Genomic DNA, 60,062 nt, shown 5'->3' with positions numbered 1-60,062 from the left:
GATATGCTGTTTTGGTATAATTTCATTCATGTTAAATGCACTAATACGGACAACATTTAATCATCATTATCCATGTTGCATAAGTGATGTATTGGAACTCGAGAGTTAGGCCGATGCTCGACCCTCGATTTTCAGGGCGTTACAAAGACAGATCTAAAGAAAAACTGGACCACACTTCAAAAACCAGAGGGGGATTGGTCACAGAAGTTTCAGATCAATATGAAATTTGTTTTTTCTCTTCATTTTTGTGTTCATACCTTAAAATAATATGAGAAAAGGGAATGGCGGTTTGGATGTACAGATATATCTCGGTGGGCTAGCCCACAGAACTGTCGTTCAGAGCTAGGGACGGGCAGGGGTTGTACGTAATCCGCGTCCTCGTGCACCTCGGCGCTTGTCTTGGACAGAAGACGGAAACGGATTGGCTACTCCCCCAGCCACCGTGGTCGGTGCTCTGTTAGCCCCTCCATGATGTATGTCTTTCATCCATTCCGTTCATCCATTTTTACAGATCATTCTAGTGCTTTACCCCAAAAATTAGAGGGATATAAATCTCAGGTGGACCACACCATAGGAAAACAATAATGATTGGATATGCATCATTAAAATCCTCCTAAGGCCCACTGTATTGTTTATTTGACATCCAATCTTTTTATTAGGTCATACAGGCCCAGATGAAGGTAAAAAACAAAGATCAGCTTGATCCAAAACTTTTATGGCCCCCAAAAGGTTCTTAATGGTCGACGCTCATTCAACACCATTTCCTGTAATGTAGCCCACTTGAGATTTTGATATATCTAATTTTTTGTTCCATACCATGAAATGATCTGAAAAAATAGATGGATGGCATGGATGAAACACATACATCATGGTAGGGCCCACAGAGCACCGACCACCAGCCATTGGCCGGTGGTAGTGGGAGTTGCCACAAGATTTGGAGAAAAAAATATTTATTGATTGTTGTCTTGAAGAAGCACATAAGGGTGGTAGGTCGGGGTCAAGCTTGACCAAACAAGCATAGAACAAATTAATAATTGAGTTGAACAAGTGTATGGGAAAAGAATTTAATCAAAAGCAATTGAAGAATTTATGGGATTATTTGAAAGTATAGTATACTACGTGGATTAAATTGATAAGCATTACGGGACATGGGTACAATGCATTGATGGGCCAATTCAATTGGCCCGAAGAAAGATGGGATGAGTACATAAAGGTAATTATGAATTTTTGTTATATAGTTACATAAGAATCTGTCTTTCATCAAATTAAGATATGATTTTATGATATTTTTATTGTAGGCAAATAAGAATGCAACTCAATTCCGAAATAGACCACTAGCACTTGAGAACGAATTGAGGGCCTTATTTGAAGGTTTTGTTGCAACTGGTGCTGAAGCCTACACAACACATAACGACAATCTTCCTGAGGAGTATTCTAGGTCGTCATCTCAAATACCTTCAAATACACCTATGAGTGAAAACGAAATCAATTTAGACAGTCTTGGTGTTAACATAAATCCAGCTACTAAAGAATGCCAACAGGCACCGCTTGTCGATTTAGAAGCTCATCAACGCAAACGGCATAAACCAAATAGGAAGAAGGATATCCAAAGCAGCGTAGGTGCACTCATACATCAGTTGGAAAAGACAGATGCAGAAGGACCCACTATCAAAGAATGTTTAATGAAATTAAACAACATGTCATCAATAAGAAGACCAGATCCATTGTACTTTAAATCTCTAAAATCATTTACCCAGAAAAAGGAAAACAGAGAAGTGTGGATGCTTCTAGAGCATGAAGAGGATATGAAGCTTTGGATAGAGACTTTAGATTAGTGCGTGGTTTATTTTTTCATATTTTTGACATTAGTTTTATTTTTTTCTTTAATGTTTGACATTAGTTTTGCTTATAGACTTTATATTAGTGTACCGTTCAGTTTGAATAATTTTAATATTAGTTTAATAATTTTATTTCTTTCACTCATGAATGTCTTTAATTCCACCGTAACTCTTGATTTATCGACATGATGAAGATTATTATATAGAGCATATCGATTTTTGTCGATATAATCTATTTAAGAGATTTGTTAATCTTAACTAGTTAATTATTTAAACATCTAATTAAAGTCTTTACTTTCGATGTTGACAGAATTATGACATTAACAAATGAATAAAAGAAATTATTAAAGATTATTATATTAAAGCTGCTATTTACTTACTTAGAGAAGTCTACTAACAAAATACAAGCAAGTTCCCCTGCATTACCTGGATCATATTTTGTGAAAGAATTGCTATATGGTTCATCTTCAGTTTGTTATGAATTGTTTAGAATGGAGAAAGATACATTCAATAGTTTGTGTAACTTTGTAACAACCCGTCCAACCAGTACACTGTCCTGGGGTGTCCACGTAGGATTTTTCGCAGGACCGATCATTCAAACCATGCGCGGTGAGGTACCATAGGCAAATCAACCTAGGATTAGCCCATTAGAATAAACCGGTCGGGTCATAACAGGACCCGGTGCAGGCCGTCGAGCCAGATGATTCATTTGCCCTTAGCAACAGCTCGTATGGGCTACACCGTGACACAGGAAGGTTAGAAAATTTTAAAAATAAAGGGAACCATAAATCATACTGGGCTTATGGACCATCGCAGATCACGGACCTAGCGGACACCCAGAAGTGGGATATGACATTGACTGAATGCACCCCACCAATGTCAGGATCGAAATCTGGCGCTTGCAAATGAAACCGAGATACCAGGCTATCCAATCGTCGGATCTCTTCCGCATTTACGGTGGAGGTCTAATGAATTTTCCTACACCCGTCCACCAACTCTGGGACTCGATCGTGGAACGGTGACCGTCGATCACAAATCGGACCCATACGACCAAACCCCAGATCCGATCGTCCCCAAATTTTGCATGGCCCTTCATCGAGCCATGAAGCATCTATCCTATAAATTTCATAGCCAGAGGGCCACCAGAACCACTCCAATCACAAGAATGGACCCCTCAGGGCCGTTTAAAGGTCAGAACCGTTGACTCAAACCTCACAACCGTCCATCCGTTTGTTTTCAAATTTTACACGGGCCCTAATCGGGCCATAGGGCACTTACACACCAAATTTGGTGGCCAAAGGAGTATTAGGGTCATACCAACCCCAAAAGTGAGTCCTAGTAGGCTATTTTAGGAATTTGATGAAACTTAAGGCCAAAGGGCCAAAGTCTAGGGAATAAACCTTAACTCCCATAACTCTCTCTCAATTCCTACAACCACCAAGAGAGAAAGAGAGTAAAGGAGAGTTAAGGGAAGAAAGAGAGATGGAGGGAGATTCGAGGTGGACCCTGGATCGAGGTGGGGACTAAGGAAGCCGATCTTGCATCTCCCTATCATTTTTCCAAAGGAAAAACCCAATACTACAACCCCAAGGATCGTCCGATGATCGTCTAGGTAAGATCCTTCATCCTTTTTGCTTGAAACCCTTGTGTAGAGGAGAGACTTATGTGAGATTCTAACATACAAATGTATGCTTTAGGGATTCCGGCAATTCGATCCCAAAATCCCCGCTCTTAGGTCGTTCATAAGCCTCCAACGAATCCGAAGGTGCGGACTATTACTCTTAGGTGGCCTAACACCAATTTTAGTACGAGCTTAATGATTTTGATTGCTTGGATTTTGTATTTGGAACTCTAGAGAAAACCCTAGGAGTTATATGTTCGCTGGAATTATATGGATGCGCATGTTAGCTCTCAAATTGGTGTTGATCTTATATCTCACATGATTTGATGTATGGATGATAGTATGCCCATGTTTGCTTGATTCTTTTCCTCACATGTGGTGTTTCATTGTGTGTATGATTTATTACCCTTGTGCACATGATTTCTTGAGATGGAGGAAGTGTTTAACCTCCTCACAAACCGACACATTCACACGCACCTTAGTTATTGACAATTGCTTATTTGCTTGTATGAATATCCGTTTTTGTATGGTTGAAACGCATGAGAATATGATATTATTATGCTTGATGATACTTGGGTAGTAGTCATGCCATGGATCCCCTCACCCTCCTTGGGTTGGTCAGGAATTTGAGAAGAGACGGTAGTCCCATCGGTTGGACTATATATGGCTAGACCCGTGGGTTGGGGTGGGTGTGTTCGGGTGGCTGTAGTTCGACTACATGGGTCCTTTGTGCCCGATGTCACTCGTCTCATGCTCGCCCAACTCATGCGGTCTAGTCCACTGTCTGACCAATTTTGTTTGTTAACCCTGTTTGCTCACACATGTATGGAACCTGGAACACCCCACAACCATTGTAGCTCATTAGTAACCCACCTGAAATTGGTCCACAGCCTCGTGAGCCGGGCATGGTGAAATGGGACACTGTGTCCAAGCTGTTGGCTTACGCTGGGGTACCGCACATCCCCGTTGTGACCGCGAGCGATCCCTTTTCTCTCGGCACTCCTCATGTGCTTGAAGTCGGGGATGAGGAACCCGACGGGATCACGGACCGCGGGGTCTCAGCCTCACGCATTGGGGGGTCTTGGCCTCGCAACTAGTTTAGGGCATTGATCCGTGAGGTGTACCAGAATTCCTAATCTGCTGGATGAAAGGACCTAACTAACAACTCGGTTAACACGAATGCATTGCATCGCATTAGCTAGAGTGCCGACTCGGCAGTCGAGGTCGCACTAAGGGAGTGTTGTCATACGCGATCGTTAGATGGAGTCGCTCGAGGGAGCGTTGCGGTGAGGGCATACATCATATCATCCCGCATACACGTGCATTAATAAGACTAGTTAGATGTTCATGATTGACTGCCTTTCATTAAGATCACATTATAATTGATGCCTGCGATAACTTAAGATTAATAGCACCCATTAAGTTGATCACTCACTCCCACTCTGGGATGGTGTTTTAAAACACCAACCAGACCCATTCATAGATGCAGGTAACTCAGGACTGGAGGAGCCTGGCGAGGCGAGCTTCGACGAGGAGGACGAGCTATCCTACTTCCAGTTGATGGAGGGTTCACCGCCAGCTTGAGTGGCGGGATTGGATCACTGAGCAGGGGACTCAGTTCTATTCTTTTGGACTTGCTGTTCTTTGAAATTCTATTGGGTAGCGTCATATGTGCCCCTTTTATACTTTTGGACATGTATAAGAACGTATGTTTGTTTTTTTTCACTCATTTCAGTAGACTAGTGTAGTTATGTTTCATGCTCCAGGAACTTCCAGGCTGCGCAACTAAATCTGATTAAACACATTAATAAAATCGGTTAAAAGTGACTCTCGGGAACTTGGGAGTCGAGCGTATGTGCGACCCCCGATTTCTAGGACGTTAAAAACTTGTTTCGCATTTGAAGGTGGTTATTTGATAGTAGATATGTATCACTCGAGGAAAAGATTGTCAAGTTTATAATGACAATTAGTCATAACCTTCGGAATAGATTGGTAAGAAATCGATTTATACATTTAACACAAACGGTGCATAAGTACTTTTATGAGGTATTATTTGCTATGTTAAAATTTGCCAAAGAAATGATTGTCACTACATTATTTGATTAAAACGTCAAAGAAATCAGAACACACAGATATCTTCGGTAAATATTTAAGGTAAAAATTCATATAAAAAATATAAATATATTTACTTATAATTGAATCATCCTACTTAGGGGTTAACAATTTACCTTTAATGTTTAGGGTGCCGTTGGTGTGTTAGATGGAACCCTCATTTCTGCATGTATCCCGACAGATAAAGAAATACCTTACAGAGGAAGACGAATGGGTGAATGTGCTCAGAACGTTATGGCCATATGTGATTTTAATATGATTTTTACATATGTCATAGCTGGATGGGAAGGGATGGTACATGATACAAGGGTACTTATGGATGCTGTACTTGATCCAACAAAGAAATTTCTGTTGCCTCCTCCTGACAATATTTAATATATTTTTTTATATAACTTGGTAAAATTATGACTTGAAATTTTGCTAAAATGTCATTTGATTTTATGTAGATAAATATTATTTGGTTGATGCTGCTTACACTCACACAAGAAGATTTATGGCACCATACCGTAATGTTCAGTATTGGTTGGGTAACTTTCGTAGTGGTGGGCGGCCTATTAGTAAAGAAAAGGTTTTTAATCGAAACTCTGACACCCTTTAAATATATGCATTTTTCTCTAACCTTTTTTTTTTTTTTTTTTCAATTCTTAAATCCGAGCGTGGTCATGCCAGGTTAGGTCGGGCCAGTTGTCGTTCGGTCGGGCTCAAGCTTGATGGATTTTAAGTGAGATGAGTCGGGCAATAGTGTAATTAGCCGCTGGGTTGAGTTCGGGCTGGCATTCTTAGACGCTTTACTAAACCAATCTGGCCTGGGTCAGCACTAACATGACTAACTCAATCCCAGACCCATTTGCCATTCCCCGTCTGTAGTCAAGGTACATGGTCTCCCTGGCCCAGTGAAAGACCGTCTGATTGATGGGCTGGGTGTGTCATGGACTCATGATAGGACCCACACGGTTGATGGATGGGCGAGTGGACCAGCCTAGTTTTTGTCATGATCTTGTGATGGATATAATGTCTGTAAGATGTGATTATTATTTTCATTTAGGAACAATCCAACTTGAGAAACAGTGATGTGTACGCGACCCTTGTGAGGTGGGTTGATGTCCGGTTGGTTTCATGCACTTATTATAATCATCAAAATCCATGTTTCTAAATAAAATATTGAGGTATTAAGAAATCTTGGACTCTTTTCTTGGGTTGTAAAACACGTACAAGTGGGACCCATGTCTCAACCATCGTTGATGTGAGACCCAGCTTGGATGCCTTGAGAAAAAAAAAATAAATAAATCTTCCAATTGCCATCAAATCACCATTCAAGCTCGATCATTGGTTCGTTATCGTTCTTAACCGTCTAAATGCTGACTTCCAATTGAAGGATTAGGATCTTCCTGTTGTTGATTATGTTGCATGTGGCCCACTCGATACTCGATCAAAACTGCACATATCATCCAGCGTTGCATCACACATCATAAGATGGCGATAAAGTCCAATCATTCATTGCTGATGTCAGATGCTTGATGGACATGTCATCAGCAATGAATGATATAGAGAGATTTAGTGATGAATGATGCGTGATGGACATGCCGTTGCTAATAAAAAAATCACCATTCAAGATCTCTCTCTCTCTCTTATTTTTTATCATGAAGTTTAAATCATTCAATGCTGATGACATGTCCATCAAACATCACCAAGAGTCGTGATTTAGTGAGCGGCCCGCATGCTGAGGGGTGAAATGCATGTTAAAGATCCATGTCATAGAACACGTGTCAAGCCATTCGTTAGGTGAACATGCTGTACACCTAAAAAGTAATACTTATCCGCACATGTCAAACTCGTATAACAAGAATTTGACAGTACAAAAGAAAAAAAGTAATAGTAAAACTGATGTAGAGTGGTCTGGGATACTTTTATGTCTAAGGTGGACCAAAAAAGGCCTGATTTGAGGTGAAAGTCATCAAGATCTTCGTAACTTTAAAAAATACATCTCTTGTAAACTAAAATGAGTTCCTGGACGTGACATATATGATTTTGAGTAGGAGAAGTTACTTTATCCAACCAACCCAGCTATGCCGGGTTGCCTTACCGAATTTGTGAGATTCCATCAGATTAACAGTCAAAAATCTATTTTATTTTTATTTTTACTATTTACAGTAAATTTTAGTTTGATTATAACTCTTCATCTTTTGAGCTTTAAGAGTTGAATTGAACATGAAAAGATCTTAGAAAAATTAGGAGAAAAAGGTAGTCAAGTCAAATAGTATTTATAGGAAGTTACGGATTTTAGGAGTTTGAGTTGGAGTTTGATTCTCAAACTTATTCCTACGTCTGGTGTTACTATTTAAAGGGTTGTAAATTCGTTTTTATTATTTACTAATGAAAATTTGATTTTTCTAGAATTTATTTATATTCTCTTATTCTCTCATGGATTCAAGGTATCTTTGTAAGGAATCCAAAGAAACTACGTGAATTCATAGTAGTAATCCCCTTGAGGAAGACAGTGCTTGATCTCATCACACCCATCCCTCCGTCATTCAAGTGTGGCTCAATCTCAACATTCAAGTGTGGCTCACTTGATGAGTGTGCTACTCTTATTTTTGGTATATCAATTGCACCTTTAATTTTGGTAAAATTAATTATTCATGGTGAACCCTACTTAATGAATGACTTAAATCTCTTACACATATTGCACACACAAAATTCTTTCTCGCTCACATTCTACCCCCTCTCATCGTTACACAATGGACTGCTCTTGTAATCAAACTCCTCCAAGGATCTATTTTACTTTTACAAGAAAAGCATGTCTTTGGGCTTTTAAGCGCTTATTGGGTTGAGCGATTCCACACCCGACCATCTTAGGTAGGTTTTTAATGTTGGGAAGAGCATAAAAAAACAATAAAGAAGGTCATTCTCTTTCTCAAATAATTAAGACCTAAAATTCACAAGGTGAGTTTTTGAATTCATGAGAAGTAAGATAGAAAATTTGAATATTTAAAATAAAAATATTTATAAGATCTTATCGGAACATTTCCAACATTATTATAAGCAACTTCTAAAATATCAAATTCAACCCTCAAATTGTTTGTTTTCATGTGAAATGGTTATCAACAACCTGTTGTGTTAGTCAGACCAACCTCGGATGCAACACTACATAAAGATCGATAGGTTATGCATTTCGTGACGATGCCCATATTAAAAGTTATGACTCTTTTATGGTCAAAACTTCAAACAATAATTTCTCTATATTCAGAATGAAAAATTTTAAATTAGGCATACCTAGGATCCAGTTACATCATGCCCTACATAGGATTGAGTTCAATTCTAATGGACTATTTTTACTTTCACTCAGGCTTTTATTTGGTTCAGTTGTGTTAAGAATGCACTTATGACTTGCTCTATATTAGTTTTCAAATGGGCCACAAGAGCTATATTTCTAACAAGCGATTTAAATAGAAACAACCATTTTGATGTGTGCCCAAATGGGCTTGTTATCAGCATGGCTTAAAGTATTGTCTAAAACAAGTTTGATACGTACCGGTGTCTATCATGAATGATATGGGTGTATTGGTCCCGTCTTGGCCTAAAACAACCCAATACAAGCCAATATGTAATAGTATATGGGTGAACAATACCTTATGTAATTGTTGTACCCTATTTTTTACCATTCGTAAAAGAGCTAATTAACAAAAGATACGTGTCATTGCACAAGAAGTATATAATGTCCATAAGATCTGTGATGATATTTGCAGTGCATTTTATGGAAATGACAGTTGTCGTTGGTTGATTAATACACGTCATCCAAAGATGTAACATGGCCGAGTAGCTGAAGATGGAGCGTGGTAGAATGAGAAGCGGTTACCAGGATAGGTGTCAAGAAGAGTGAAGAGTCTGGGAGGCCGAAGTAGTGTTGAAGTGGTTACTACAGTTGTTGGATGTGGAAAAATGCATTCAAATGATTATTTCAAGGAAGTTTATAAATAACAAAAGAGTTCAACGAAGCAAAGTGTCTCGTACCAACCTAATCAAACAAATCATTGCAATCAAATTAATCATTTATGTTTCTTAGCATAATCAAGCCTTTAAGTTCCTTAACATAACTAGTAGTCTAATTCTTTATCAAGAATGTCAGTAATCCAATAGTTGTAATCTTTAGCGGTAATTTAAGTCTAGGCTCATACGCTTGACAAATCCCATTTTAATACAAGCAATTCTTCTTTTGAAAATATGCTTTGTAGTTAATTAGGAGTATTTCTTTTTTGTTTATCTTCGAATACGAAAATACTTTCATAAGGCTATGTACAACTCATTTTTGGATGACAAACTGTATCCTCTAATAATTGCATGATTATCTTAAACATCTTAGGAGTGGTTGAATAGGTGACCCCTCTTTTCAGAGGGGTCGGGTTTGACATATCAGCCTCTCTTGGCGGTTGGGGTGAAAGTTGTTTGGTTGGAGTGCTGGCACGCCCGCACGTATCATGAATTTTGAAACCGAGCGGCAGCAGTAACAAGCCCATCTCAAGCCTCTAGAACAAGCATTTTAGAGGATAGTGCCTCCCCATGGGCCCAAACACAGCTTTTGTCAAGAAAAAGCTATAAAATTTCCCCTGCATTATTATTATTATTATTTTGTTGAAGGTAATTACTGAAAATTTTGAAAAGGTTCTATAATTGTTGAAATGTCCCCTGCATTATTAGCACTAGATGTCTTGCCGGTGAGTGGTTGGGCGCAGGCAGTTGTACGGAAAATAACGTGATGGGTCTCTCTTTCTGTACACGTGGCATGACTTCACATCCGAACTAGCCAACTAGCGGGGTCCATTTCCCACTGATTATTCAGACCTCTGACCAATAGACATTTCGTCGTCGATTTTGAACTGTTTACTCCTCTTCATCTTCACCGTCCATTAGATGTTCAGCAATCACCCATTTAGGATAATGTGAATTTTGTAACTGATGTTCCAGGAGCATGGTCAGCTTGACTCGCCCGAGTCAGGGGTGAGTCATGGTATCCAACCAGATCAGGGAGGACCGAAACCTGGTTAACTTGGATGAGTCGTGAGGGGCTTGCCCGAGTCTTAAGACCATAGCAATAGGGCTGGAAGTCGGGCAGGTTCGGTCGGGTTGGTGCTCAACCCCTAATCCAACCCAAGGTTCCTGTACCTCAAACCTAACCCAACCCAACCCAACCCAACCCAACCCAACCCAACCTAACCTCAGGTTGGGAGCCCAACCCAAGCAGGTACGGTTGGGTTGATCAGGTTGGTCGGGTGGATACATACTAATATTTTCATTATTACATTAGTTTATTGTATTTCAATACACGTCTTATTTTTTGTATCTATGATTTTATTATATATATATATATATATATATATATATATGTAGTTATTCACCATAAAGAATTTCATTTTTTTCTAAACAAATAAGATAAAATATAAGACAACTATTTCTTTAAAAGTCATGTGGTTGTGTAGCACACAATCTATGTGGGTGAGAGAAATCGAGCTTGAGTAATCGGAAATGTCATGGACCAACGAGACCCAAGAATGCTGGAATTTCCAATGTCTTCAACACAGACGCTCCACACTCAATTATAATTTATTAGTAACTTATATATTGATACTTATATATTGATTGGGTTCGGTTTGGGTCGGGTTGGGTTGGGTTGGGCAACCCAAGACCTCAACCCGAGCTTGACCCAAGTTTTATCAGGTTGGTGTTTGCATAGCCCAAGCCTAAGAATGGACTTGATACATCCTGCCCGAGCCCAACCCAATGTCGGGTCGGTCACGGGTCGGTCGGGTTCAACCCGCCCAACTTCCAGCCCTACATAGCAACGGGTCCCACTATCCAGTCCTTCGAACTCATTGGTCCCAGCAGTGTAACGCCTCTGCAGCCTTTCATACACGAGCGCTAGATTCCTATGCTCTTCCTCTTCTACTTGGCACTCATGTACAGATCCAGACCATCCAAACTATGGGTCCCATTGTGGATGGAGCATGTCTATAAAATCATGAAAGCAATCCCAGCCATCCATTTAGTAACTATCAAGTGGATGATTGATGGTAAATAGTAAGTGGTTGGCATCTCCCAATCGGATGTCCGCCATTGTTCTCTTTGGCGTGACCCACCAGTGTCATGGATGACGATAGATTTTGGGATTGTGGAGGGTCAATGGAATGAACAGGTTGGATGTAAGCCACACATCACCAAGTGGGCCCCACGCAGCCCGAGCACGTGTTTGATGATCTACATTGATTCAATCATTCAATGCGCCTTACGCAAGATGGGCCATGCGTCATAAACCCAAATGGGAATATCCTGGCCATCCAATCCCTTTCTTGTAGCAATTAAATGCAGCTGACCACACCTTTATTCAGCATCTTCACCGTTTACTGGACCTGAATCCTCTACAAGACCTGTTTATGGCAGTGCGTAGAACACCCTAGCTCTTTGGGAACCACCATGTAGTATACATGAAATCCACACTCCGCCCATTCGGATGCTAGGCCCTGGAGACAAAAACCAGCCAGATCCGAAACTTAGGTGGGCCATATCGCAGGGAACAATGGAGATGGGACACCAACCATAGGTTTCTGTGGGGCCAATATGGCCTGTATCTTTCATCAAACTTCATCAGGTGTGACTCACTAGGATGAATGGGAGATATCCTGATAATGATATTAAACAAAAATGGAGAAAGAATAAGATGCGTCATAGATACATTCGAAAAATGCACCTAACAGCCTAGTAACACCACCATGCTGATTGAATGAATGGCCACAAATGTCAGAAATCAAATGTAAATGGTGAAATCAAATAACTCTATCCTGCCAAATGATCATTCTGTGAACATTTGTAGTCATTGGTATGTTAATGCCGTCGCGCTCTCTCTCTCTCTCTCTCTCTCTCTCTCTCTCTCTCTCTCTCTCTCTCTCTCTCTCTCTCTCAAGCTTAATGAAGTCTTTTGGATAATCATCTTGAATCAACGAGCTTAAAAGATTTGTACTATTCATTTTCTCCATTTCCCAATGCCATTATATGTCACGATCGCAAATCTGCAACCATGTTTTGGTCTTTTAGTTATAAATAGTAGCATACAGGGGCCTTCCATGGAATGACATAAAGTGATATCCCCGATCAACTATCTCAGTTAAAACAAAACAGAGTAGGTTTGAACAGGGAATGCTGATATGCAGGTCCAACACTAGTCTACCGACACCCTCCTTTATGTGCTTCCCTAGGCTGGTAGACATGGTGAAATGTCTGGTGGTTGGTATTGTTGTTCGGGTGGGCACCATGTGGATAGACCATCTGACCAGTGGCCTGAACAGTAAGAGTATCGTCCACATTCAACCAGCAAAACTCACAACATGTGGATGTTACATTTGCCTAGTCACTTCAATCTTTGAAATGTGGCCATCTACATGTTGGATCACCATATCAACAATGCTCATCACCAGACGTATTTCCATGTGCACTGTTAGGAGGGAACTGCATAGAACTTTGTGCAGCAATCTGCATAATGGCATCCCTCATTTCAAAAGCAAAATACATCACCTTCTGTACATAATCTTCTCATGAATCTCATCTCACTTGAGTGGCTTCATACCCTACAAGGAAGATCAGAAGCGGTTATTTTGTGCATTCCTAAACATATGATTATTTGAAAATCGATGAGAAGGATTAGTCATTCACATGGAAGAAGTCAGCATGGATATCCAAATCTAATTCAAATGGATTTGCAGCTCAAAAGTGGAGAGGTAGATAAAAGGGTGAAGTAACACTGGAAATACAGATCCATACATAGGCTGAAATCTTATAATGTGATTTAATCTCATATTTAAAATCATTAGTTAGTCTGAATCATATGACCTGATTCATTTTTGCATTTAAAATATGATTCATTTCCATACATTGTTTATATCGATCCATGCAACACTACGATACACAGGAACATCATATGTTGAGAACTACAATCACCAGTGACTATTTTAAATAGCAAGCTGAATTACAAAGCAATTCTATTTATGTAGTTTCTACCTTAGATGTCCTCAGCTCATTAACTTCCTTACGGAGAGAATCGTCCGATAATATCAACCGTGCTAGAGCACCTGTGCTTAACCTGCAATACAATGGAGGGCAAAAGAAAATTTGCAACATGCATAAGCTTTCTGCTTTATGTATAATAAAAGATTGTCTTGGCCTCGTAGGTTTTGATGTATCTGTATGTGTGCAAGAATCTGAAAAGCAGGTCTTTTCAGCTTTGGAGGAATAGGCATATCTTCAAAGATGCCTAATTGCCTGCAACCAAGGTTCCCGGCATTGTTTGAATGTATTGTATTACCACTATATTTGTGATATGGTACCTACTGCTATCATCAGCCTTACCATCATGCTTAATTTATTAAGATTATACTGACAGGAATGTATCGATGATACTCTAATACCAAGTGTTTGTATTGAAATGCATCAATGACACTAAGTGATGCAAAGGACACTTACAAATATATTTCCCTATCACCACATGGAAGTTCACACCATATCGCTGGATGAAGTTTTCATATAACATTCCTGAAGCACTGCAATACATTCCAATATTTGAACCTTGCCTATGACAAGGATCATCGATAGAATCAAAAGACTCCTATTCTAGTGGGATCCATCATTTCAGTGAATATTGGCACTGAACTTGGAAAAAGGATTGGGTGCAGTAATTGATCGTCAGATTAAAAAAGAATAATCATATTGGCCAGTGGGTGAAGCATTCGTTTGGAAATTGGGATTGAGCGAGAACTCTATAGCATGGGGAATCTGGTAGGCTCCAGCATTGTGGGAGTCTAAAGGTGCAGAAATGAGGAAATCAAAATGGTCCTTTCCATGTCAATGAGTTTCGGTGATTCTAGCCAAGCAGAAGTTGTGGCTTCAAAGATTCCATGGCCAGTCATCTGATCAAAGAAGGTGACTATAAAAAGCTTTACATTTGGGCATCTAGTTGCATTTATAACATTGAATAGGCATGCATAAAGCTTTAAATTGGTAAGAAATTTCAAGAGCCATGTATCATGTACCCCAAATGTTTTGCTGCATCTGCTACAGAACCATCAACAGCATAAATCAGATCCAATAATGCTCTCATTCCCTACATAAGAAAAGGAACTGATATACATAATCTACTCTTGCACACAATCAAAATCCAAGCAAACCACACTTTCAGTTCTAGTATAAGAAAATATTGAGAATTGATACCAATGCAAACTTTGAGTTATTGGGTCCAATTTGGGGACCGACGTCCGACCCTCTAATCGTCGACTTTGCAGGAAGAATCTGAAGAAGTTCCAGAGGAGGCTTGTATTCTTCGAGGTCTATCGCATTCCTGACTAGTTCAATAAAAGAAGATGCTCCCCATCAACAGATATTCATTTCCATTTTGACTTGGGGAAACCCAGCAAATCGAACAGAGAACTAAGAGGTTAGGACAACAGAAACATCAGACTGGTTTTGGACAGAGAAAGTTAAATGGGCTTTCTTATATTTGCTGCTTAAATGGAAATGACAGCCTAGCTAAGAACTGAAACTTCAACAAAGAAATAACAAAAACAACCATATGGCTGCTCGTAAATAGAATTTGTTTCATATGCATATCATAATTCGAATTCACCTGTGCATGCAAATAAAACCCATACTTTTTATTCATTTGCAATTCCCACAACTTTTAATCAGGAAAGTTTGAAATGATCATTTTCAAAATAAGTTCGTTTCATTTGCATATCATAATCAAACAAGCAAGAAGAATAGAGAATCATACAAGTCGTTCCATTTGCAGTTCTAGTAACTCCAAATTGGGAAGTTCCAAAATGACCTCTTAACATTTTACAAATTGTCTCCTTTTTCTTTTCTTTTTCTTTTTTAAACAGTGTTTATAAGCTGTTCCATTTGCACCGTAAAATCAAACGAGTCTGTTTCCTTCACATTTCATACAACACCAAAACCAAGAAAATGATCCAAATGGCCCTTATACATATCATATCAACTAAAATGCAAGAAGAAAACATCACATACTACAAAATCAGGAATTTTGAAAGTGACCATTTAAACTACCTAAGCTGTCTCATCTGCATAAGCAACTAAAACAAGCAAAAACAATGCATAAGCAAATCAAACAAGCAAAAACAAAATGAATGTCATTTTGATGTAACCTTTAAGAGCCAAAAGAGTGCGTAAACGAGCTAGGGCTGACGCACGATTCTTATGCTGTGACCGGTCCTCCACAGCCTGCAAAAACAAGGCACGTTGGTTGAAACAGAGAAAAGACGACTGTCACCTTGCTTGATAGAAGGTGAAATGCACAAACTGAATGGAAACCAAGTACGCATCAATTGTGAACCATGTGAAATGGCAATGCATTGAGGTCAAGTGTGTGAAATGCCCATTCCATGAGTGTCATAGAGCACCCCATTAACGATCATACCCCCTCGCGCGCCCGCATGCGCACACACACACACACCTGTCAATGTGGAGCTGCCAAGTGGTGCTGGTAGAATCAGACTGAGCATGTCGTGTGTTACCACCCACATAAAATTCGGGAGCAAATAAGGTGCGGCCCCACAGCCTCACCAAACACAGTGCAGCCCTGACCGTGGGGCCCACCTTGATGTATGTGTAGTATATCCACACTGTCATCTCTTTTTCCAGATCATTTTAGGGCATGAGACGAATAATGAAGCAGATCCAAATTTCAGGTGGACCACACTACAGGAAACAGTGGTGTTTAACCATTAAATACTCATTGTGGGCCACTAAAGTTTTGGATAAAGCTGATATTTGCTCTTTTCCCTTCATCCCGGTTGCTGTGACCTTATCAACAGGTTGGATGGTATAGTGTGGTCCACCTGAGATTTGGATATGCTTATTTTGGGTTCATGCCATAAAATAAGCTGTAAGAACAGATGGACGGTGTGGATATATTACACATACAACAAGGCGGGCCCTACAGTCAGGGCGACACCTAATCCGCCCCCATAAAATTCACCATGAGATTTGAAACTCCTGCACATGCGCCACATGTCATCCTCATTCATAGGGGTGCCCACTCGGATTGCCACCATTACCTTTGTACGCTCAACTGATACTGACATTTTAGAATATCATTATACAATTTAAAGAAAATAAAACTTGAAGAACGCATGTCACGTGTGTAACGGCATAGTTAGCGTTCTAAAGTTGAAATGGACGAAATTGTGTCCCGCATGTCATCGAACCACATTTCGACATGGCTGCCGAATAGAATTTCATCGAACACCTTCTAGGCAATGACTAAAGAGGAATGATCGCACACAACTCAGCATGTCAAGCCTCCCATGCTGCACCTTCTCTCCTGCAAACTTGTCACGATGCAGGACATCCAACATCCGAGCCGTGAAAAGGTGGGAACCATCACGAAGATCATCTAGCACAAGAATCAGGCCGATCCACTCATCGGGTGGGCCACGCATGTACACTGGGTAAGATTGTTGTACGTATACCGATTTCAATGGTGTGGCCCACCTGAGGAGTCCATTGCCAGCTTGATCCATACAGAGAAAGATAGAAGAAGAAGTACCTGGGAGATGATTCCGGTGGGGGTGTGCTTGAGGCGGACGGCACTCTCTCGCTTGTTACGGTGCTGGCCGCCGGGACCCGATGCCTTGAAGGTGTCCATGTCGCACTGGGCCATCAGCTGCTCGTCCGATAACGACAGGAAATCTCTAGTGGAGCTGTTACTGCTGCTACTAGCACCAGCACAAGTAGAGAAGGACTTTCCTCGGAAGTGGATTTGAGTAGGAAGAGATTTCGGTATTCTGTTTGATGTAGAAGAGGGAAAGCTCTTGAAGAAGCTCCTTAAAACCATCCCTTTCATCAGGGATTGAATTTGAGTTTGGGCCATCTCTCTCCCTTTCTCTCTCTCTCAGCAATTTGCTTTTGAAGATGAAGGTAACCGGGCCGGGCCCACCTACGTTCCAAATAGTCAGACCACCTATGTTAATTGAACCGCGCCACACTGGGCCGGGCTAAGACCTAACTGGGGATTTATTTGATACTCTGGCTGCGACGATGGCTGATATGCAGGCTCTTCGAAATGATACATGTGGTATAAATGAACTCGAATTAAACTGACTACATCGTGGAACTACTGTCAGTAAGTTAAAGGCCAAAATTCAGAACAATTCTAACATCTAATTTTTGGACATTTGTTTGCTAAAATAAGGCAATCCAATATTTTTCATTTTTAAACCAGTCTAATAACTGGCCAGAAATCCAACGGTCATTTAATCAAATAAGGATAATGTTTGGTTCTAATATGTTTAATTTGCACACATAATCTAAAATTTTTGCACATAAAATCCAAATTGGTCTACATAATTAAAAGACAGATGTTTAAACTTCAATTATATAAACTAAGGGAAATGATAATAAAGGATGAGAGATAAATAGTAAATGGAAAAAGGGAAGATAAAAGGGAGGAAGTGTAGCAACAGTGCACAATACATGCATAGAGAAAGAGAGGGTGCTTATGATTTCAATGGTGAGTAACATATCTCCACATTTTGCTATGCTGGCTCACTCAAGCTTTAGATCTATCTATTTGTTTGGGCTAATGTTTTAACATGAGCCGGCAAAAACAAATGTATATAAGGTTGGCAATGGGCTGGGCTTAGGCTCGGCAAAATTAAAATTTTGAATTTGCCACAACCCGAAAATCCAATTGGACTAGTTCAAAATCCAAGCCTAGGCCCAGTCTATTGCAGTGGGCCTCACAGGGCCTGTACTGCACGCTCTACTTACTACTACACTCCATGTCAACTACATGGAAAGAGTTGAAGAAGGCTATTTGCATCCAAGAATTGAAAAGATGTGGATTTACTTAAGTTGTTGCAGGCTTTTTGTAGGTAAATTTTAAACCATGTGCCAAAGAATAGCAGCATCTTCCAGTTTCTAAAATATCTTTTGAATGTTGAAAGTCTTCTGCACTACAAAATTAATCATGAGGCAAAAATGTCTACAACTTACTCCTTTTATATATATGCCTGGGAAAAGGCATGTGCAATTATTGTACAGAGAGGATGAGAGGAAAAAGTTGAAATTAAGCCGAGTTAAAAAGGAAAAAAAAAAGAAGAAAAAAGGCACATACCTGACAAAGAGGAGGTGCTCATGGTTTTAAGTAGAGCTAGGCATCGAGTTGTCTCGGACTGAATGGAATTCAAATCTTTCCGACTCACTGTGATATTCATATACTCTAAAACCCGTTAATAAATATAAGTGTCCTGATTAAAATTTTCAATAGGTTATGGAAAGATTTTAACGAGGACCCGTTAGTTTTTGGGCCGTGGTTGACTTTTAGGGCCTGTTTGGGAGCGTGGATTTGGAACCCCCTGGATTCGCAACCCCCAGGATTGGAAACCCCTGGAGTGAGAATCAACTTTAATCCAAAAATAATTATCCATGATATGTTTACAAGGTTTGAATTTAATTACGAAATCAACTATAATATCTCTAATTAGTGAGATATGTAATTTTAGACACAATGGTTGTGATAAGGCTGCTAAAATATATGCTTTGCGCAAAAATGATGAAATTCTAAGTTTTGGATGGGCCACAAGCACAAGATCAAGTCTGAGTGACTAACTGGCGATTTTTAATCATTGATTTAAATGGACAATGTTGGATGGTGCTGATTTACATGGATAATGTTTTAGACGGTGTTGATCATCATTAGTGGGCCATGTACATAATAGAATGATAGTATACTTGGTACCGAGTCCAGCATCTTGCCTAATTTGAGTCTGGGTTTGGCCTAGACTAACTCGGACCAAGTCCGACCCGGTCAGAGGGATTGAGTTGGGACAAGTTGACTTCTTTTTTTCTTTTTCTCTCATTGACCTTTAGGGTTTAGGGTTTGGGTCTATGGTTTAGAGTTTAGGTTTAAGGTTTAGGGTTTGGGTCTAGGGTTTAGAGTTTAGGTTTAGGGTTTAGGGTATAAAAATGGCTTAGTCTGAGCTAGTCTGGCTGCATCACAGCTAGTTCTGACACACTTGAGCCAGCTCGAACGAAATAGAAGCACATGGCCTATTTTAATTTGTCCATTCAACCCTGTTGAACCCGATTTCACAAAATCCCCAAATTAAAATACCTTAGCATGATGTATTTTACAAGAAAAATGAAAATCATAAAATATAAGTCTTCCTAAACACAAAATTATCTTGATTAGTTGATTTGGAGAGCTGTGTGATTGTCGAAAGTTGGCGGCTAGTGGGTGGGTGCAGACGAGCTGCTCAGTCGAGACGAGCAGCTAAGCTGGCGGTTGTTGAGTCAAGACTGTTGGGTGCAGGAGATAAGGGATGGAGTGGAGGAGAGAAGGAAGAGAAGGGTAGCCTAGTAGTGGTGGGTGGTTGTCGAGCTCGAGAGATGAGGAGGGAGGCGGAGAGGTTGAGTTTGGTGCGATGAGTAGGTTAGATTAGATTTAGGTATACACACACTACCCGAACCTAGGTCGAATCGTGTTTCGGATCGAATCGAGTCAATGTTGATTCGGGTTTTGGGTCGAGTCAAGTCAAGTCAAGTCATTGGGTGACCCAGACTTGACTCAGTTTGAGTTCATATTTGGTGAAGTTTACTCGATTCGGGTCAAGTTGGACGAGTGGAGTCTTCCTAGTTTAACTCATCCTGTGCCCAACTCTAGTTTTAAGTGTGGGTCACCCATCTATATGTTTCACTCATTCACACCTCTTCATATGTTGCGGCCTAATTAAGCGTTAAATTTACTGTATTTTAATGTTAACATCCTAATAAAATTGTCAATAGGCAATAGCTACTAAACAGTGCTTTGTGGGCCCTACCTTGATGTATGTGTTTTTATCCATTCCATCCATCCATTTTCCCCTAACATTTAAGGGCATGAGCTAAAAAATTAGGTATATCTAAATCTCATGTGAACCACATAACAGGAAAAATCTTTTTAGAAGCCACAAAAGCTTTGGATAAAGCTGATATTTGTGTTTTACTTTCATTCGGGTATGTGTGATCTAATCAACCGGTTATATGAAAAATAAACATTACATTGGGCCGTGGTAAGTTTTTAACAGTGGGCATTCAATCACCACTATTTTCTTGTGATGTGGTCCACTTGAGAATTGAATACAGTTTATGTTTGAGCTCATACCCTAGGATGATATGAGAAAAATACATGAATGGGATAAAACACAAATCATTCCGAGGCTCACACAACACTATCCATTAGTCACCTCGCTAGTGGCAACGTCAGCGAGGCATGGATTTCGTATGATTATCAAAGTAGGTATTAGAGAGCCTTTGTTGTATGGTCTTCCCCACCCTTCGACAGATTCGTCCATGGAATAAACGACCATCGTTCAAAACATCATATCTACTCATCAGTGCGACTTTACATCGACGGCCTAACAGTAGTGTTCTGGAAACTGAATCAATGGACAATCTAAATCGAGTATCTGAATGTCCCTTGCATCAGCCAAACGCCTTGGACACAAAGCTAACGTTTCAGATTGCTACACGTGGCATCGATATAACGCTTCAATTTTAAGAGTACATGAAGATGCATCTCCATCAGAGTGCCACACATGTCGCACTTAGGCAATATTGCCCGCGACGTGAAGAACGTTAATCACCTCATACAATTCCATGCACAGATCATTCACCATTGCCTCCACCACCAAAGCTATTGGATTGCCACCCTCCTCGGCCACTGTGGGCGCTTTCGGGCTCCGCTCGCCTATGCCCGTCAGCTGTTTGATTCCGTGCCTCACCCAAATGTTCTCCTCTTCACATGCATGCTTAAGTTGTACTCTCAATTCGGCGCGCACGATGATGTGATCTCGCTGTTTGGCCGAATGCAGAGCTCCGGGGTAAGGCCAGACGCCTTTGTCTTCCCGACCGTGATAAAATCGGCTGGAAAATTAGGCGTCGGAGTCCAAGCGCATGTTCTGAAATTGGGTTATGATTCGGACCGGTACATACGGAATGCGGTGATGGATATGTATGCGAAGCATGGGCCGATCGAGGTTGCTCGGAAGGTGTTTGATGAAATGCCTGAGAAAGCAATTGCTGATTGGAATTCAATGGTGTCTGGGTACTGGAAATGGGGTGATGAAGTGGAAGCTCGCCGGGTCTTTGATATGATGCCGGAGAGGAATATCATCTCTTGGACTGCCATGGTTAGTGGGTATTCTAAGTGCAGTGATCTGGATAATGCGAGGAGATTTTTCGAGGAGATGCCTATCAGAAGCGTGGTGTCATGGAATGCGATGCTGTCAGGTTATGTGCAGAACGGGCTGGCAGAAGAAGGGCTGAGATTGTTTGAGGAGATGATGGATGCGGGAGTTCAGCCTGATGAGACGACATGGGTCACGGTCATCTCATCATGCTCAGCTCATGGTGATCTTCGGCTTGCGGAATCGCTTGTTGGGTCCCTTGACCGGAGGGCAATAGAGATGAATTGCTTTGTTAGGACAGCATTGCTCGATATGTACGCAAAATGTGGGAGTCTAGAGACTGCAAGGAAGATTTTTGATGAGATGACAGTACGGAATCCGGTTTCTTGGAATGCAATGATATCAGCTTATGCAAGGAATGGCGATTTGATGTTAGCGAGGGAGTTCTTTGATAAGATGCCTGAAAAGAACGTCATTTCGTGGAATTCAATGATAGCTGGTTATGCACAAAACGGCCAGTCCGCTACAGCAGTTGAGCTCTTCAAAGAAATGTCCACAACAAAAAACATGAAGCCAGATGAAGTGACTGTGGTTAGTGTTGTTTCAGCCTGTGGGCATCTTGGGACTCTAGAATTGGGTCGATGGGTAGTGGATTTCATTGCCAGAAATAAAATCCAACTGAGCATTTCTGGGTACAATTCACTGATTTTCATGTATTCGAGATGTGGAAGCATGGAAGAAGCTAAGAGAGTTTTCCATGACATGCCGTCACGAGACATAGTTTCATATAATTCACTGATTGCAGGATTTGCAGCCCATGGCCATGGTTTTGAAGCTTTTGATCTGATGTCAAAAATGCAAGAGGAGGGCATCAAACCAGATAGGATAACGTTCATTGGCGTTTTAACTGCCTGTAGCCATGCTGGTCTATCAGAAGAAGGCCACTGGATTTTTGAATCAATCGAACACCCGGAAGTAGATCACTATGCCTGCATGGTTGATCTACTGGGCCGCGCTGGTGAATTGGATGAAGCCAAGAGACTAGTAGACAAAATGCCAATGAAGCCACACGCCGGAGTCTATGGGGCTCTGCTCAATGCCTGCCGTATCCACAGATGTGTCGAGCTTGGGGAGCTTGCTGCAGGTCAGCTCTTTGAACTCGAGCCAGAGAATTCGGGCAACTACATATTGCTCTCGAATATATATGCATCGGTAGGGAGGTGGGAAGATGTCGAGGGAGTTAGGAAGGCGATGAGAGAGAAGGGGGTGAAGAAGACGACAGGGTATAGTTGGGTTGAATTCAATAAGAAAATCCATCGGTTTATAGCTGGAGACCAGTCGCATGAGCGGACAGAGGAGATTTATGGGGTCTTGGCAGAGTTGGGGAAGAGGATGAGGGAGCTAGGATACATGGCTGATAAGAGCTGTGTTTTGAGAGACGTTGAAGAGGAAGAGAAGGAAGAGATGGTGGGGACACACAGTGAGAAGCTAGCCATTGGATTTGGGCTAGTGGTCAGTGAAGTAGGGGCCGTGATTAGGGTGGTGAAGAATCTTAGAGTGTGTGGGGATTGCCATCTAGCTATAAAGATGATTTCAAAATTGGTGGGAAGGGAGATAGTGGTGAGGGATAATAACAGGTTTCATAGGTTCAAGGATGGGGAGTGCTCCTGCAAGGATTACTGGTGAGACATTGGCGTAGGGGGGAGCATTTTCAGCGCATTTTCGTCATTTGCTAAGATAAATGGTATCAGTAGGGAATGATACCTTGGTTTTGATAGTTCATACTGAAGTGTGGCTTGCACCCCATTTTAAACGAGTCATTAACCAAAAATTACAGTGAACCAATGTTCTAATAGACAGATTGGTAGATATCTAATAGACCAGTGGTCCAAATTCAACAAGTAAATATCCATTAATCAGATGGTACAGTCATCGAATCGATATTATTGGGGGGTGGGGTGTGTGTGTGTGTGTGTGTGTGTTATGTACCTATCTACAGTGAGTCTGGCAATCTGGACTGTTCACAGTTTGTGCCGAGTAGAAAGCCCTATGCTCAGGCATGAAGTTACCCCTTTCCTTTTGATTAGCTGCATGCAAAGAATACATTATCGGTTAAACCATCAGGGGGGGGGGGGGGAGGGGGGACTCAATAAAGTGGTCAGAAAAACTCCCCATGCTAACTCAATAATTCAGTTCAAATGGGTAAACTAAAGGTTGCTCCAAGAGAGGTAGATGATCATTCCCAATGTTTGTGTTATGTGCATGCAGGACACACAGTTGGTTGACCGCCTCTTCTTGCATTGAGCTTGTACCAAGTCTGGAATAGGTTTCTCAGTCTATTCCAGATTCATTGGGTGATGCTAAAAGCTATCAGTGAGATGTTCCTCCCCTAAGCATGAAGGTAGAATAGCTCATTATGGAAGCTAATGGAGGCTCCCGCCCTCCCTCCCTCTCTCTCATGCAGCTGGTCTTGGGCAATGTCGGTAGAATGAGCAAAAGATGCATTAAAAAATGGTGCAAGCTGCCAAAGGCAGTCTTCAGTAAGGCAAAGTTATATCTAGCGCCATGAACTAATTTGGTTATGTCTATTGAGCATTGTCTTTTGGCTTCTTTGGTAGCCTGTTCCTGATTTTACAATCTCCTTCTTGGTGTAGATTCCTCACCTATGCATTGCAATAAATAGTAAACTTTCATTAAAAGAAGAAGAAGAAGAAGAAGAAGAAGCTTGGAGTGAGCTATTTCAATCTCATTTAGTAAACATTATCAAACTATCACATTAAAGCTTAAACACGAAGAGTCTACTGCCAAGGGCATTGACTGTTCCTGAGCAGGCAGACACATATGAGAAGAAGTGCAGTTAGTTCAAAGAAGAAGAAGTACACAAAGCCATTGCCAGGAGAACCTGCAAAATAACAGGGGAAGCTGCAGTAGCAAGGGCACACCCACCATGATACACAAATGATTTCCCACACACAATTCTGGAATGATTGTCGAAGAAATCAAACTGAACTCCTCAATAGCCTATATGTACATTTCCTGAGACAAGTCTATAGAGCTATATGAGAACCTAAACAGATCTGTGACAACAGAAAGTAAGAAATGTTTCACAGAGCAACATGATTGCTTTATATAAATATATGGAATAGATAGTCAAGGTAAACACGTAGCCACGTTCTACCTAGCTGTTGTTAAGACTTCAAAGACACCATGATTTCCAAGAATATATACGACTGAGGACACAGAGAGAAAAAAAAAAGTCTAAATACCAAAATCCCGACTTGCGCCTGCGTATCATTCACAACTTACTCCCTGCTTCTGAGATGGTGCCCAAACTTTCAAAACCTATCTATATGGGTTTCCCAAACTCCTGAACCTATCTTTCCAACTGCCCGATTGCCTTTCTAGACTCTTGCCCTCTTGTTACTGCAAGCGGGGCACTTGTACTGCTTGATATGCTCAGCCCTGGCAGGAGTTATTTTAACGCACTTGCCATGGAACCATCTCTCACATATGTCGCAGCAGATCCAGAACTCGTCGTTTGCATAGTTCTCGCCGCATGCTCCGCACAGTGTCAACCCTTGCTCTTCCTCCTCTTCGTCCCTGCTGTCCTCATCTTCCTTTGGGGGCTGCATTTTCAATGGCTTTGTTTGAGAGTCTGATGGTTTCGGTTGCTGGAGCCAAAAAAAAAGAAGAAGAAGATTTATCAGCAAAATTGAATTTATGATCTGCAATTTAGATCGTGCAATCTCATGTCATTCCCGTGGATCACAGTTCAACTTGAATCTAAGATGACGACGTTGAAATATAGAACTGAATGCATATGGGGAAACTTAGAAATAACACAAATAGGCAACAAGCTGAGAGAAAGGAGAATTTGATGGTTTGGCCATGCACAACGGCCAGCAAGAACTGCAACTGTTAGGAGTGAGTTGGCTCAAGTTAAAGGCTCTAAAAGGGCAAGGGGAAAAAGGCCCAAAAGGATGTGGATGGAGGCATTGTTATCAAATGGCATATCCGATCATATGTGACCCAAGGGGCTATGCGCATATGTGATTGCACAATCGTATATGCCATTGCACAACTTCCCATAATTTTTTGTTCGGAAAAAAAAAAAAATCTAAATTGGAAAAAAAAAAAAGAGTAAAATTACTTGGGAGTTTGGGGAATTATTTTATAGTTTTATTACCAATTGCATTAAAATTTTGTTATATTTATTACATATATTAGACTATTAGACTATAACAAGTCGAATAACAAGTACTCAAATGAATGCACATACCAAAAAATGTGAAGAAAAACACCATAGAAATTTGATTGATGTGATTTTGAACAGAGATCATTTAGACTAGGAAATTTTATTGATGTCATTTTGATGGGCATACGATTATGTTTAGGATAGAAATTTTATTGGTGTCATTCGATGGGTATGCGATTGCAAAATCACATACTTGTGACCGATGCGATAGCATATTTTTGTATGTGACCACCGCATAATGCCCAATAGTCATAAAACCTCATATGCCACTATGGCATATGCAGTATATACTATCAAAATGGCATATGCGATTGCATCTGACAACACTGGACAGGTGTAGTAAGAAAACACTCAATGACCTATGGTTTAATTGAGGATATGGTCCTTGATAGAGTGGAATGGAGGAACATGATTCATGTACCTGACCCCAATTAGTTGGGATGAGGCTTAAATAATGATGATGATGGTTTTAAATTTCAAACTTATGGATAAAATGAAGTGAAACCATACAAAACATACTAAGCTGACTACTTTGTATGTTAGATTGTACTGTGTAGTGCATGCCATGTAATGGTATGAATTTATTGAGCTCGAAGAGAAATGTTAAAATATGGTTGCGTGGGCCACATCTTACTTATCCATGTTTCAAACATTTTCCATGCTTTTGATGATTCTTTCAAAGGGAAGAAGGAGCCTCAGGTCAGAGAGAGAGAGAGAGAGAGAGAGAGAGAGAGAGGGAGGAATGCTCCCCTGCACCCCAGTTCTCACGAAAACTCGTGAGGAACTTTTCGAGAACTCATCACCTGTGATATGAGCCCAAAATCTGAACCATCCACGTGATGTAGCACCCTGTGAAATCCCCAGGGCCCAAGGATCAGGGTAAAAGTTGGGCCCTGGGTGTTTCATGGGGTGCTGCATCACATGGATGGTTCAGATTTTGCACGCATATCACAGGTGATGAGGTGCGCAGGTGAGCATTTCTCTCTCTCTCTCTCTCTCTCTCTCTCTCTCTCTCTCTCTCTCTCTATATATATATATATATATATATATATATATATATAATATTTGTTTGAATGGCAATGTTACTATCTGATTTTAAGATTCAATTCAATCTGACCTTCTGCTGTTTACAATGTAAAGTATTACATAGAGGGACTGAGACATGTGGAGTTGAAAATGTAAATCACAGAGACTCACCGTCTTCGAGCTTGACTTGCTCTTGCTGCTGCTGTTGGGGGTGGCTGATGGTTTCTCCCTTGGTTGCTTTTTGGCAGTCCCAGTCACAATCTCAAATATGGTGGGAAGTTCATTCATCATTTGGAAGAGCCTCTTCCTGTGTTTACAGCTCCAACCAAAGGAGTGGAGTCAGAAATTAGATTTTTAGTGCAAGTATTTTCCTAGGGTTGAAGCTGAGTCAGAGAAGAGAAAAAAACCAAATATTTTTGCATGTCACGTCAGAGGTAATACAGAGATCAAATAAATTCCCAGTGGCTCACACCTTTTGCTAAAGGATTATATCACATCATTTGCCTCTCCATCTGCATGAATAAATGAAATATTTATCCTAAAGGTGATTTCTCAAATATCCTAGAAAACATGCTAAACCCCAACACAGAATGATTGGAAGGCGGCCTGGGAAATAACATTAGAAGATTGCCCTCCATGATCAAGGGATTGGAAAGGCTATTGTAAAATATACTCAAATTTCTCTAAGAGAGAACGCCTACACAACACTAGGCTCCCACCAACCTGTTAGTCTGAATAAAAGAACATGGATTCCTCCTCTCTGATTTTAAAATCAATGAAATTTTATTGAGCAAAAAGGGATAAAGATCAACAATAGGGAACAAACTGCCGATACAAAGGGCCAATGGCTCAGCCACTTTTGATTGGCAGGCCACATCACTGGCTTGTGTGAAAAAACAAAATGTTCGTCCTAGACACGTCAAAAAGTGACAAACTCAAGGCATGGATGTCTCAGAGGAAGCCCGTGAAATAAAATTCAAAGTATTGCTTTTGAGAAATCAAGGGTTCAGAAAAGCAATTGGAATATCCCTGAACGTTGTCTTAGAGCTGGCCTAAACCATGCTTGCCTTTCACCAACAGGTAAATTTAGAGAAAGACCACAATTCTCCCTTGCATCTCTTAGAACGCCACCTCTACTATAGCCAAGGTGTCCCATATCTGTTGAAATATGGCCGTAAAGGCTGATATGTATAGGTATCAGCCGTGACCGTTACGTGACACGGAGGTGAAATGGGGCGGTTGTTTTTTTGGGACCATATCAGCTGTTACGGGGTGTAATGGCCATTACCCCTGTAACGGTTTTTTTTTTAAAAATAAAAAATAAATTTAAATGCGACTTTTTTTTCTGTGTAAATTCATTTTTTCTCCTCAATTTTCCACTTTTCATTCCAGAAAACTTTCCTAGATCATTATGCAGCAAATTTCGATTACTTGTACTATAGTTTTTAAGATTAAAATCGTAGCTTGAAGTGATTTGGGTAAATAGAAGCTCCGAGGGCCTTTTTTTTAAAAAAAAAAATTGAAAAAAGTAGTATATATGCCTTTTTTTTTTCCGATTTTTAATTCTAGAGCTTGATTGTGATGTATAAACATTAGAAATACATAACCATGTTCATAAATTCGCCAAACAACCTAATACAATACTTTCACCAAAGAGTGGACCGTTACGCTATAATAAACATGTTCAAAACAAAAGATGAATACATATTTGAAATATTTACATTAGTATGGATTTTCTAGGTATTTTTTTTTTCAGAATTTTTCGGGGGAAAAAAAAAAATCAACCATTATGGGAGTTGTAATGGTCATTACGCCCCCGTATCAACCGTTACGGCCAATACCCGTATCAGTAATGGCGATGACCGCAACCACCATTACTGATACAGAATACCTTGACTATAGCGCCGAGTTCCCCTGAGCAGAACCGTCAAAATTCAATTTCCAACTCCAGGTGGATGGGCACTTCCATCTCAAGCAAAGTGTCTATACCATAACTGCCATGAAATCAATATCTAGAGCCAATGGAACTACTAACCATATGCCCAAACCTTAGTTTGTCCTATAATAATAATAATAATAATAACAATTGTTCTACCATAAGAAACATGATGAATTCATTCAATAGCCAAACAAGAACAACATACAAGGCAATAACAGAAGGCGACTCTATTGTCATCGGCCAATGCTACCGTCCATTGTGTGTTGTAAAGGCCGTTACGTAAAGGTAACGGTGGCAATTGTTACACGTTATGGGGTCATAACGGCCATAATAGCCGTTATGGAACAAATGACCTGAAATCGCTACTAACAGCCTATTACCCCCCCTATAAAGACCGTAATAGCTCCGTAATGGTCTGTTACAGGGCAAATACAGGTTTTTCGGATTATTATTTTTTCAATGTCATGGGGCATAAACGGATTTTTCAGGTTTTTTCTTTCAATAAAAAAAGACATCGCAACAGCTGTTACGGGGGCCGTAACAGCCGTTAAAACCTGTATCATAAAGGTAATAGTGGTGGCCACCATTACCGCTATGGAATACCTTGCCAACGTCAAAAACAAAAACAGGCCTACCAAAACACAGGCCATTCCAAAGAAAGAGCTGAAAAAACCAGGAAAACAATCACCCAAGAGCCATGTACTCCCATCCACTACGAAGCTCAGCAAGGGAATTCCAGTCAAAATCTGGGAGAAGGGCCCATTCAATAGCCAAAGAGGCAATTGAGTGCTTAAGAGAGTATATAGTGGCAGATTTGCATAAAACAATTCCAGCATCTCTTTCCTAGCGAATGGGAACAGATTCCGGATTATTCTGCCCCTAGCCAGAAATGACCTCCATCCAGCCAGCAATCACCAAGAAACCAACCTGTTAATCACTCAACGAACTCAAAAATCGAAAAAGATGCTCCCAAACAGTCCTAGCCATCCAACAGTGAAGTAAAAGATGGTCCACTGATAATTAAAAAAAAGATGGTTCACCAAAGAAAATAAATTCAAATGTCTAGAAATGCTCAATCAAAATGTTCCTACTAATACTGTGGCACAATGCATTCTCCAGGATGAAAAGGCCGTTACCAGTTTCAACTGAAACATAGCCAAAACTGCAGAAACAAGGCCTAAAAGCTAAGGCACATACCCTTTTGCTGTCAAGTGCACTGACAAACTCTACTCATCAAAGCGGACATCAGTATACCATTCAATCTAGAACCTCATCAATTGTTGGTAAAGAATAATAAAGTACTCCATCACCAGCTCACTCCATGGCTATAAAGATGATTATTGGGACCTCTTGAGACAGTGTAAAGTGGCGTCTTAAAACCTGGACCAGACTGGTGTGGAGCCAGTCACAAAAATGGGCCAAGTCACTCGGAGCTCAGCAACTCTTTTTTTTTTTTTTTTTGAAATGTATGATCACCGGATGAAGTTCTGACCCACAAGCTTCCTATGAAATCCGAACCTAAATGTCCTATCGACTGTTCCAGAGGCACTTTATGTGTTCTTTCATTATTCCTTTTATTCAATAACACTTCAAGAAGATGTTCTGGGTTGGTTCACTAAAACCTCATTGATCTACAGAGGGTGGCACAGCTGGAAGGCAATCTTGAGAATTGCAGAGCTGTTTAAAAAGGAAATCTCACATATGGAGGGCAACAAAACACTCACTCGCCTCTGGGAGGATACTTGGTGCGCTGACAGGCACTAAATTTTGTCTTACCCAGGCTTGCCTCGGTCATGGCAGACAAGAAGGTGCTAGTTTCCCAGTGCTTTGAAGTGTTGGGGCCCATGTGGTCGAGTCCCTCTTGTCAAAAATTTGGATGACAGAGTTGGAGATGATGGGATTGTTGAACCTTCTGCAGCCCAATTCCTCTCATGTCTAATACGGATAGTTGGGTAGGAGACCGGAAATTCAGGCAGATTCTCAGTTAGATCTTTCTATTTGTTGGTTTGCCCCCTACGTAGAGGGAATCTCATGAAGTGACAGAATTCATCTGGTCATACTTTGGTCTTCAGATTATTGTCTTCGGTTGGTTAGTGGGCAAAGGGAAAGTGCTTACCATCAACAACCTCTGGAAATGGCAGATGATGATCACAAATGAATGCAATTTATGCCTTTGGGATACTTAGCATGCACTGCCAATTTGCTAGGGCAGTTTGTGGGAGTTTTTTTTTGAGTTGTTCCATTGATGTTGGGTGATGCCCAAGTCAATTGGATCCTTCTTGGTGTGGCATGGAGGAGGAGCTGGTTCTAGAGGGGGAATTTTGTGGAATCTCACACTCCTCGTAGGTTTGTCGTCGATTTGAGTGGAGCACAATGTTAGATGCTTTTCTAGTTGGTTATGTAGTACTGCTAAGGTGTTCAGGAAGACCAAGTTAGGTGGGGCTTCTAGGGCATTAACTCTTAGGCCATTTGCCGGTGCATCTCTTAATAATGTTGAAGCATTTTGGTCTGAGTTGTCGTAGTCTGTAAAACATTACTGGTTTTTTACTTGATTCCATCTCTAATTTGCAGTGCCAGTATCTCTGAAATAATAATAATTACAATAATAAAGATGTAATGAGTTGGAGTTGACAATTAGTGAGTAGCAGTTGACAGAACAGTTCCGCATTGGTGTGAAATCAAATGTAAATCAGTTTTAATGTTCAAAGTGTTTGCCCATGAAGTGGCGGTTCAATCCCAAAATCAATGTACAAACCACAGGAAGCTATGTCATTATTCATTCATTCACACCTGTAGTTACAGCATCAGAACTACACAGCAACAGTTTTGGTTAACAATATATACCAATCAAAATGTTAAAGCTTTTGCTTGGGCTGCTAAGGCAAACAAGATTCTCACTTGAGATAATCTGAAGAAGCAGAACATGGAACTTCCAAATAGATGCAAAATGTGTAAATCTGATGAAAAGAATTGACTGATCATCTATTCTTTCAGTGCTCATTGGCTGGGGAGGTGCAGGCCTTCTTTTTCTCCTGATTTGGAATTGCCTGGATATTCAATTACTCAATAGGCTCATGGCAGAATGGCTAGAGGGGCAATTCACAGACTACAAAAAAAAAAGTTTGGAAGAATGCATATCTGAGATCCTTCGGGGAGTGTGCAAAGAGAGAAATGCTAGGATTTTTTAGTATAAGAGCTCCCTGTTCGAAAGCATTCAGGGGATGATTTTTCACATGATCATCAATTGGGCACTTGCAAGAGATGAATTCTAAGAAAGTTCTAAGAGGGGATCTCTTGGGAAACTAGGGGAATCTGCAATTGAGGCTGGAAGATGGATGCTCTCTGGACTTTTCTATTTCTATTCTTACATATCCTCTTCATAGGTTGTAAATTTCCACCTTAGTGACGGGCCTCTGTCTTTGAGTGATGAGAGGATCACCTTCAAGTTGGGCCTGCTCCCTAATATACTGCTTTGTAATGTTTTGATGGGGCAATTACAAATTTCACTTTTCAAAAGAACAAAATGTTAATCTTATGGGTTCTTTATACTACGTCTATGTTGCAGAAAGAATTTATTCATACTACATTTTCTTGACCAAATGATGAGGACATCGTGCACGCATGCGCGCACGCCGCCTATACGCGCACGCACACCACCACCCCTACGCACGTACGTACGCAGGAGGAGGACCCTACCATCGATCTGGCTCAATGACGACGTCCAAGGATGACCTCCTACCTAGAAGATGAAGTTTTGATTCAAAAGGGTGGGCCCGATAGTCAAGAAAAGCCCATCATGGGATCTCATGATCGTGACCCACTCATCGAATTCATTTCATATTTTAGGTTTTGCTTATTGTTATTATTTAGACGTGAACGCTTTAGATTTCTTTGTTTGGTTTTTATTTTAGTTTACTTCATCGCCAAGTAATAGGTTGCGCACATGGTGCGAGTTTTTGGGGTATAGGGTTTTCCCTATAAATAGGCACCCCTTGTAGTTCTTTTCATTCATTGAAGCTTAATAAAAATTACTGATTTATTTTTCTACTCTCTTAGTGAGTTGTGGAAAAATTCAAAAGTGGGTGCGAAACCCTTCCTTTTCGAAGGACTAACTACCATGGTGCGAAGCCACATCTATCCCCATCCGCCCCTACCATCTTCTATCCATATCTCTCATCTTCTATTAACATTATTGCTTTGAATTTCCCAGCTTTTGCAGCTATTCATCCCCTTACAGTCAGTTTCCAGAATCTAGACCTGTAGGAGGGCTGAAACTTCGGCGAAGCACTACACCTCGACCTTACGTCGGATCGTTGTCAAATTTGGAGGGTTGGACGTCTTCCCTGGCCAACCAAGGCCTAGGTGTCACTTTGGAGAGGCGGGCTTCCATCACACGTGCGGCCAGCCCAGCCGCGCACGTGCGTCAGCCCCGGGCCACCATCTGCACGCAGGAGCTTTCTGCGGGTCAGGTTTTCCTATTTCCTAAACCCTAGCCTTAGTTTGCATTAGCCCTAATTTATTTGTCCCTTTTTTCACCCTAGGGTTCCTTGAATTGAGATTGGGGAATCTCTTGGATTAGGGACTGTTTGTTATGCATGTGTGGTTGATTTCTATTTCTCTTTGAGCATCGTTTGGTTTTAATTTTTATTAGTCCAGTCTTAACCTGTATAGGCCTGGACCCATATAGATTCCCCTTTAATTGAATGGATTGGACTTTTGTATGAGACGTGGAATTTTTATGTTATTGTTTTTGAATTAGTGTGATATAAGCCTGAAATCTTGCATATCATATTTAAATTTCATGTCCTGCATCAAATTTGGTATCAGAGCCTAGGGTTCTGATGGGGACATCACGCGCACACGCACACTCACGTCGCCCCCCCACCGCACGTACGTACGTAGAAGAAGGACCCCACCATTGATCTGGCTCAATGACGACGTCCAGAGAGGGTCTCCTAGCTAGAAGTCAAGTTTTGGTTTAGAAAAGTGGCCCAATAGTCAAGAAAAGCCCACCATGGGATCTCATGATCGTGGCCCACTCGTCGGATTGGTTTTATATTTTAGGTTTTGCTTATTGTTATTATTTAGAACATCGTGAACGCTTTAGATTTCCTTATTTAGTTTTTATTTTAGTTTACTTCATCGCCAAGTAATAGGTGTTGCACATGGTGCGAGTTTTTGGGTATAGGGTTCTCCCTATAAATAGGCACCCCTTGTAGTTCTTTTCATTCATTGAAGTTAATAAAAAAATTCCTGCTTTATTTTTCTGCTCTCTTCGTGAGTTGTGGAAGAATTCATAAGTGGGTGCGAAGCCCTCCCTTTTCGAAGGGCTAACTACCGTGGTGCGAAGCCACATCGATCCTCATTCACCCCCACCTTCCATCACCTTTTTTTCCATCTTCCCTCACCATCCGTACTTCGAATTTGTCCTTTTGTTGCATTAGATTTCTTCATTACAGCAGGTTTCCAGATTTCGGCCTGCAGGCGAGCTGAAACTTCGGCGGAGCACCACGCACAAACCGTACATCGGATCGAGCTGAGATTTGGGAGTTTTGGAGTCCATTCCTGGCCGACCAGGGCCAAGGTGGCCTTTTTCTGAATAGTGGGCCCCACACACGTGCGGCCGGGATCACATGCACGTCCATCTGGGCCATTGTTCTTGTCCACACGCGGGATCATCTTTTCGCTCAGGTTTTTATCCTCTCATAGCCGTTTTTTCATGAATCCTAATCCTAGATTACATGATTCCCAATTGATTTGCCCCTTTTTATCACCTTAGGGTTCCTTGAATTGAAATTAGGGAATCCTTTGGATTAGGGACTAATTTTTATGCATGAGTAGTTGATTTTATTTCCCTTTGACATCGTTTGGTTTATAATTTTTATTGGTCCAATCCTAGCCTGTGTCGGCTTGGACCCGCATAGATTCCCCTTTAATTGAATGTTTGGATTTTCATGTGGGATGTGGAATTTGTGTGATTGTTTCTGAATTGGTGTGATCTAAGCCTGAAATCTTGCATATCATATTTAAATTTTCCATGTCCTGCATCAAATTTGGTATCAAAGCCTAGGATTCTTGTAGGGAAATTCATTACATGTTTAGGGTTTGGTTGTTTATGTCCATTACGCATCAATACTCATCATATATGGTTGTTTAGAGGTCCATAAACCCTAACATAAGCTGCTGAAATTTTTTGTTATACCCTTATTTGAATTATTTTAGAAATTAACTTAGCTTTCTATTTCTAGGTTTAAAAACTTTCCTTTTTTCTTATTTATTTATTTATTTATTTTTTTTTTTTAGAAACAAATTTCCTTTCCTTTTTCTTTTTAGAAACTAACTTACTTTCTATTTTTAGAAACTTTCCTGTTTCTTTTTTTAGAAACTAGGTTGTTTTTTTTTTTAGAAACTTTTCTAATTTGTTTTTTTTAGAAGCTTTCCTAATTTGTTTCTTTAGAAACTTTCCTAATTTGTTTTTAGAAACTTTCCTTTTTCGTTTTTAGAAACTAAGTTGTTTTTCTTTAGAAACTTTCCTAATTTGTCTTTTTAGAATTATTTTTTTTTAGAAACTTTCCTAATTTCTTTTTCTTAGAGACTTTCCTTTTTCGTTTTTTTGAAACTAGGTTGTTCCTTAAAAAAAAATAATAATAAAAAATAAAAATAATAATAAAAATCTTATATTTTGACAACTATATTGTTGAATTTTGGTTGGCACCCTACACTAAACATGGAACAATTGCACGAGTCACTAAACAAGATATCTCAGACGTTGGAGTCTATGATTAAGCACTTGGAAATGAACCAATGCTGTGAACAGCTTGATGTACGCATTACCCGACTAAAGACCATCGCTAGGACAAACCCCACCATTGGGGTAGATGTCCAATCTCAAGTAGGTGGCCTAAAGGATAGACCAATGAATGAAGTTGACCAAGGAATCAGTTATGGGTGTACACCCATGTACCCACCCCATGAGGGACATCAAGACCACTATTTTGAGGGGTACAACATGTGCAACCTTGTGACTGGAGAGAGTGCACCAGATGTTAGTGTAGAGTTACCCACTGAGGTCATTCTGGTAGTGGATGAGTTTCGTGATGTTTGCCCTGATGATCTACCGGATGAGTCCCCTAGGAGAGATATAGAGCACACCAGAACATGGGACACCGTAATACCTACAACTGAGTTTACGTTGAATAATTTTGTCGATAGGTCCACAGGTCTAAGTCCTCATGAAGTCGTTACTGATTATAAACCTAGGAAACTTATTGATCTTGTCCCTATGTCACTGTCCCATAGGCCGTCAGAGTCTGCAGAGTCTTTTGCGTATCATATTCATTCATGGCATCAAGAAATCAGGCAGAAGATTATGACTAATAATGAACATTGCACATTTTCTAAAGACCAAAATAAATGTTTCAAAGGATTCAATATTAGGGACTGTGATGGTCTGCATCAGGCCCAAGCGGTATCCTTCGAGGGCCGTTCGTAAGTTACACGCGTGTAGCGCTGGACCCATCAAAATTATAAAACGAAACGGTCTCAATGTGTATGAGGTAGATCTTCCACCTTCCATGGGAATTAGTTTCACATCCGATATGGAGGATTTAGTTACTTTTCAGGGGACCACTGATAATTTGTCCGGCCCTTCGCCCACCCATCCTAATTCTCCATATTTATCCCTTGAACCATGGCCCCTTCCCAACCCATTTTCCCAGCCTCTACCTCCCATATCTACTTTTCCTAACCTTTCTTCCCAGCCTCTACCTCCCATACCTACCCTTCCCGACCCATTTTCCCAGCCTCTACTTTCCATATCTACCCTTCCCAACCCATTTTTCCAGCCTCTACGTCCTATACCTACCCGTCCCGACCCATGTTCCCAGCCTCTACCTCCCATACCTACCCGTCCCGACCCATCTTCCCAGCCTCTACCTCCCATACCTATCCTTCCCGACTCATTTTTCCAGCCTTTATTTCCCATACCTAACCTTCACACACCCAAAAAGGAAATAGAGGATATCCTAGACCATCAGATAGTTTCAACGTCGGACGGCGGGTTTCAGAAGTACGTGGTTAAATGGAAGTTACGCCCAGCTTCAGACAGCACGTGGCTCACTGAGGAGGAGCTTCAGAGACTTGATCCTGACATCCTGGAGCGGTTCAGGAGTTTTATTTCGCCAGTGGCGAAATCTTTGCAGCTGGGGAGAATTGATGGGGACATCACGCGCACACGAACACTCACGCCGCCCCCCCACCGCACGTACGTACGTAGGAGGAGGACCCACCATCGATATGGCTCGATGACGACGTCTAGGGAGGGCCTCCTAGCTAGAAGTCAAGTTTTGGTTTAGAAAAGTGGCCCGATAGTCAAGAAAAGCCCACCATGGGATCTTATGATCGTGGCCCACTCGTCGGATTGGTTTTATATTTTAGGTTTTGCTTATTGTTATTATTTAGAACATCGTGAACGCTTTAGATTTCCTTATTTAGTTTTTATTTTAGTTTACTTCATCGCCAAGTAATAGGTGTCGCATATGGTGCGAGTTTTTGGGTATAGGGTTCTCCCTATAAATATGCACCCCTTGTAGTTCTTTTCATTCATTGAAGTTAATAAAAAAATTCCTGCTTTATTTTTTTGCTCTCTTCGTGAGTTGTGGAAGAATTCAAAAGTGGGTGCGAAGCCCTCACTTTTTGAAGGGCTAACTACCGTGGTGCGAAGCCACATCGATCCTCATTCACCCCCACCTTCCATCACCTTTTTTTCCATCTTCCCTCACCATCCGTACTTCGAATTTGTCCTTTTGTTGCATCAGATTTCTTCATTACAGCAGGTTTCCAGATTTCGGCCCGCAGACGAGCTGAAACTTCGGCGGAGCACCACGCACAAACCGTACATCGGATCAAGCTGAGATTTGGGGATTTTGGAGTCCATCCCTGGCCGACCAGGGCCAAGGTGGCCTTTTTCTGAATAGTGGGCCCCACACACGTGCGGCCGGGATCACATGCACGTCCATCTGGGCCATTGTTCTTGTCCACACGCGGGATCATCTTTTCGCTCAGGTTTTTATCCTCTCATAGCCGTTTTTTCATGAATCCTAATCCTAGATTACATGATCCCCAATTGATTTGCCCCTTTTTATCACCTTAGGGTTCCTTGAATTGAAATTAGGGAATCCTTTGGATTAGGGACTGATTTTTATGCATGAGTAGTTGATTTTATTTCCCTTTGACATTGTTTGGTTTTTAATTTTTATTGGTCCAGTCCTAGCCTGTGTCGGCTTGGACCCGCATAGATTCCCCTTTAATTGAATGTTTGGATTTTCATGTGGGATGTGGAATTTGTGTGATTGTTTCTGAATTGGTGTGATCTAAGCCTGAAATCTTGCATATCATATTTAAATTTTCCATGTCCTGCATCAGGTTCTTGTAGGGGAATTCACCACATATTTAGGGTTTAGTTTGTTTGAGTCCTTCATGCACCCAGTCCATCATATATAGCTGCTAGAAAACCGTAGTCCCTGATATATGTAGCTGAATTTTAGTAACGGTGTGTAGTCTCCTTCATATAGAGTCTCGTAGGGTCATTTAGTTTTAGACGCATATACTTGCCGTAGCAGGTCCTTAAGTTGAGTAAGTCAGTGTATGCCCATATGTACGGGTCGTGGTTTCGGTTTGCACCCCACACTAAACATAGAGTAACTGCAAGAAACAGTGGCCAAGTTAGGCCAGCAGGTTGAGTCCTTGAATAAGCACTTGGAACAACGCATAGATAAACACCTTGAATAAATAGAGGTCTCCTTCAGGGCAAACCCCACCACTGGGAAGGATGCCCAATCTCAGGCAGTTGGTCAGGAGTTTAGACCAAGGAATGGAGGCAGCCAAGGAGCTGGTCATGGGCGCGTACCTGTGCACCCCTCTGTGAGGGACATCATGATCAATATGACCCAGATGCACAACTCCTCAAGGGAGTTAGGATAGATGCCCCTACATTTGATGGCCACTTGGACCCTAAAGCCTTTCTAGATTGGCTGGCGGATATGGACCACTATTTTGAGTGGTATGATATGTCAGATGCTCGATAAGTCCGATTCACCAAGATGAAGCTTGTGGGTTAAGTAAAGAGGTTTTGGGCGACGGTTGAGTAAAAGAAAGAAAGAGCGAGGGAACTCTCAATAGTTCATTGGGTAGAGATGAAAGAAACACTTAAAGAAAAGTACCTCCCTTTCTCTTATCGCTTACGATTGATTGAGGAGTGGCAGTCTCTTCGACAGGGTTCCATGAGTGTTGCGGACTATATCGAGAAGTTTGAAGAGTACTCGACCCGCTGTGAGGTTGATGACCTAGTACTTACCCTTGCTCGTTTTAAAACAGGCCTCTGTCCTGACATCAGGAGAGAATTGCTCGCCAAAGAGATAGACACTATTGAACAATTGTACTAAGTAGTGTTAGATGTCGAGCAATACCTTAAAGCATCTGTGGGAAGGCGGATTGACTTTCACGAATCCGGTATTAAGGCCAACCCCTCTGGGGCTAGACCTAACACAGGATTCTAAAACAAACATTCCCCTAATGTTAAGCCCAGACCCAAGGATGATAAGGGTAAAGAGATTGTCGAGTCTAGTTCACGTAGAAGCGGAGCCACTAGGTGTTTTAGGTGTCAGAGGTTTGGTCATTTTGCTCACCAGTGCGGCACGAGAGAGGACACCAAAGTACTCCTTATTGATGGACAAGTAGAAGTAGTGCCCCCAGAGAGTGATAGTGAGGAGAAATATGAGTCAATCAAAACCCCTAGTGATAAGGAAGAGGGAACACAAGAGTCTGTGACCCTCGCAATTGTGCGTTGCGCCCTGACTCAAGCCAAGAACACTGATGACTGGCGCCGCAATACGATCTTCTATACTTATGCAAAATGTGGGGAAAATAGTTGTAAGATGATCGTGAATAGTGGTAGTTGTGCCAATGTGGCATCGACTAGCACTGTGAGTAGCTTGGGCTTGAAGCTGGAAGCCTATCCTTAGCCCTATAGAGTCTCCTGGGTTGATGAAACATCCATTCTAGTCTCGCACCGCTGTCTTGTCCCTACTCAGTTTGGATTATTTAAAGACACAATTTGGTGTGATGTTGTTCCTATGGATGTGGGTCATATCATTCTGGGTAAGTCGTGGCTCTATGACAGGGATGTTACCATATTTGGTCGCTCAAATGTGTGTACATTCTAGTTTGAGGGCAAGAAGGTCAAGCTAAATCCTCTGCCACCCAAGAATACAACTGCAAAAGAGTTCACCACACAGAGTGGTGTGAGCGGCCCAAAAGAAGTGAAGGAGTCCAAGTCCAAGTCCAAACCGTTCCATATTTTAAATGCCAAAGACTTTGAGCGAGAGACGGAGGCGGACTCGATGATATACGCCCTTGTGGCCAGGGAGTGTGTACCAGAGACTAGCGTAGAGTTACCCACTGAGGCCATTCAGGTAGTACATGAATTTCGTGATGTCTTTCCTGATGATCTACCGAATGAGCTTCCCCCTATGAGAGATATACAGCATGCCATTGATTTAATCCCTGGGGCGACTCTACCAAACCTCCCGCATTACAGAATGAACCCAAAGGAGCAGGCTGAGTTGAAGAGCCAGATTGACGAACTCCTAGAGAAGGGTTTCATTCGAGAGAGCATGAGTCCGTGTACCGTGCCCGTCCTTCTTACACCTAAGAAGGATGACACATGGAGGATGTGCATTGATAGTAGGGTCATCAACAAAATCACAGTCAAGTATTGGTTTCCCATACCGCGTCTTGATGACATGCTAGATATGATGGCCAATGCTATTATCTTCTCAAATATTGACCTCAAAAGTGGGTATCACCAAATCCGTATACGCCTTGGTGATGAGTGAAAGACGGCCTTCAAGACGAAGGATGGGCTATATGAGTGGCTAGTTATGCCTTTTAGGTTAACTAACGCCCCAAGCACTTTCATGCGTGTGATGACCCAAGTGTTGAGGCCCTTCATAGGGAAGTTCCTGGTCGTATACTTTGATGATATCTTGATTTATAGCATGACCAAGGATCAACATCTCAACCATTTAAGGCAAGTTTGTGGGATCCTTAGGGTTGAGAAGTTATATGCCAACCTAAAGAAGTGCGCGTTCTTGTCTAGCGGTGTGATCTTTTTAGGTTTTATTGTGTCAGCTGAGGGCGTATCGACGGATCCCAAGAAGGTCAAGGCCATCGTTAATTGGCTTGAACCTTGCAATATTCATGAGGTGCGCAACTTTCATGGCTTAGTCACCTTTTATAGGTGGTTTATTCGCGACTTCAGTTCCATTGTGGCTCCCATCACGGACTGGATAAAAAAGGGAGAGTTTCAATGGACAAAGGCCGCCTCGAAGGCCTTCGAGGAGATAAAGGTCAAGATAACCGAAGTTCCAGTCACGCGATTTTCAGATTTTTCAAAAGCTTTTGAAGCCGCATGTGACGCGTCAGGAGTAGACATAGGAGTACTTAGCCAGGAAGGGCACCCTGTCGCCTTTTTTAGTGAGAAACTGAATGAGGCGAAACAAAGGTATTCCACCTATGACAAGGAATTCTACGCGATGGTGCAATCACTACTCCATTGGCGTCATTACCTGTTACCGCAAGAATTCGTCTTGTTCTCAGATCACGAGGCCTTGAGATACTTGAACTCTCATGAGAAATTAAGCCCCAGGCACGCCAAGTGAGTTCAATTCCTTCAAGAGTACACTTTTGTGCTAAAGCACAAGGCCAGTGTAGAAAATAAGCTTGTCGATGCGCTGAGTCGTCGAGTTGCATTACTCAACTCCATGAGCGTTGAAGTTACGGGCCTTGAGCGCATCAAAGAAGAGTATTCTGAGTGTTCAGATTTTATGGTTGTACATACATCCTTATTAGAGAGTCCGTCAGGAGCTAACAGTGTGTATTTGATTTTGGACAGATATTTGTTTAAGAGTGACCGCTTGTGCATACCACATACCTCCCTTCGCGATTTTTTTATCTAGGAGTTACATTCAAGAGGGGTTGCGGGTCATTTCGGTCGTGACAAGACCATTGCCTTAGTGGAGGATAGATTTCATTGACCAAGCCTCAAGCGGGGCATGGCCAAAATTATAGGGCAATGTCGTACTTGTCAACTGGCAAAGCAGAGGAAACAGAATATAGGATTATATACACCTTTGCCAGTCCCATTCATCCCTTGGCAGGACATCAGTATGGACTTTGTGCTTGGACTTCCCAAGACTATTCGGAACCATGATTCCATATTTGTTGTCATGGACCGTTTCTCTAAAATGGCCCACTTCATTCTTTTTTCTAAGACCTCCGATGCATCTCATGTTGCCAAGCTGTTCTTTAGTGAGGTCGTCAAACTGCATGGGCTACCAAAAACCATAGTATCTAACTGGGACGTGCGATTTATGAGCTACTTTTGGAAGACACTATGGCACATGATGAATACTAGGTTCCAATTTTCTTCTGCCTACCCCTCTCAGACCGATGACCAAACTAAGGTGGTTAATAGGAGCCTAGGGAGTTTACTTCGATGTTTAGTGGGGGAGCATGGGGGAGCATACCAGAACATAAGACACCGTACTACCCATAGCCGAGTTTGCATACAATAGTTCTGTAAATAGGTCCACAGGTCTAAGTCCTTTTGAAGTCGTTACTAATTACAAACCTACGAAGCCTATTGATCTTATCCCCATGTCATTGTCCCATATGCCATTAGTCTGCAGTCTTTTGCGCGTCACATACATTAATTGCATCAAGAAATCAGGCGAAAGATCACTACTAGTAATGAACATTACAAATTTTCTGCAAACCAACATAGACGTTTCAAAGAGTTCAATATTGGAGACTCTGTGATGGTCCGCATCAGGCCCGAGCAGTACCCTCCAGGGGCCGTTCGTAAGTTACACGCGCGTAGTGCTGGGCCCTTCAAAATTATAAAGCGAAACGGTCTTAATGCGTACGAGGTAGATCTTCCACCTTCCATGGGAATTAGTTCCACATTCAACGTGGAGGATCTAATTATTTTTCAGGGACCCACTGATACTTTATCCGGCCCTTCGCAAACCCATCCTCATTCCCCAGATTTACCCCTTGATCCATGGCCTCTTCCCGACCTTTCATCCCAACCTCTGCCTCCCACACCTAGCATTCACACACCCAGAGAGGAAATAGAGAATATCCTGGTTTATAAGATAGTTTCAACGTCGGACGGCGGGTTTCAGACATACCTAGTTAAATGGAAGTCACGCCCAGCTTCAAACAGCACGTGGCTCATTGAGGAGGAGCTTCAGAGACTTGATTCTGACATCCTGGAGCGGTTCAAGAGTTTTATTTCGCCAGTGGCGAAATCTTCCCTTTGCCAAAGATGATGGGGACATCGTGCGCATGCCGCCTACGCGCACTCGCACGCCACCCCCTTTCGCGCGTACATACGCAGAAGGAGGGCCCCACCATCGATCTGGCTCGATGACGACGTCCAGGGAGGGCCTCCTACCTAAAAGACGAAGTTTTGGTTCAAAAGGGTGGGCCCGATAGTCAAGAAAAGTCCATCATGGGATCTCATGATCGTGACTCACTCGTCGGATTCATTTCATATTTTAGGTTTTGCTTATTGTTATTATTTAGAACATCGCGAACGCTTTAGATTTCTTTGTTTGATTTTTATTTTAGTTTACTTCATCGCCAAGTAATAAGTTGCGCACATGGTGCGAATTTTTGGGGTATAGGGTTTTCCTTATAAACAGGCACCCCTTGTAGTTCTTTTCATTCATTGAAGCTTAATGAAATTCCTGCTTTATTTTTTTGCTCTCTTAGTGAGTTGTGGAAGAATTCAAAAGTGGGTGTGAAGCCCTCCTTTTTCAAAGGGCTAACTACCGTAGTGCGAAGCCATATTTATCCCCATCTGCCCCTACCATCTTCTATCCGCATCTCTCATATTCTATCATCATTATTACTTTGAATTTCCCAGCTTTTGCAGCTATGCATCCCCCTACAGTCAGTTTCTAGAATCTAAACCTGGAGGAGGACTGAAACTTCGGCGGAGTACTACGCCTCGACCTTACGTCGGATCGTTGTCAAACTTGGAGGGATTGGACGTCTCCCCTGGCCGACCAAGGCCCATGTGTCACTTTGGGGAGGCGGGCTTCCATCACACGTGCGGCCAGCCCACCCGCGCACGTGCGTCAGCCTCGGGCCACCATCTGCACGCAGGAGCTTTCTCCAGGTCAGGTTGTCCTCTGGTTTTCATCTTTTCAATCATATTTCCTAAATCCTAGCCTTAGTTTGTATTAGCCCTAATTTATTTGCCCATTTTTTCACCCTGGGGTTCCTTGAATTGAGATTGGGGAATCCCTTGGATTAAGGACTGTTTGTTATGCATGTATGGTTGATTTCTATTTCCCTTTGCATCGTTTGGTTTATAATTTTTATTGGTCCAGTTTTAGCCTGTGTAGGCCTGGACCCACATAGATTCCCCTTTAATTGAATGGTTTGGACTTTTGTGTGGCACGTGGAATTTTTATGTTATTGTTTTTGAATTAGTGTGATCTAAGCCTGAAATCTTGCATATCAAATTTAAATTTCATATCCTGCATCACCAAAGAGAGGAACCCCTTATTTGACATGCTCACCAATAACTCCTTGTTTTAACTCTGAACTCGTTTCTATGAATCGTTATAACTTACAAACCATTACTCCTAATACTGAACTTTTACCTCTTTCTCTGAAGTGGTAAAGCATAGGAATTGCTACTACAAACTCTGCATAATCTTCTTCTCAACGAGAAATGGCACCTGACTAACAAAAGCAAAGTCGAACTCACAGCACAGAAAGAAAAACAACGAGAGTTTAGATAGAACATTCACAAACCACCTCTACAACTCATGGTTAAGAAACAACAAACAGAAGGGAAAAAGTTCTGATTCATAGTTTTTTTTTTTTTTTCTAATAGCCTGATTCATTGGATTAAACTTGCTCCATTAACTCTTCAACACCATCATCCTTTCTATCCATGCACCGTATTGTCCTTGCTCAAGAAATAATCAAGGTTTAGTATTTTTTATTTTTTTTAATCCACATTGCTTGCTCACAGCAAAGAGTACATGCTAGAAACATCATGTGTATGGCACATACACTTAAAATGAAATGTTAGCCAAAGGTTCAATGCCCACTTTAAGTGTTTGGGTAATATAGACCTCAGCAGAACCTATTTTGTTCAATTTTGTAAAAGATCCTTGAGGGCAATCAGAATGCACCTCTAGCTTGCAGCCAGGAACTTAACAATACACCATGTGTCCAAGACCACATTCTTCACGCTGGCAACTAGATAAATACTCGCTAGATTTGTAACCAATGGTTTACACTTCGTACTAAAAACGAAAAAATGCGAGTCAGTATGTTAGGTATATCATAAAAGCTGGGCATCCTTTCAACTTCAAAGCATAAAAAATTCTAATGTTAAGAACATTCTTTCAACTTTTGTTTGTGAGATGCTACTTTGATTTGAAAGATGAAGGTCAATCACACATTAAGTGAAATCACAGGCCAACTGTCAGCAGCAAACTAAAGTATGACAGATACATCTATGACAGGAACTTGATATGCACACATTTCCCAAATGTCATACCTAAAGAACTTGTACTGAACAAAAGGTCGAAATACCAAATGGAAAATCTTGCCAGCAAAATAAATATGCACATCCACATTGGAGCATTTACTCACCACAGTTACCACTCTTTTCATAAATTTTCCATGATCAGAATCGATCACTACTGCTCATTCTCTTGATACCTTTTTTTGCCTTCTTAGTATGCACTCAGCAGTACCATTGATATTGATCTGAGTTGAAAATCCACCTCACGAATGCTAGCTATCATCCCAAACAGATCCATCATGTGAAATCACCTATAACCAGGTCCGCATCATATCATATGTTACCTTCTCTTTTCCTTTTTTTTTTCTTCTTCTTTTTTTTTTTTTTTTTCAATTAAAAGACGGTAATTGCAATGATCGTGCATTGGAGGTTAATCATCATGATGAGCTGTACCTTGGTAAATAGTTTTTTTTTTTTTTGAAAGATGATGATTTATTTATTAAACAAGAGCAAAAAGCTCTGAATACAATAAAATTACAATCCTGCTAGAAGTGATCCAACATTCGGATCAAAGTCCTTTGATACAGAAATCGACCCTATTACATCCATTTTGGCCTTTCTATACACATTTGCCTCCGATTCACTTTTGTTTCAGAAGCATCGATTGTTCCTCTCTCTCCATATAGCCCATATAACTGCCATCATTACTAGGCTTCGCCATTTTATCTCCTTTTTCCTCATAACGCCTCCAGGCAATGCTAGAAAAAAGGTCAACAACCAATATTGGCATCACCCATTCTGAAGGGAAGAAGGCAATAAATCTGTCCCACACCTGTGCGAATGGGCAATGAATAAAAAGGTAGTCCACCATTTCTGCCCCTCTCATACACATAAAATGCAACAATTAGGAATAATCTTTGCCCTTTTCCGAAGGTTCTCAATGGTAAGAATCTTATTCCTGCCTACCAACCACTTGAACGCCACCACTTTAGGGGGAGCTCTGCACCATAAGAAAGATAACCTGCCTCTATCTTCCCTCAGAGGTGAAATGCACAGTAACTTGTAGAAGGAGTGAACCGTAAACCGTCCTAGTCTTTCTGGTGACCATACCATTGAATCCTTCTCACTTGGCTGCCGCCTAAGACATTGGAGTCATTCCAATAGTTGTGCAAACTTCTTTGCTTCCACGTCCATTAAGTTTCTTCTATATGGTGGCGCCCACACCACTGATCTGCCCACTAAGGATGCATATTTATCAATCATTACTTCCGAATGTGCAGCTACCCGGGCTAAAGATGGAAGGGCAATTGCAAGCGGATAATCTCCTATCCATAAGTCCGGTCAGAATAGATTTCTTTTCCCGCCATCTGATGCAAGATCTACTAAATAAGCCAAGGAGATGTCACCTTGACTGCTTAACATGATAAAAGGAACAATAGCATGTTTTTACACTCATAATTTCATTAATGACAAAAGCCTGCACAAACAAGGAAACAACTTCCAGCTAATTCTCCATCCCCATGCCTCATAGTACAGTCAAAAGACAAACGAATAAACAAAAGCTTGCTGGCGTTGAGCTCTACTAGGAGCGAAGAATTGACATAAATAAAGGAATTGACTAAGACACATTTATAAAGCGCTTTAAATGCCATCTGCTAACTTTATGAACTTTTCTTTTGGAAGAGTTATAAACAGTTTCTAAAATGTTATATATTGTTATTATTGGAGAACAAAACAATAGACCAGAAAACCTAGTAAATAGATTTCCTTCTTCTTCTTTTTTGAAGAATGCAAGAATTTATTAAAAGTGTCAAGAGGCGAAAAGCAAAACAAGACACAAAAAAAAAAAAAGATAGAAAAAGGGAACAAAAACAAAAAGAAGAAAAATAAAACAAAGACCAAGCTCAACTATATTAAAAAAATAAAAAAAATTCGCAAAGATAAGCAAGCACCTGGAAGCCTTAGAGATCACACCTCCACAACTACCATGCCACAAAAAGAGGAGATCATGAGGTTTCATAGGGCATCACCGCCCAGGAGACATGCAATCTATCAAAGATAACAGACTAGATCTCGCCAACATAAGAGCAGTGAATAAAGAGGTGGCCGATGTATTCCGCAGCCTTCTAACAGAGAGAGCATATGTTAGGCAAAATCAGACCCCAACAGTGCAAATTGTTAATAGTTAGGATTCTTCCCTAGCTCTGGCCAGAAACAAGGAAAGGGGAGCGATTTTTAGGGAGGCACCATACTTCCAAATGAAGGAGGGAAAGGTAGGCTAACTCGAGGCAGGAGGGGAGCTGGAAAACTTGAATAGAGAGTAGAGTGGATAGTGCACTTCCCAAAAGGAGACTGAAAGCAGAAGATAGAATCAACCAAATTCAGGAAAGGGCATATATTCTTCAGTAGCTTTGGCAACCTGATAAAATCCTCCAACTCCAACTCTAACAAAGACCACCTGCAAGCGGACACTGGACCCCAGACCCAACATCAGAAAAACAGGACAACGGAAGCTGAAATATTCACAGCTAAACTTCCAATCTGGGAAAAAAGGGCTTGAAGAGGTGATGTAGGACAACTAGCTACTTGCTTTAAAGCTCGAACTGATAGAGCATGGTGAATCAATCCCTTTATCTCATAGCCCAAGTCCCGTATCGCATGGGTTAGGACCTCGGCCAAACCTCCCTTGTGGGCCCCACTTCACATGGGTTCCGCTTCACATGGGCCACCCACCCCGAGTGTGTCCCCACATCTCACAAGCTACCCCACTCAAGCTCGGTGTGAAAATGTCCATGCATTAATCACTCCTAGTGAGGAGTCTCAAACACGAGACCTCCCGCTTTGATACCACTTTGATGCAGGATAACTAGCCACTTGCTCTAAAAGCTCAAACTGATAGAGCATGGCGAATCAATCCCTTTATCTCATAGCCCAGGCCCTACATCGCATGGGTTAGGACCTAAGTCGAACCCCCCTCGTGGGCCCCACTTCACATGGTTTCCGCTTCACACGGGCCACCCACCTCAAGTGTGTCCCTACATCCCATAGGCTACCCCACTCGAGCTCGGTGGGAAAATGTCCCTGCATTAAGAGGCCTATCAAAGGCCCATATAACTGTCCAAAATTGAATATTCACACCATTGCTCAGAGAAATGGAAAATCGATCAAGTAATCTTGGCCTAATGGAAGGGTTAGCTTTCCAGACTAATGTTTTAAATATCAACAATATCGGCCGATATATCCCACGATATATCTTGTATCCCACATGTGCAATACGAAACACACAAATAGTGTCGATATATCCTACATGTTCGATCCGCTGAGCATTTTCAATTTCCAATCCTTTTTTTTTTGAAATTATGTTAAATTGGTGTCAAATGGTTATAAATCCATTGGTTTTTCATGTTTTGCATGAAAAATCATGGAGTTGGAGTTTTGATTTTGATATCCATTGGTTCTTCATGTTCTCTATGTTTTGTTCGAAACTTTCCTTCAACTAGCTATCAATTAAGACTAATTCTGAAGTATTTATAAGTATTTGATGAAATGATCATCACGTACACTCTAATTTCAACATTTGAGTGTAGGTGGTCTGATTTGGGGAAAATTCAAAATTTCCCCAATTTCTCCCAATTGCTTGCAATGCTGCACTCCAAACAAGAAATCAAGCATGTATGAGGGTTGATCTACTAATTTGTTAAGTCCTTGTCAATTTTTAGAAAATAAAAATAATTTTTTAAAGTAAAAATTAATAAAATATTATTATTATTTTCAAATTTTTCCTTCAACTAGCTATCAATTGAGACTAATTTCGAAGTATTTAGGAGCATTTGATGAAATGATCATCACATACACACTAAATGTTATGCGTTCAATATGGATATAGTTGCATTAGTTAAGTTAGACAGCGCATAGCTTAGGACGCTATACAAAGGAAACTTATTATGTGTACTTCTTTTTTGAGATGTTATGATTTAAAAGTGTGTATTAAGGTCTTTTTTTTTTTTTTACAATCTCCAAGGTTTCATTGAAAAATTTAATCATTTTCCCAATGTTTCCTAAAAAGTGAGATAAATTACCTGATACAAATGATATATCTTATGCGATAACCGATACGTATCTGTATTCGAAGGATGCGATACGTAACATGATACCAATATTTCGATACCAATATTTCGAACACTATTCCAGACTGGGGAGGCACTGTAGAGGGAGGACTTGGTGAACCATCCCCCATCCTCAAGGTCATACTTACTAGCCAAAATTTCTCTCCACCGGGACTTCAATTTCGAACTAAAACGACCAATCCATTTACCTACTTCTAAATCCTGAATACATGCTCCCTCCTCCCAAAGGGGCTTACAGACATTAGGCCATCTAAGTAAATTAAATTTATGGCTTAACATTTCCTTTCCAAAGGAAGTTCCTTCTAAGCTTTTCCAATTTTGACAGAATAGATTTGGGGCACATCGGTAGAGAGAGAGAGGAAGTAAGGGGGAAGATTGGATAGGGCTGCTTTTATAGGGTTACGGTGACCCCCCAGGTAGAGATAACGACATTTCCAAGTCGATAATTTTCTTTCCACACGTTATTGGTTAGCTTTCCTATACATAAATATAAGCCAAGATAAGTGGAAGGAAAGGAACTAGCCTTGCACTCGAAAACTTCAACCAACTGAGCGAAGTCCTCAGGGGAGAGATTAATACTCAACATTTCACTTTTGAAAAGATTCACCTTAAGGCCGAAGATGGCCTCGAAACAACGAACAATTTTACATAGGGTTTTCAATAGCTATCATAGATGCATCGCAAAAAACTAAAGTATCATCTGCAATCTGGATATGAGAAATAGAAGGTCCTGAATTAGTGACTTTAAAGCCACTGTAAAGACCAATCAATGCACCTTTCTTGATCATTCTGCTGAGGCCTTTAGCAGCAATTACAAAGAGAAAGGGAGACAACTTATCACCTTGCCTAAGGCCTACAGAAGAGATAAAAAACGCCTTTGGGGGAGCCATTAACAAGGCAGAGGAAATGCAAGTCCTAATCCAACTGCACCACTTAAAACCAAATCTTAGACGACCTAACATGTAATCAAGATAATTCCAATCAACATGATCGAAAGCATTTTCGATATCTAGCTTGCAAATAACACCATCTCTGCCATCACGATTCCTTGAGTCAATGCACTCATGAGCAATCAAGGCAGAATCTAGGATTTGCTGATTAGCCACGAAGGCACCCTGGGCTATCGAAACAACTTTAGATAGAACTGGTTGAAGCCAAGATGCTAAGACCTTGGCTACAATCTTGTAAGGACTCCCTAAGAAGCTAATAGGCTGGAAATCCTTGAGATGAGCCACACCTTTGATTTTAGGAATGAGGGTAATGAATGAAGCTCCAAAAAACTTGGAAAAAGGCCAGAGGAAATCTATCCGGATCAAGGGCCTTATCTCTACCAAGGCTACAGGAAATCCACCAAGTAAATAGATGAGAACTACCTTTCCAAAAGTAAAAGAAGAACATCCATGTCACACATTTTTTTTCCAGGAAAAAAAGTTTCCATGCAAGAAGCAATAATAAATGATTGAATGTATGATAAAGGCCAGCAAAAAAATTTCATACTACATCATCCATACACGGGGAAGGCATGTTATTAGATTAATTCAAGCATATAGAAAACAAATGCCATACAATACATGATCTTTACAAACATGAGATAGCTTCCCATTCAGATTGTGGAGTAATCCTGATGCATTAAAAAGGACACATCCAAGAATTAAATGAAATAGGCAACAAAATGTGGAGCTATGAAATTCATAGACTCGCACTGATCGATTGACCAATTCACCAAAAGCTGAAAACCAATACACTCTCTAGAAGACTCGCCTTGCTAGATGCAACAGCAGAACTGAACTTATGGACCTCTATATGCTTTACAGTAAAAAATAAAAATAAAAATAAAAATTAGGGCTCAGGTGGCAATGAATATTTGGAAGGGCACACCCAAAATCATATAGATACATTTTAGGACCGAGAAAAATACGAAGGGTATAATATTTTCAATCAAAACTTATGAGTGGGGAGAGAGAGAGAGAGAGAGAGAGAGAGAGAGAGAGAGAGAGAGAGAGAGAGAGGTCACCTGTCATGTTTGTCGAATCCAAAGCGTGCACCAAAGTAGAATGCTACAGCAAGTGACCAGGCATCGCTGTGAACTGCAACTAGTGATAGCCAGTCCTTCTCTTGCATCCCATCCCGAGCAAAATTTATTCCGAGTGCTGGCTCAGGAAGCTCAGGAGGTACCTCCTCAGCAGGCAGGTTAACTTCCCAAGTTTCATTTGGAAGCCCATACAAACACAAGTTCTCTTTATCTGTGAGCACAGTACAAATGTCTTCAGAAGCAATATGGTGACTTCTATTCATGACTAGCCTATTGATACAAACTGAATGGCTAGCAACACTCAAAATCCTTGAATTCAACTTGTAAATCAATCTTTGATGTTTGAGTTCGACTCATCTACGCCAACAATTATATTTTCTTTTATGAAGTTGCCATTTACAACCATAGTATCATTACAATGGTATTATCATTATTTGTGGGTTCTGGTTACTTTCGACCACAATGTTGTTAATAACATTAATATCCATTGTCATTATCAACTACAACACCATGGGATCTATCTCTCCAAAGCAACTATTACTGTCTCTTGGTTTTTTAAGTAATCATTTATGATAAGCTATTTTTGATAAGCTATTTCATCTTAGTTGAAGCTGATGACATTAGGGAGCAACCAAAAGTAGAATAGAAGCCATATGCTTCAAGACCTTAAGCAACCAATAACTACAAGATCCAAAAGCAAGAAAGGCACCTGAATTAGAAAATCCACGCAACTAGACTTCACATCATCAACTGGGGAGTTCAAGAGATAGGTAAAATTAATTTATTATTGTGATACAAAGGTTCTTATGCATTGTGCTACACAGATTCTCACTTCTAGCAGTGGCATGAAGCTGACGACACCGGGGAACAACAAAAAGTAGAACAAAAGCCTTTTTTTGAAAGACGAAGCCATACACTTTACGACCTTAAGAAAATAATAACCGGAGGATCTGAAAGCAACAGACGCACTTGAAGTAGAAGATTCATGCAACTGGACTTCATGTCATCAATTGGGGGTTCAAGAGATGGGTGGAAATTCAACGTTTTAAATATCGTTATCGCATAATGTATCGCACCCTTGGGATACGGATAAATATCAGTTATCGCATGGGATATATCAGTTAGATCACGTAATGTATCGTTGTTGTTGGGAAACATGGGAACATTGGGAAATTGGTCAAATTTTTCAATGAAACTTCAGGGATTGTTGAAAAACATCAACACACACTTAGAAATTAAAACATTACCAAAAAAAAGTGCACATAATAGGGGTTTCCTTTGTAGGGGTCGTAATATATGTGCTTTCCAACTGAACTGATGCAAGTATATTCAAAGTCTATTCATATAAATTATAAATGTAAGAAGACATGTATGGAAACACAAGCAATACATTGAAAAGCAAAAGAAGAATCACTATATTAGATTACATACATGTTTAATTTTGTGTTTGGATACAATAATTGCAACTGCTTTGTGTGAAATTGAAAATTTTGTTTTTTCTCAATTTTCCGCAACTTAACCCATCGACCTCAAATCTCAAAATCGAAGTTCCAAATCCATAATTTTTCATGAAAAACATGAAGAATCGTGGATTTGTAACCATTTGACACTAGTTTAATGAGATTTACAATAAAAACATGGATCAAAAATTGAAAATACTTACTATATCGAATAGGTGAGATATATCGGCACTACATGTGTATTTTGTATCGCATAAGTGGGATACAAAATATATCGTGGGATATATCAGCTGATATCATCGATATTTAAAACATTAGGTGGAATTAAGGTATTCTTTATGATTACAAAGGTTCTTATGCAATTGCTAACAGATTCCAACTTTGGCAGATGTGGTGCTTGCAGTATTGGTATCGATGCATGTATCGCACCCTTGGGATATGGAAACATATTGGTATCACATGTATCAAGGAATGTACCATTGTCTAAGGGAAACATTGGAAAAATTATAGAAAATTTCAATTAAACTTCAAAAGATGTTAAAAGAGACATTATTACAAACTTAGAAAACATTAGAAAAACCAAGTATGAATAATAAGTTTCCATTGCATATGGTCCTAAACTATGCGCGGTCTGACAAAAGTGATGCACTAAATATCCAAAATGAGTTTGCATAATTCATAAATCATATAATACAAGAACCAAAACACAAACAATACTTCCACAAACCAAAAAGAAGCAAAAATAAATCAGCATTTAAAAAAATGATGCTTCAATTATTTTTCGCTTATTTTAATTAAAAATATTTTTAAAAAAAATTCAAGAAAAAGTATCTAACCAATAGAATGGCCTACAAGTAGCGTCCACTAACTTTTGAGACTCTACTTACAATTTAAATGGCGAGAACTAAAAGCTTTTCAAATTTTCTACGAAATGTTTTGGTTTCCCCGATTTTGAAAAATGGAGTTTCAAATCAATGATTTTTGCATGCAAAACATGCATAATCATGATTTAGTAACTTATTTATACCACTTTAAAGCAAAAGAATTAAGTAAAAACAAACAAAATCACAAAAATCTTATGAAAATGGGTTCTGGCCCGTTTCTACTCTTTGATCACAAATTTTCCACCAAAACCTTGACTTCTTTCTAAACAACTCAAAGAAAGTTGTCTAAATCTTGCCAAGAAGGTATTCTTTAAAAAAATAAAAATTTAAAAATTTAAAAAAAAGGGAAAAGAATGAGTTTTCCGGATTTTTTTCTCTTTTTTTTTTTAAAGATTTTTTTTTGGAAGGGGAGCGTTGCCTTGATATCGTCGATACTTATCACGTGTATCGACAATATTAGGGAATATTAATAAAGGGGCAGTGCAATATTTTGCAATATAACCAGAAAAAATATCAAACAATACATACGATATTTTCATCGATACAGGGGTACAATTCCCCATGTTTCGTATCGGGCCCATGTGATGTCAATAGTATGGGGTCGATACCATTGATACTGGAAACATTGAGTAGAAGTGATGTTCGGAGTTGATATGCTTAACATATCAATGTGGAAAAGGTAATATTGACCAACTTGGTTTGGCTCTCACTGACTGCTGGTCAAATATTGACCACTTGGAAATTTAACATTTGCGTACCAAAAAAACAGTCTAGGATGGAAGGTATTCCATAACGGTAACAATGACCATAATGGCCACCATTGTTACCTTTATGAGACAGTTTGTAATGGCTGTTACGGTCCTCGTAACGGCCATTATGGCCTTTTTCTTAAATTGAAAAAATAAAAATAAAATGAAGAACATATATCAGCCCCATAATGGACCATTATGGGCCATTACGGCCTTTATAGGGGGTGTAACGGGCCGTTACAGGGGCTGTAATGGCCTTTACAGGCCATTTTTTTCTGTAACGGCCTTTACGACCCCGTAACGTGTAGCGGTTGCCATTGTTACCTTGACATAATGGCCTTTATAGCACACCATGGTAGGATGTGCTCTCTACTGAAAGTGGAAGAATGCATTAGTCTAAATCCATGATCATTTTTAAAAAAGACCGACAAGACTTAGAGCATCGCAAAATTGCATCAGTTGAGGAGTTTCGGAAATTTAACATTCGTGTACCAAAAAACAACCTAGGATGTTCCGTCTACTAAAAGTGGAAATCCATCCCATGCAAGATCACGACAAAATGAAGAAGAATAAATAACTTCACTCGCTTTTGGAATCTTTGATTTATGCTACAGCAATAATTACTTTAAAATGCTAAATCTCATATAACGACAGCGACAATAAAATATTATTGCTAAAGATAGCTCGGCTAACAATACAAAGATGGAAATCAAGAAAATCAAAAGTTTTTTTTTTTTCTTTTCTTTTTAAAGGAAAAAAAATAATAGAGCCAAAAGATCCGATATTTCCAAATTTTTCCCAGTTAACCCCAAACATTCTAAACAAGAATACAAATATACATTGAAAATTTCCCTATTATTTAATAAAAAAATTCAGTTTCACTCTCTTCAAGAAAAGGACAGTAAAAATTTGAATAGTCCAAAAAGGAAAGAAATAAAAGCAATTGAAATATGTAATGGAATTCATTGCTAAACCAAGTGGAAATAGATGCTGCTGTCTAAAAAATGGAAAACCTATTTTTAAAGAAAATGTTTAATTTAATGATACAAAAAATGAGAAAGAAAGAAAGAGATTAAAAATAATAATAATAATAAATAAATAAATAAATAAATAAAAAGAGCTGCTCTGAATTCAATTACCAGACATCTCATCCGTTAAAAACAAGTTCAAATGCTACTCTACAGAACGAACAAAAAAAAAAAATCAGTCACTTTTAAAACAAAAAATCAAACATGAGAAGATCGACAAGCAATATAGATTCCATAAAATTAATAATAATAAAAAAGTAAAAACCCTAATTCATCAAATGTAGAACTCACCGGGGTCGCATTGCTGATAAAAACTCTCGACGTCTGCAATAAAAGCAAACACCGGAAATAGAACCAATCGTCAAAACACAAAACAAAATTCAGAGATGGAGACAGATAGAGGAATTGGAGAAGCAATCGAGAATGCCCGAACCAGAGGTGAGAGCTTTGATCATGCCGGCCCTCCGGCCTTTGAAGTCCTTGAAAACCTCCTCGACCGTTCGAGGATTGTACGACGCTCCTTCCATAAGCGACAAAACACAGATGTATCTGGAGCTTTAATGGCGTTTCGGAATGGGAGAGAGAGAGAGAGAGAGAGAGAGAGAGAGAGCTTTGGTGTTCTGAAGTGTTGTGAGAGAGAGAAAGAGAGAGATTAGGGTTTTGCTTTGGAAGCCCTAAAAGGGAAGGAGAGAAAAGAGGGGTTGGAATCTTCGAATTTTGAGAGCGGGATTGGTATTTTTTGAAGCGTTTTTCTGTTATTTTGCTTTGCTTCTCTGCAACTAGAGAAGAGAAGGAAAGAGCTTGATTTCCGTCCTCATGGAGGAGGAGCGTTTTAAGGTTCGTTGCGCAATGAATTAGTCTTTGGTTCGTTGACGCTCTATGGTGGGTGAATCAGAACCACCCAGCAGGTGGGCCCCGCCGAGATTAACAATGTATATTTGTAAAATGGAAAGAAGAACACCGTGAGTTCATGGTCATTCGTCTGAGAGTATTTATTATAATTTATAGGATCTTTCTGATGCATTTGAAGCTGAAATAATGTCCTGATGCACCGTTCCTTATACTAACCGCTCGGCGATCTGTACCATCGATCCCATGGGCCCACTTAGATGATTGGCCTGGGAACATCGCAAGATATCTGCAAGATGCCCAAAGATTGAATAGCTACAATCTTCAAGGTTCTGATTTGGAGGATTTTTGAAGTATCCCCCATCCGCTCTGTGCCCCATCAGATCAACAGTCTGGATCACTGAATCATGGGCCCGATCTGCACGTATTGAGCTCTTTCCTTCAAATTAATAGTGCCTTTTGCATCTATGGTTGATTGGCTTTGGACAGCTTACATTATTTCTACTCAGGCAGCATATGACTCTTGATACACAGGTATTCAGAACTTGTACACGTGGCATAGGTAACTTGAAAACCGACTAAATTGTGGAACCCATTGTCTTTAAGTCCCAACCCTGAACAATCCTGACCTCTGATCCGTGGACACTAGTTTGTGAAAATAAGACTATTGAATATTTTCATTTTCGACTGTCCAATAAGCGTCCGCCAATCGGATGTTCAGATAGTTAAGTGTAATTTTTTAATGATACATCATAAGTTGGACAGTTTAATTTGACTTATTAGTAAATAATTTCCAAGTGCCTGCCTATCATCCATCACACTTGTATAAACTGAATGGTGTGCACATCGAATAACTGGCACGTGGATCTCAAGCTTTTAGCGTGAGCGGTCCGGTTCAGCCAGTGCCTGCGAGGCTGCGAGGGGAGCGGATTAGGTGCAGTCCCGCCTTACCCAAGATGGTGCGGCCCTTACCGTGGGGCCTATCTTGATGTATGTCTTCTAAATCTACGCCGTTCATTTATTTTTTAAGATTATTTTAGGCGACAATCACAAAAATTAAGCAGATAAAAAATTCCAGGTGTACCGTATTATAAGAAACAGTGGTGATTGAATGCTCCACCACTGAAAATTTATTAAAGCCCACTATAATGTTTTTTTTGCGACAAAAAGTTTTTAAAGGTCAACCATCAATATTTACCGTGTATAGTATAGGAGATTTGAATATACTTGGTTTTTGGGACATGTATTAAGGGCTTATTTTAAATATTGTATTTCATGTGAATTGTTGTGTATTTAATATCTTTTTATATTAATAATTAATTTCCATGTGAATGGAGGCAGCTTGATAGAGAAATTAACACCTTTTTCAATAGCTCATTGCTAAATAATAATACTAATAATAATAATAAATAAATAGAGATATTACTCTGCATAACATTGGTGTTTTGTCCATACCCTATATTGGTGTTTTATCCGTGCCCTCAATCCATTTTTTTTAATCATTCCAAAGCACAAATTCAAAAATCAAGCAAATCTAAATCATAAGTGGATCAATAGAGGATAAAAAATTTTAATGATTATTGTTCAATCCTAATTTTTTCACGTAGTGTGGTCTATTTGAGCTTTGGATTTACTTTGCTTTTTAGTCCATGCCATAAAATGATGACTGCACAACATACATTTAAAACATACATCTTGGTGGGCCCGTGAAGTTTTGGCCCTGAAATTGTTAAAATTGTTATCATTTTCGGGATGAAACTACTTCCATACAAACATCTATAAAATGGTATAATTAACTTTTTACCTGAATACACAAGAATTGTTGGAAGAATGGATGGATGATGTGGATTTAAAATACATAAATCAAGGTAGGCCCTACAATCAGTGAGGGCTGCACCATCTTGGGTGGGGCCAGGGGCTGTACCTAATCCTCCCTCCTTGGAGGGGGGTCGGGAATTGGGTACACTATCCCCACCAATGGGAGCCCACTGTGATGCACATGTCTTGATCACGTAGCCCATCATTTTAACATACCATTTTAGGGTGCGATTAAAAAAGAAAAAAAAATTTTAAAAGCAAAAATAAAATAGTAGATGGAAGACCCACGTAGATCACCGCATTGGAAACAATGGGAATTGTCAAAAACTTCAAGTTTTACGGTCAGTTCACGCTTCTCTATTAGAGACCCCCAAGGGTTGATCCCAAGAACAGTTTACCACTTGAGCTATGGATCAGGGTGTTATTTATGTTTTCTTGGGATTCATGTGACCTTATGAAGAGGGTGAATGGCAAATAAACATCATGATAGGCCCAAAGAAATTTTCAACGGTACGAATTCAATCCCCAATTGCATGATGTGGTGTAGTTCACTTGAGCCTTCGAGTTACTTTCTTTTTGACTCATACCCTAATTAATTAATTTGATAAAATAGATGGATGGCGTGGATAAAACATATACATTACGGTCCGATTCTAACTAAGTTCCAGCGGGGTAGTACCCAGCTTCCAAAGACACCGATTGGTTACTACCCCGGCCTTGCCAAATTAGGATTTTAAATATATTTGATTTTGTATGGAATAAAATCCACTCAATTCAATAGGATTTTGATATCATCTATGAGTGTTCGATGGCATCGATGGATTACGTGTAGATTTTTCATAAAGTTGTGAATTTGCAGGATTTGTTTTCGATTTCGTTTGCAATTCTTTCCAAGGCCATATACATGGGTGTAAACGAGAGTGAGAGGTGTTCTAAGTGTTTCTAAATTATTCCGGGGTTTTAAAGGGTGTAGCAGGGGGGAAATTTGAGGTTGTTCGAATCAGGTAAACTCTTTCTCTTTGTAATTTCTACTTTCGTAGTGATCATCTGTTACCTTGTGCCGTGGTTTTTTCCCGAAATATTTTTTTCACGTTAAATTGTCGTGCTCTCTTTGTGTTTGCTTAGTACTGTTGGATTACTATCCTAAATTCTTCTCTATGTGCTTCCGTAGTCCCCCAACAGATGGTCCTTTAAGTAGTTTCTACTCTAATTAACGTTTGTTATTCATTTCCTTCGCCAAAGACGGGAAGATTTAAACATTCTGGCTAAAGTGATTTTTGAGAAGGACAGGTAATAAAATCCACGTAATGGTGATCTAGATCAATGATTAGACCATTTCTAGTTTAATTCACATGGACTGCCCATTGCCATGTGAATGGACATATAAAAATTTTAATTGAAATCATGTTCCCAAAGAATCAAAGGAATTAAGGTGGCACCATGTGATGGATGATCTGGATCAATGACTGGAGTTTTCTGCCATGAT

The 60,062-nt window shown here is 40.4% G+C and overlaps 3 protein-coding genes and 2 long non-coding RNA genes across 9 annotated transcripts; 1 reads left to right on the top strand and 4 right to left on the bottom strand.

Annotated features, from left to right (window-relative positions):
- Window positions 1-12,476: 12,476 nt before the first annotated feature.
- LOC131236652 (uncharacterized) lies at window positions 12,477-17,561 on the bottom strand. 4 transcript variants are annotated; one of them, XM_058233968.1, is made up of 7 exons: window positions 17,174-17,558; window positions 15,771-15,846; window positions 14,821-14,951; window positions 14,643-14,713; window positions 13,615-13,696; window positions 13,132-13,184; window positions 12,477-12,629 (listed from the first exon to the last, which is right to left on the bottom strand). In XM_058233968.1, the coding sequence occupies exons 1-6, from the start codon at window positions 17,495-17,497 to the stop codon at window positions 13,164-13,166; spliced, it is 705 nt and encodes a 234-aa protein (XP_058089951.1). In that variant the 5' UTR covers window positions 17,498-17,558; the 3' UTR covers window positions 12,477-12,629; window positions 13,132-13,163. The 4 variants fall into 4 exon arrangements, with proteins under 4 accessions (XP_058089951.1, XP_058089950.1, XP_058089953.1 ...); XM_058233967.1 differs by lacking the exon at window positions 12,477-12,629 and having other exon boundaries at window positions 12,923-13,184; window positions 17,174-17,556; XM_058233970.1 differs by lacking the exons at window positions 12,477-12,629; window positions 14,643-14,713 and having other exon boundaries at window positions 12,923-13,184; window positions 17,174-17,561.
- A 3,243-nt stretch (window positions 17,562-20,804) lies between these two features.
- On the top strand, window positions 20,805-23,540 carry LOC131236651 (pentatricopeptide repeat-containing protein At1g14470). Its single transcript, XM_058233966.1, has one exon. The coding sequence runs from the start codon at window positions 21,204-21,206 to the stop codon at window positions 23,478-23,480; it is 2,277 nt and encodes a 758-aa protein (XP_058089949.1). The 5' UTR covers window positions 20,805-21,203; the 3' UTR covers window positions 23,481-23,540.
- Window positions 23,541-24,887: 1,347 nt separating this feature from the next.
- Window positions 24,888-56,816, bottom strand: LOC131236648 (PHD finger protein ALFIN-LIKE 4-like). 2 transcript variants are annotated; one of them, XM_058233964.1, is made up of 5 exons: window positions 56,343-56,816; window positions 56,201-56,233; window positions 51,771-51,999; window positions 27,247-27,382; window positions 24,888-25,420 (listed from the first exon to the last, which is right to left on the bottom strand). In XM_058233964.1, exons 1-5 carry the CDS (start codon window positions 56,434-56,436, stop codon window positions 25,196-25,198), a joined length of 717 nt encoding a protein of 238 aa, XP_058089947.1. In that variant the 5' UTR covers window positions 56,437-56,816; the 3' UTR covers window positions 24,888-25,195. The 2 variants fall into 2 exon arrangements, with proteins under 2 accessions (XP_058089947.1, XP_058089946.1); XM_058233963.1 differs by having other exon boundaries at window positions 24,888-25,465; window positions 56,343-56,795.
- On the bottom strand, window positions 30,039-32,333 carry LOC131236649 (uncharacterized). The gene is made up of 2 exons (XR_009166819.1): window positions 31,913-32,333; window positions 30,039-31,824 (listed from the first exon to the last, which is right to left on the bottom strand). It is a non-coding gene; the product is annotated as an uncharacterized LOC131236649 (long non-coding RNA).
- LOC131236650 (uncharacterized) lies at window positions 44,633-49,629 on the bottom strand. The gene is made up of 2 exons (XR_009166820.1): window positions 46,032-49,629; window positions 44,633-45,976 (listed from the first exon to the last, which is right to left on the bottom strand). It is a non-coding gene; the product is annotated as an uncharacterized LOC131236650 (long non-coding RNA).
- Window positions 56,817-60,062: the final 3,246 nt, after the last annotated feature.

Source organism: Magnolia sinica, chromosome 2 (assembly GCF_029962835.1).
Source record: "Magnolia sinica isolate HGM2019 chromosome 2, MsV1, whole genome shotgun sequence".
In the NCBI taxonomy this organism is placed as follows: domain Eukaryota; kingdom Viridiplantae; phylum Streptophyta; class Magnoliopsida; order Magnoliales; family Magnoliaceae; genus Magnolia; species Magnolia sinica.
Note: the sequence above shows the minus strand (reverse complement) of the source record. Positions and strands in the feature narration are given on the sequence as shown.

Coding starts and splice junctions, on each gene's coding strand:
- LOC131236652 (XM_058233968.1), bottom strand. CDS start 17,497: ATGGCCCAAACTCAAATTCAATCCCTGATGAAAGGGATGGTTTTAAGG. Junction 14,952..15,770: donor CACTCTTTTGGCTCTTAAAG/GTTACATCAAAA, acceptor TTATTGAACTAG/TCAGGAATGCGATAGACCTC. Junction 14,714..14,820: donor ATAACTCAAAGTTTGCATTG/GTATCAATTCTC, acceptor TTTCTTATGTAG/GGAATGAGAGCATTATTGGA.
- LOC131236651 (XM_058233966.1), top strand. CDS start 21,204: ATGTCGCACTTAGGCAATATTGCCCGCGACGTGAAGAACGTTAATCAC.
- LOC131236648 (XM_058233963.1), bottom strand. CDS start 56,436: ATGGAAGGAGCGTCGTACAATCCTCGAACGGTCGAGGAGGTTTTCAAG. Junction 52,000..56,200: donor TTATCAGCAATGCGACCCCG/GTGAGTTCTACA, acceptor CTGTGCTCACAG/ATAAAGAGAACTTGTGTTTG. Junction 25,466..27,246: donor GCAAGTCAAGCTCGAAGACG/GTGAGTCTCTGT, acceptor TTTTGGCTCCAG/CAACCGAAACCATCAGACTC.